The sequence below is a fragment of the Elaeis guineensis genome, chromosome 4, assembly GCF_000442705.2.
Source record: "Elaeis guineensis isolate ETL-2024a chromosome 4, EG11, whole genome shotgun sequence".
Lineage (NCBI taxonomy): Eukaryota > Viridiplantae > Streptophyta > Magnoliopsida > Arecales > Arecaceae > Elaeis > Elaeis guineensis.
In genome coordinates this window covers 119841490-119913578 of record NC_025996.2, presented here as the reverse complement: position 1 = coordinate 119913578, position 72089 = coordinate 119841490, and the positions used below count along the sequence as shown (strand labels likewise).

Genomic DNA, 72089 nt, shown 5'->3' with positions numbered 1-72089 from the left:
CATGTTTATTATAGAGCATAGCTGTTTGACTCTCTAGTGAGTAGTGAGGGCACTGTTCACTTATCAGATGGATCGAGCTGTGTGATCAAGAGCATTGGGATAGTTAGCTTGCAGACATATAATGGAGCAGTAAGAAAGTTGGGTGAGATCCAATACATACCAAATTTTAAAAATAATCTAATTTCACTGAGCAACTAGATTCAAACAGCTACAGATAGAGAGCTAATGATGAAATCCTAAAGGTTGTGTGCGACAGTAGGGCTATCTTGAAGGAAAATTAGTGTGGAGCACACTACTTTTGGCAAGAACTCAGCATGAGATGGAGCTCTAAATGTAAGTAGATTGGCATGAGACAAAAGACTCAAAAGGATGACAGGCACAGGATGCTACCCCAAGTAGGTCTTAGATTAGGTAGGTCACAGCACGATGGAGATGGGATTGAGTGGCCTAGCTTGACTCTCATATTTGTCCATCCATAAGTAATCAGGCATTTGCCCTAGGGTATGGAGGCAAGATCATTCACAAGCTCTCAAAGTTATGTGGAGGCTGTATGTCAAGTTGAGGTGGAGATTGTTGGATTTTTATGCTTCAAATTCAGTACACAGTAGCGAGGCACAGGATGGAGAAGCCCATAGCATTCAAGCCCACATGTAAAGGCCCATAGGTGTGCAGCCCGCAGGTATGTGGCCCACAGGCATGCAGCCTTTAGGCACACAGGCTCACAGGCACGACCGTGTGAGGCACAGTCCATGCACCATGCTTCATGTGGTTCAGGCATGGGGACACGCGATCGAGTGGCTGTAGGTGCATGTGGGTGTGATCAAATAGTTTAGTTTAGTTTTAGAGTCCTAACAGGAGTCTTGTTTGTGAAAGACATGATTTTAAGGTCTTTAAAAGGGGGCAAACGGCCTGAGTATCATAGAGGGTGGTAGCCTAAGAGTCTCTTTGTGAGTTAAGAGCTTTGTGAGGATCTTGTGCTTCTTATTGAGAGATTGATATATGAGAGTTGAGAGTGTGTGATCTTCTCTTATATTTGTTAATTTTTTCTCATAGTGAAGTTGCATGCCGCATGGAGGTAAGCTTTGAGCCAATCCACATTATTTAATTGTGTCTTTTATGCATCTTTATTCTTCCTTTCTCTTCTGGTATCGACATCATCATCAACATTACAATCTTGGATGGGGATCATATTCCACACTCATAAGAGATTTCTCAACAAGTGATATCAGAGCACAGGATTGTCCAAGTTGTGGCAGTGTTGATCAAGGTTGGAGAAGATGGAAACAACAGGCTCAATCAAGGTAGAGATCAATCGATTTGATGTAAAAAATAATTTCTCCCTATGGCAAGCAAGGATGAAGGATGTACTAATCCAACAAAGATTAATTGATGCTCTCTTATCTGAGAAAAAGCCAACCACCATAGAAGAGAAAAATTGAAACTGGCTTTAGATGCAGGCGATGAGCACGATCTACTTGTACTTAGCAGATAATATGGTGATCCATGTGTTAGCGAGACTTTTTAAATGGCGATATGGATAAAACTCGAGAAGATGTACATAATGAAGTCACTCACCAATACTCTCTTCCTCTAGAAATAGTTCTATCAGCTTTGGATGAGCGAGGGACAGAGTGTGTAGGAGTATCTCAGCAACTTTCAAAAAAATTTTACTGATCTCTTCAGTATTGGTGAGAAGGTTAAGAAGAAGATCACGATGTTGGTCTTACTTTCATCGCTTTCTCTTTTTTTTTTGAGTCTTTGATAACTACTCTTCTTGTAGAAAAGAGCACCATCAAGATGGAGAAGATCACTTCTATATTTTTAGAATGAGATTCTCAGATAGAAGAATCGAGCTTCAAGTTCAAGCAGCGACTTCACTTTGATAGTGACTGGAGGTGGTAGTGGCAGAGGATGAAGCGGCAAAGAATCATAAGGTAGGTAGTCCAGAACTAAGTCGAGGGATTTTAGCAAGATCAAATGTTATCGATGTGATGAAGGGGCATCGTGTTAGAGATTGCCCATAGCTCAAAGTTTGGATGAAGGCTACTATAGCGGCGGTCTATGGTAGCGACACTAATGAGACTGATTATGTGCTTATGGTCTCTGATAAAGTATCTACTTCTTTTCTTCAATAGATTTTAGATTTAGCTTGCTCGCATCTTGTTTGTTATAGAGAGAAGCTGTTTAATGCTCTAGAGAGTAGTAAGGATATTTTTTATTTACCGAATAGATTGAGCTGTATGATAAAGGGTATTGAGATAGTCAGCTTATAGACACATAATGGAGCAGTAAAGAAGTTGGGTGAGGTCCAATACATATCCAATTTTAGGAGTAATCAGATTCACTGAACAGACTGAATTCAAGTAGCTACGATGGGAAGCTGATGATGGAATCTTGAGGGTTGTGTGTGGCAATAAGGTTGTCTTGAAGGAGAAGAAGTGTGGAGGACACTACCTCTTGATAGAGAGCGCAGCACAAGATGGAGCTCCAGATGCAGGTGGATTGGGCACGAAATGGAAGCCTCGAGAGGATAATAGGTGATGTTATAGAGTGAAGTTTCTATTATCATAGGATGCTACCCTGAGTAAATCTCAGGTCTGGCAGGTCACAACATATAACGAAGATGGGATCGAGTGGCCTGGCTCGACTTTCATGTTTGCCCATCCATAAGTAACCAGACATTTGCCCCAGGACATCAGGACGAGATCATTCATGAGCTCTCAAAGTTACGTAGAGGTCAAATATCGAATTGAGATGGAGATTATTAGATTTTGGTGCCTCGATTTCAGTCCACAGTAGCAACGTCCAAGATGGAGAAGCCCATAGTATTCAGGCCCACACATGCAGGCCTGTAGGCATGTAGCCCACAGGCGCATAGCCCGTAGGCATGTAGACCTATAGGCGTGCAGCCCACAGGTCCATAGGCATGATTGTACAAGGTGCAGTCCATGCATCATACTTCACACAGCCAGGATGCGATCTAGGTGCGGGTGCACGTGATCGAGTGGCTACGGGTGCGTGCGGGTGCGATCAGACGATTCAGTTTGGTTCTGGAGTCCTAACAAGAGTCTTGTATGTGATGGACACAGTTTTAGGATCTTTAAAAGGGGACAAATGGCCTGAGTATCACAAAGGGTGGCAGCCAGAGAGTCTCTTTAAGAGTTAAGAGCTTTATGAGGATTTTGTGCTTCTTGTTGAGAGATTGATGTATGAGAGTTGAGAGGGTGTGATCTCCTCTTGTATTTATAAATTTTTCTCTCGTAATGAAGTTGCATACCCCATGGAGGTAAGCCTTGAGCTGATCCATATTATTTGATTGTATCTTCTGTGCATCTTTATTCTTCCTTTCACTTCTAGTATCGATATCGTCATCGACATTACAATCTTGGGTGAGGATCCATATTTTGCACTCATAAGAGATTCTTCTATTGGATTTTGACACTTTGAATTTGACCTACAGCAAACCAAGAAGGAGAAACCCACAATAGAGAAAAGCATGCGAGTCCCAGAGGTGCAGCCTGCAGGTCCGGCCTGTAGGCACCTAGGGCCGCTGGCACCTACGGTTCATAGGCTTGCAGCGTGCGTAGCCCAAGATGCACGTGGGTATGCACAGCCCAACTGGGTGCACAAGCGTGCTGTCCAGGCACATGCCCATGTGGTGCACACGTAGTTCACTACACACCCATGATAGGAGTCATGGTCCACCACTCCCCATGGATTGCCAGAGTCCATGGCCATTTTCATGTGGCTCATGTGGTGTGGATGAGCATGCGACATGCGGCGCATGTAGGGAGGTTTAGTCCACCATGTGGGAGATCAGTGCATGGTCTACGCATGGTTCACATGCAGGATAGCACGATCTGACTGCCAGAATTTGTGTGTGGGCATGATTGGATTGCTACAGAAGCTTGCATAGTTGATCAGGAGGCTGAGATGGATTTTAAAACCTAACAGGAGTCAGTTAGGCCCTATAAAAGAGGCCTAACGGCCTATCGGTGATGTGTGGCAACTAAGAACAACCAGTGGAGCAGAGAAAGTGGTAGAGAGTCATCCTTGGGAGAGTTTTGTGAGAGCTTTGTAAGGAGATTTTTGATCGAGAGCTTCTTGTTGAGAGAGAGAGATTGATGTACGATAGTTGAGAGGGTATGATCTTCTCTTGTATTTGTTCTTTCTTTCATAGTGAAGCTTGCATGCCCCATAGATATAAGTCTTGGGCTGATCAACATATTTGATTGTATTCTTTTTTTTATTTCTCTTCTTTTTTCATATTGCGATACCAACATCGTTATTTGGGTTAGCGATCTTGGGCAAGGGATTCATATTCCAGACTCATGAGAGATCCTTCCCAATAAGTGGTATCAGAGCACGTGTTGTCCAGATTGTGGCAGTATTGATTGAGATTGAAGAAGATAAAGAAAACATGCTCAATCAAGGTGGAGATCAATCGGTATGATGGGAAGAGTAATTTCTTCCTATGGTAAGCAAGGGTGAAGGATGTGCTCATCCAATAAGGGTTGATAGATACTCTCTTATGTGAAAAAAAGCTGACTTTCATGAAGAAAAATGACTAGAGGCAACTCTAGATGCAGACGGTGAGTACAATCTACTTGTACTTAGTGGATGATGTGATGATCCATATGCTTAGCGAGACTTTTCCGACGGTGATGTGGACGAAGCTCGAGAAGATGTACATGATAAAATCACTCACCAACACTCTTTCTTTGGAAGTAATTTTATCAACTACGAATGAACGAAAGATAGAGCATGTACAAGCATCTCTGCAACTTCTAAAAGATCATCACCGATCTCCTTAGCGTCGGTGAGAAGGTTGAGGAGAAAATTAAGACGTTGGTCATGCTTTCATCGCTTCTCCCTTCTTTTATGTCTTTGATGACTGCTTTTTTTATGAGAATGAGCACCATCAAGATAGATGAGATTACTTCTGTACTTCTTTAGAGTGAGATTCTCAGACTGGAGAATCGAGCTTTGAGTTCAAATGATGACTCAGCTATGACAGTGATTGAAGAAGGTGGTAGTAGAGGATGAAGGGGCAGAGGATCGCAAAGTGGATGATCCAGATCCAAGTCGAGGGACTTCAGTAAGATCATATGCTATAGGTATGATGAGTTGAGGCATCAAGTCTGTAACTCAAAGATCAAACGAGGGCTATTACGGCAGCGATCTAAGATAGCGATATAGAAGAAAATGATGATGTTCTTTTAGTGTCAGACGAAGTATCTACTTCTTCCTCCCATTAAAGTTTAGACTCGACATATTCGCATCATATTTATTGCAGAGAGAAATTATTTGATTTCTTAGAGAGCAGTGAGGGCATCATTTATTTGCCGGATGGATCGAGCTGTGTGATCAAGCGTATTGAAACTATCAGCTTACAAACTCATGATGGAGCAGTGAAGAAATTGGACAAGGTCTGATACATACCAAATTTTAGAAATAATCTAATTTCGCTGAGTAAACTGGATTCAAACAGCTATAGATAGAGAGCTGAAGATGAATCCTGAAGGTTCTACACATTAGTAGAATTATGATGAAGGGAAAGATGTATGGAGGACATTACCTTTTAGCAGGGAGCTCAGCATGAGGTGGAGCTTCAGGAGCTAGTGAAAGCTCAGATCGAGGTGGAGCTCCAAGTACAGATGGATTGGGCACGAGATGAAAGACTCAGGAGGATGACAGGCAACATCGTAAGGTGAAGTTTCTATTGCCGCAGGAGGCTACTCTGAGCAGGTCTCAAATCAGACGGATCACAGCATATGATGGAGATGGGATCAAGTGTTCTAGCTTGACTCCCATATTTGCCTATCCGTGAGTAGTTAGGCATATATCCCAAGGCATCGGGGTGAGATCATCATAGAAGCTCTCAAAATGAGGTAGAGGCCGAATATCGAGTTGAGATGGAAATTATTAGGTTTTAGCACCTCAAATTCGACCCACGGCAGTTCAAGATGGAAAGTCCACAGTAGAGAATAGCATGCGTAGCCCGCAGACCCAGCCTGCAGGTGCCTAGGCCCACTAGCACCCATGGCTCATAGGCCTGCAGCACATGCGGTCCAGGATGTGCGGGTGCATGTAGCCCAGTCGAGTGTGAGGCCCAAGATGCATGCAAACATGCAGTTTGGCTTGTAATTTAGGTGTGTGCCCATACGGTGCATGTGCGGTCCACCATGCACACATGATATAAGTCACGGTCATGTGCTCCCCATGGACCGCATGATCCAGGGTCATTTTCATGTAGCTCACGCATGCATGGATGAGTGCGCGACACACGGCATGCATAGGGAGGTTCGATCCATCATGTGGAATATCAGCGCACGTCTACACATGGTTCACACCTGGGATAGTGTGATCCGATGGCCAAAATTTGCATGCAGGTGTGATCGGATAGTTGTGGAAGCTTGCAGAGTTGATCAGGAGGCTGAGACGGGTTCTGAAACCTAACAAGATTTGGTTTAGGCCCTATAAAAGAGTCTTAATGGCCTGTAGGCAATGTTTAGCGACTAAGAATGGCTGTGAAGCAGAGAGAGTGGCAGAGGGTCATCCTTGGGAGAGTTTTGTGAGAGCTTTGTAAGGGAGTTTTTGGTCGAGAGTTTTTTATTGAGAGAGAGAGATTGATGTATGAGAGTTGAGAGGGTGTGATCTCTTCTTATATTTATTTTTTTTTTATAGTGAAGCTTGCATGCCCCATGGAGGCAAGTCTTGGGCTGATCCACATATTTGATTGTATTTTTTTTTATTTCTCTTCTTTCTTCTTATTGCAGTATCGACATCATTACCTGGATTAGCGATTTTGGATGGGGGATCCATATTTTGCACTCATGAGAGATTCTTTCCAATATGTGATTAGCAATCTTGGATGGGGGATTCATATTTCACACTCATGAGAGATTCTTTCCAACATCTCCAATAGGAACTGGGGTGGAGCACCATTGAAGAAGCCTAAGAGACTCTTTTTGAGATAGCTCAACAACTCTTTTATCAATAACAAGAGACTAAAGAGCATCATGGAAGCTTCTCAGTGGGAAGTCATCGATCTAAAGAAGAGGGGTCTTCAGTTATCTGAAGTTTCTCATCCTACTTCCTGCAAATGAATAACTCAATTTGGCCTAGGTGAGCTTGATGAGGAAGGTGATCGCTTTCATGAAACTCAATGAGCTGTCCATGGAGAGGTTGATCTTTGGCAAGAGATCACCAATTTTAAAGAGGAGCTTCAGGTCATTAGGGATGAAGCATCTACCACCCGAGCTAATAGAATCCATTCCCTTCACCAAGTCGTAGAGATGAAGGTGGAGCTGATCGAGGCCAAGAGGGAAGTCAACTATCTGAAAGAAGAGGTCGCTAACCTTCTGGATTTCATTCAGTCTCAATCTAGCCAGGCGGGCTCTTGAGATGAGGTTTTCCCTCAAGATAGTGCTGACCTTGCTATTGACGAGAGGGGGCCTCCAGGACCAAGGGCCGAGGATGCCTCAGTCTCCCTAAGATGTCGCAATAAATAGATCCTTTGATCTAGAGGAGATAGAGAAGTCACTTGGTTCCTTCAAGCGAGGCTTCAAAAGCTCCCAAATGATCCTCCACTGTCATCTTTCAGTGGTGGAGACTGCACTGGATCCCCTCATCCCTGAACAGACTTCTTTTAAGGAAGCGTGGAAGGTTCAGAAAGATAGGAAGAAGAGGATCCAAGACTTGGCCACTTCTCTTATTCCTTGATCGGATGTATTTTTTTCTTTTCTTTTGAAATAAAAGAGATTTTTCTTTTACTCCTTTCTTGTATTTCTTTGCATGAGCTTTCCTTCCGACCATTCAGTAGCATAGGATGCACAACTCTTCAGTGCCCGCCTTGTGCTGGTTCGAAATTCGTGCTAAGACAATCTACCTCTCAATCATGTGGGACATTGTACCATGTACAAACTTCAGCAACTGATTTTGCCTCCTACAAATTTGGAGCTGGTGTCCTTGGTGATCTGGGGAGCATTTATTGCTCTACTAATTAGCACAGCTTTCTTTCTAGAAGACTATATAATCTTGACTGTCACAATCTCAAATTGGTATTCTACCGAAAGGGACACCTGGAATGTCTTTCCAAGAAAGGTATGATCTCTAGAGCCATTGGGGTTATGACACTTAGTGCACAACCTGGGAGATGAATGGTGTTTACTTTCTAGGTCCTCTATGAATAGAAGGAAAGGGTTCTCACTTGCGGTCAAGCCCACTCCCTCCAATTTCCTTGCTTGTGAAAGTGCTAGAGAAGATGGTACAATTGTCACGATCTTCCACTAGGAACATTGTGATTGTTGGCAGCTACTACACTATAGAGGCATTCTCTCCTACCCTCCAGTTACCTTCGGGGTGTCCAAAAGGGGCACACTTGCAAACACCTTACCCTAGTATGGGAGATATCGAGAATTGTCACCATTCTAGTTGTGGAACCATGATTGCTATCGTCTTAAGAAAGTTGCTGATATCTAAGCAACATCCTCGCAGGACCTATTGTTGAAGTTCCATCTCCTTAACACAGGCTCCACTAAGAATGCAGCAACATTCCTTGTGGAGCTGCACTAGCTCTTGGTCTTGGCTTAGAGTAGGCGACTGCTTAGGGGGCCTTCTCAATATCGAGCCTTATAGAGAGGTCTTGGACCTTTCAATGGGGCAACCTTTTGTCCCCCAAGCGCATCTCTAGTCCCTTTGAAAGGAATATCCAAGAGATATATGGGTCCCATTAGTAAGCAGCCTAACGAAACCATGCCATCCTCGATATCTTTTGCTGCAAGATGGACTCCTTTCTCTATTCCTCGATATTTTCTTTTTTGTACTTAGAAGTCTTCATATGTATTATAACTTGGCCATCGAACCGAAACTTTGGACTTGGGGATTATCAATAAAAAAAGACTATTCTTTTTGACTCTTCTCTTGTGTGTTGCAATGACTTAGGTGAATGCATTGAAATTTGAGGCTTTGCCTCTACCCAGTCCCAATCTTGTTGCATTTATGATGGTCTTCCAAGGCCTTGGCCCCCCAACATCGGCGATAGGCTAAAAGCTTTGAGAAAGTTATGGGTGAGTTATCATGTCGTAGGCCAGGCTGTCATGTCTATTGGGTAGTTTTGGGAGAACTCACTCAGCTATCCGGTTATTCTTCGATAGTAGAAAGCTCCAAGCCTCAAAGGGTGAGTTACCATACCTGTCTTTTTCACATCCTAGAGATCTCGATGAGCATTCATCAAGTCTTGTAGCAAAATCAAGTTCTAATTTAGGAGTGATCAAGCTTCGAAGAATGACTGAGCCTCAGGGAGCCTCCTTATCTAGAATCCATAGATCCCGAGGGGGCAGGACAGTCATGGTAACTCACCTAGGACTTTGAAGATGGAAGGCTCTGAGCCTTTGGTGGAGAATATGCCCACATAGGCTAGAAGCTCTGAGAAAGTTATGGGTGACCTGATCTAGGGCGTCGTGAGTTCTCCCAAAACTATCCAATAGACATCATAGCCTGGCCTACGAGGCTCGAAGATTTTAGCCTATGTTGGGCTTTACAGACATGGCAACTTAGTCTGGGGCATCACAAGCTCTTCCAAGGCTTTCTGACAAACATAACAGCCTAGCTTGGGGTATAAAAACTCATCCAAAACTTTTTCAGAGTTTTTGGCTTACATAGGCATACTCTTTCCCCCGAGGCTCAAAACCTTCCACCTCAGAGGCATACCAAATACTCAAAGCTTTACTGGAATGGCAATTTGACCTGAGGCATAGCAAGCCCTCCTAGGGCTTTTCGATGGCCATGGCAACCTGGTTAGGGCATGGTGACTCACCCAAGATCTTCTCAAAATTTTTGGCCTACATGGGCATACTTCCCCCTAAGGCTCGAAGCCTTTCTCCATCGGAGGCATACTGGATAGTCGAGGCTTTATGGATATGACGATCTAATTTGGAGCATAGGAACCTCTCTCAGGGCTTTCTGATAGGCATAACAGTCTAGCCTGAGGCATAACAACTCATCCAAGACTTTTTTGTTCTAGTCCATCAATCTCCTCTAGGTGGAGAATGACTTCTCACATGCTCCACCCCTCCAGTGTGATTGGGCCTGAGGCTTTGCATCTCTAAACTGCATCACTCAATAATATTTTTTTTATATGAAGAAAGATTAGAGTTTTATTGTAGGATCAGTTTTATATGATACATCTCACAGATAGTAAGGTTGGAGATTGATAGAATTTCAAGTGCAAGAGAGGGATGTCCCATTCAACTATTCCAGACGATAGGTCCCAAATTGTACTATCTCAACAATGTGATAAGATCCTTCCCAGTTGGATAAGAGTTTTGCTTGCTCGATTGCCTAACTAACTTCAGTCCTCCTAAGCATCAAATTTTCAGATCGAAAGTACTTCTCCTTCACCCTGGAGTTGTAGTAGCATGCGATGCGATGCGCTGCTGGTATGCCGCCATTTAGACTTACACCTTCTCTCTTATTTTTTCTAGTAGATCTAGATTTGTCCATAGGTCTTTTGAATTTCTCTATGTATCAAAGGTCTCCAATCGATGCAAGGGCAGGCTTATCTCAAGGGGATAATTACTTCAGTCTCGAAGGCTAGGTTGAATGGCATCTCATCTATGTGTGGTTCAATGAGTTCACAGAGCATTATGCAGTTTATCTACCTAGAGTCTTTTAGCTTTGTCCAACCAGGTCTTCAAGTCCTGAAGGTTGGTCTGGTTGGTCACCTCATCTCTCTCTATTTGCTTGGGGATGTCTCATTAAGATGAATTGTGGTTGATGTGCAGCTCTTGATAGAACCTCCGAAAGGAGATGTTATTGAACTGTCAATTGTTATCGGTTATGATGATCCGATGTAGGCCAAAGTGACAAATGATGCACTTTCAGACTAAGTTGCAGGCATTCCACTCAGTGATCCAGGCAAGTTACTCAGTCTCAATCCACTTGATGAATATCCACCCCCCACTGAGTGAAAGATTAAGGAGAGCTAATTGGAGCGAGTGGAGCTACCGATAGATGCTGAACATTGGAGTGTCACTTATAGAGTTTTTTCTTGAGCATCACATACCACAGGATAGGAATTTGACTCTTTGAGCTTTAGCCTGATCTTCCAAAAGCAACCCTTTCTATAGGTACCTGATTAGTGGATCCATCCAGCTTGGTTTATGATCAACCTGTATCACTCAGGTTGGCTCTTCCTTGATGCTAGGCTTATCAAGGATCTCCACAAAAGGTGGCCTCTAAATATCGACATATTCAAAGGTCACCAACTTCAATAGTAGAGTTGCTCGGACATTCTCCAACCTGAGTATCTATAAAATCTTAAACTTATTGGAAGAATGAATTATTTCTTCTACCTTCTATAGATACCTCCCCATGGAAGGTGCCTTCACCTCGTAGTCCCTCGAATTGGCCAACCACTAGTTGAGAGTCGCTGAGGACCTGAAGGTGTTGAACTCCAAGCTCCTAAGTGACCCTCAGCCTAGCCCAGAGTGCTTCATACTCCATTTTATTATTCTAAGTCTAGAAGATGAAATAGAGGGTGTGATCTACAATGATGCCATCGAGACTAGTGAGGATCAGCCTAGCCCTAGTGCCCCCAGCATTAGATGATCCATTAACATGCAGTGTCAGGGGCTCGCTGGAGTAAAGTCAAAAGATTTTGGTGTAGTCTCAATCTCCTATGGATGCGTACATTCTACAAGAAAATCTACCAACATCTAGGCCTTAATGGATGTGAGAGTTGATAGCGAATATCAAATTTCTCAAGCTCTATGGCCCACTTAGACAATCATCCCGAAGTATTAGGCTTCTGCAAGACTTGCCCTAGGGGTTGACTAGTTAGCACAATGACGGAATGTGCTTGGAAGTAGGGTCGAAGCCTTCATGCCAAGGTCACCAAAGCATAGGTAATCTTCTCCACTTTGGGGTATCTAGTTTGATCCCATAATATACTTCTAATGTAGTAGACAAGCTTGTGCACATCATCTTTCTCCCAAGTGAGGATCAAGCTTACGACCACATGGGAGATGGCAAGGTACAAATACAATGTATCCCTAGTAGATGGCCTGGTTAGGAGCAGAGCCAAGACAAAATACTTTTGAAAATGGTTGCATGTGGCTTAGCACTCTGCTATCCATTGGAAGTCCTTGATCTACTTTAGAACCTTGAAGAATGGCAAGCACTTCTCTACCGATCTAACCATGAATCTGCTTAGTGCAACCAATCATACTGTGGGGCACTGCACTTTCTTCTGAGTCTTCAGTGGCGACATCTCCAAGATGGATCAGATTTTCTTTGGATTTGTCTGGTTCCTATAGTGGGTAACTATGAAACTCAAAAAAAATTTTGAGACCACACCGAAGGTGCATTTGCTCAGATTGAGCTTCATGCGATACTTTCTTAAGTTCTCAAAGATTTTCTTGAGATCCATCATGTGCTACTCTGTTTGACAGCTTTTTACTAGTATGTCATCAATGTAGACCTTCATATTGTGACCAATCTGATTCTTAAAGACCTTGTTGGTGAGGCACTAGTAGGTAGCTCTCACATTCTTCAAGCCGAAGGGTATAATCTTGTAACAGTATAGCCCATAGTTGATGATGAAGGATGTCTTCTTCTTATCTTTAAGCACCATCTGGATTTGGTTATATCCAGAGAAAGTGCCCATGAAGTTGAGCATCTAATGTTCTATGGTGGCATCGACGAGCTGGTCTATCCTGGGCAAAGAAAATCTATCCTTTGGATAGGTTTTATTTATATCAGTAAAGTTTATACATACACACCATTTGTCATTCGCCTTCTTGACGAGGATGACATTCGCCAGCCAATCAGGGTAGTCTACCTCATGGATGAAGCCTGCCGCTAGTAGCTTGTCCATCTATTGTTTGATTGCCTATTGGCATTCGAGGGTGAACCTCCACTTCTTCTCCCGCATCAATCAATGTGACCGATCGATATGCAAATGATGCACCACAACTTCTAGGTTAATGCCAAGCATATCCATGGCTGACCCGCAAAGACATTAGCACTGGCTTGCAGAAAATCCAAGAGCCTTATTTGGGAGGCTTCATCCTATAGCAATCTAATCTGGACCATCCTGCTTGGGTCAAACTCATGCAAGGGAATCGAGATGAGCCACTTAGCCAGCTCCCCACATTGCTGCCTTCTCTCATCATAGGCATCAAAACCTTCAATGGGAAGGGTCTCCCTTGGCCTCTTGCCCTTGAGAGTTGCAACATGCATTGCTTGGCTAGAGCTTGATTGCCTTGAACCTCTTCCATTCCTTGGATGGTTGGAAACCTCACCAATAGATAGTAGGTGGAGATGACGGCTTAGAGAGCATTCAAGCTGGGCCTCCCTAATATCACATCATAAGCGGAGGCAAGCTTCACCACTAAGAAGTCAAGCATGACCATGACTTACCTCGAGCCTTGTCCTATGGTCATAGGCAAGGTTATGACATTCTCAACAGGGACAGTGTCTCCTGAAAAATCAGTCAAGCAAAAATTGATCTTTCAGAGCCAGTCCATGGGCAGATTCATCTTATAAAAAGCATCATAAAATAAGATGTCTGTAAATCTTTCATTATCCATCAATATTCTTTTTATATCATAGTTTGCAATAGTCATGGAAATAACTATAGCATAGTCATGGGGATCTGGACATGTTCAGCATCGACGTTAGAGAAAGAGATGATTTTGTCCAACCTCTATCTCTTCAGTGTAGGGTCCACCACCTAGGCTATATGGGCATAGATCATCCTTAAGGATGAGCTTGCACCTCTAGCTGCAGATCCTCCTGCGATGGTGCGAATGACTTCAACGTTGGGTCTATTGTCAATCGGAGGCTTAAGCACAGGCTGAAGCTCATGCCCTGAAGCCTCAATATTCTTTGAGTGGTTGATAATAATGTTATATCTCAAAAATTAAATTGGCTTTGAATTGAATATAAATATTACAATTATAAGACTTTTTTTTTCAATTGAATGGTTCAAATGAAATCAGAAACTTATCTCTTGATACTCAACTATGGTGCGCATTCACAATAACCTCCTTTCATTTCTCTTTTTCTCATATAGCATATCCTAAATAGTTAAGTGCTAGTCCTGAAACCCTTGATTTCCCAAGCTTGCTCACTCTATCTCTCTCTATCCTACCCTTCTCCTCATTATTGTCCCTGGACTTATCCTTAGCTTCTCTCTCTCTCTCTCTTTCTCTCAATCTCGATTCTTCCTTCAAATTATTTTTCTTCCTATTTTTCTCAGATGCGGCAACCCAAGATGGGAGGGGGGTGAATTGGATTTATTAAGAAAAATGAGAAGTATTTAGGCTCAAAAATAATTTTGAAAGTATTTGTGCAGAGCTTACCAAAAAATAAATGAGCAGTAGAAGGATAAGAGTAAAGATAGTCATACGACCATAAATACAAGAAATTTATAGTGATTCTATATTCAACTCAGCACCTACATCCACTCTCTAAGTTAACTCACTTGAGAATTTCAACTATAATTTTATAAGATTATAATTTGATTTTTTTTACAGGTTCGCAATCCAATCTAATTGGTTTTTCTTGACTCACCAATTAGAACTTTATAATTAAGTATTTTTTCGAGCTCATAAGCAATCCAGTTAATTTTTTCTGGCTCCATCTTATAATATTCATTTTTTGGCCTGGACCAACCCTCAAAAATTAATTTTTTTCTCAATAAACTTATCACAAAAATAAAGAAAGATATATAAGAATTTAAAGTATAAAGAATAAAATTTTTAAACTGTCGAAGAAGTCAAAGTGGTTTAGCTCTTTTATCCTTTGACTTCTTCCTTAAATGCTAAGAGAGGATTGATGGATATTTGAATGCTTTTACTCGGTAGTTGCTAGCTCAATTAAGTGTATACCTCCTCTCCTTTAAATTGAGTAGATAAGGAAAGGAGAAAATTGAAAGCTCTTAGGATGTCCTTCCTCTCTTTCCTTTTTTTTCACTGAATAGCCTGAATATTTTCTTCTATAGATTCAATATAGCTATGTTTCCTATTTGAATTCTCCATATTTATGACCTTAAAAAAGGTTAAAATTAATGCATGAGCAGTTGGAAGCTCAAAAATAACCATTTGACACAAAATATAGTCATTTAAAATAGTTAGAAAAACTAGCCATTATGCTGTCAGATTCTATAAGTCAACTCATCCAACTCTTAATCGGCTAATCTAAAGTGCTAAGTCAGCTAAGTAAAACTCTAAGTTGGCTCAAGATCAGATATAATTTTTTTTGTTTTCTATCTGTTCTATTTGCTTAAGATTGGATTGGCTCAAAATTTTCTTAGTCGGCGAACTCTATGACTTGATCGGTTAGCTTATTTTCTGGATTAGCTCAGAGAATTTGTAAACTTTTACTATTTTTATTTTCTTTTGTCTCTGAGATAAAGTCAACTAACATATTCTTTGAGTTGACTAAGTTTCTATCTTAATCAGCTATCTTGTTTTTATAGTGGGCTCGAAGAATATCTAAAATCTTCAATCTTCTATTTTTAACCTGAGTCTGAGGTTGAGTCAGCTATCCATTTATGTGAGTTGGCAATGATCCTATCTTGGTCGGCTCAGAAAAATATTTGATTGACTAAAAAAATCTAAATTTTACATCTTTCTGCCTTTTTCCTTGAACTGAGACTGGGTCAGCTGAGCTTCTATCTTGGTCGGCTCCAAGCATGCTAAAAGTAATTCTCTCTATTTTTTAGCAGTTTTCTTTGTTCAAAGATATTTTGAGCTAGATTTATCTTCTCCAACTTAATTTTTTAAATAGATAATCTTGTTGAGAAAACTTTCTAGGCTAGACTTTTCTTTTTCAATTTTTTTTTATACCGAACTTAGTTTATTTGCTTCCAAAGCTTAAAAAATTGATTTTGGAAATGTAAATTTACTCAAATTTTTAGAAGGCTTCTTCTTAAATGAGATCAATCATTAAGTATTTATAAAAAAATCCTATAATCACTCTCATAAGCATCACTAGTAACCATAATTTGCACTCAAACTCCATCGATATCATCAAAATTAATTCCTAGGCTAACAATCTTTTTCTTTTTAATGATGACAAAACCCTTTTAGTACTACCATTCAAGTACCAAAAGGCCTTTAAAAATTTTGATATGAAATATCTTAACAAGATTTAATAGCTAATTTCAATAAAGATCATATATTTGTCAAATTTGACTATATTCAAAAGTTTCAAACAAAAACTCTCCCTTTCTTATGTAGAAAAGCAATATTTTTTAAATGACAATGAACTTATCAAATTTGAACAAGTTTTGAATAAAACTCCCCTTTATTATGCAGAAATGTAATAGTTTTGAAAAACTTTGAACTTTTGAGTAGCATTCTTCAGCATTCTTCCTTTTTGAATTTATTTTCTAATACTCTCTTGATTTCTCTCCCTTTTTGTCATAATCAAAAAGGTCAACAAAAAATTTTCTCCCCCATTTTATTACAAATAAATATATTTATGCAACACCTTCTCTTAATCAAATATAAGCCAAGTAGGCACATGCATTACAATGACATTCATTCATTTATAATTAAAGAGAAATGACATAAGAAAGTAATATTTACTCATTTATTTCTAATATTTACTCATTTATTTCACAAAACATAGCATATCATTAATAATCGAAGTTTTTACATATAGTAAAGTGCCCATCCTTTACAAAAAGAAAAACATATAAGGACAAGGCAATCACATAAAATAAGTGTAAAAATAAACATGTAAATATGCAAAATATGATGTATCCCATGAAAGGATCAATTAGAGGTTGGTGTAGGGTTGAGCATAGTGACAGGTCTCTAGAATCCAATAATCCTAGAGCCGACCTAGCTTTATCTCGCTTATCCAGTATCTATCTAATAAGAATCTCCATAGAGCCCAATAGCCTGTCATGGATACGCTCCTCCAATTCTTTCATCTAATCTTCATCCAATTAGACCCTCGAAGGTGCAATATCCTCTAGCTGAGCAGGTTGAGTTACAAATGTGGAGGGAGCCTACTCTCTCTACTCTTCTAGCTCTATCATAGTGTGAGTTCTCTCTCTGTCTGACTCCTCCCTATCAATCCCCCATCTCACCCAATTATCTTCAACTTTACAATATCTCATCTGTTGCAAGGATCGATCATTGTAGGTGTCAAAGTGTTGTGGCTTCTTAGAATTTTCTCTTTCTAAAACAACTCCAAACTTTATGAAATACAATAGTTAGAAACATCTCATACGACAGAGCTAGCTTGACACAAGAAGCTATCTCTTGCATAACTTTAGTCATGAGGGCCGAAAAGTTGAAAGGGATTTCTTGGACAATATGATGCATCAATGTAACATCCTTCTTGATGACAAAATCAAATTGGCCAACTCGAGGAAGAAAAATCCAGGTAGTTAAATGATGCAAAAGTCTTATCTCCACAAATAATTTCTTTGCCAAAATCTCCTCAAACTTTATGACATCCTTTCTATCTAACACAATTTGCAACCTACTTCACTTATCTTCCAACCAATCTGAACCACTAACAGATACCCTAAGGAGGTATCCAAGTCGGTCCACATTAAGTGTAATTTTAACTTTCTTTGCTTCAATCTCAATACTATTGAATCCAACTTTAGCATTTCCATAGAATTTGTTGGTGCAAAAATCCGCTTGCGTGGAGAAGCTGGAGTCGAGGGAGTCGCGGTCGCCGTCGGGACCTGCAAAGGAAGTCTAAACCGGAGGTGGGGTTGCTCCGGCAAGACCCTCCGACGCTCAAGTCAGTTCTCTGCCTCAACAAGAATGGAGTGCTCGAACGGAGAATTTAGCAGAGTTTTTAGGTAAAAAACTAGAGCTTATCGAATAACATATTTGGGATCCCCTCTTTTATAGGCGGAGGGCTCAACAGACTGATAGCGATGTTCATAACCGTCTCGTAGTGGACCGTCCATCGTCAGGAGGAATTTGTTGCGAGGAGTAGTGGAGTAGACCCGTGGCCCTCATTGCAGCATGCCACGTGGAGTCTGCCGCAGGGAGTGGAGCGGCGTCCGTTGTCGCGACTTGCCAGCGGATGGAGGAATCGCACAGTATCCGTTACAGAAGGTGGAGCAGGATCGTGGGCATCATAGCGGTCTGCCAGGGAATAGTGGAGCCGCACGGGATCCGTCACAGGAGGTGGAGCAGAGTCGTGGCCGTCATAGCGGTCTACCAGGGAATAGTGGAGCTGCGCGGAATCCGTCGCAGGAAGTGGAGCAGGATCGTGGTGGTTGCTGTGTTGCGCCAGAAAGTGCGGATTTGTTGGCTGAAGTTCGGCAGCGGTCGGAGCTGGTCACGGAGCCTGGCTCCCGTAGGAGCCCGGGCGGAGTCCTCCTTGTGATTGAAGTCGTGGGCAGAGCCCGACTCCCGTGGGAGTCCGGGCGGAGTCCTTCTGCAATTAAAGTCGAGTGCAAAGTTTGACTCCCGTGGGAGTCCGGACGGAGCTTACCGGCAGTTGAAGTTGGTGACGGAGCACGGCTCCCGTAGGAGTCCAGGCGGAGTCCTCCTTGAGGTTGGAGTCGTGGGCGGAGCCCGGCTCCCGTGGGAGTCCGGGCGGAGTCCTCTCGGAGTTGCAGTCGTGGGCGGAGCCTGGCTCCCGTAGGAGTCTGGGCGGAGTCCCCTGCAATTGAAGTCAGGTGCGAAGTCCGGCTCCCGTAGGAGTCCGGACGGAGCTTACCGACAGTTGAAGTTGGCGACGGAGCCCGGCTCCCGTAGGAGTCCGGGTGGAGTCCCCTGCAATTGAAGTCAGGTGCAAAGTCCGGCTCCCGTAGGAGTCCGGACGGAGCTACCGGCAGTTGAAGTTGGCGACGGAGCCCGGCTCCCGTAGGAGTCCGGGCGTAGTCCCCTGCAATTGAAGTTAGGTGCGAAGTCCGGCTCCCGTAGGAGTCCAGACGGAGCTCACCAGCAGTTGAAGTTGGCGATGGAGCCCGGCTCCCGTAGGAATCCGGGCGAAGTCCTCCTTGCGGTTGAAGTTGTGGGTGGAGCCCGGCTCCCGTAGGAGTTCGGGTGGAGTCCTCTCGGAGTTGAAGTCGGGTGCGAAGTCCGGCTTCCGTAGGAGTCCAAACGGAGCTTACCGGCAGTTGAAGTTGGCGACGGAGCCCGGCTCCCGTAGGAGTCCGGGCGGAGTCCTCCTTGCGGTTGAAGTTGTGGGCGGAGCCGGCTCCCGTAGGAGTCCGGGCGGAGTCCCCTGCAATTGGAGTCAGGTGTGAAGTCCGGCTCCCGTAAGAGTCCGGACGGAGCTCACCGACAGTTGGAGTTGGCGATGGAGCCCGGCTCCCACAGGAGTCCGGGCGGAGTCTCCCTGAGGTTGGAGTCGTGGGCGGAGCCCGGCTCCCGTGGGAGTCCGGGCGGAGTCCTCTTTGCGGTTGAAGTTGTAGGCGAAGCCCGGCTCCCGTAGGAGTCCGGGCGGAGTCCTCTCGGAGTTGAAGTCGTGGGCGGAGCCTGGCTCCCGCAGGAGTCCGGGCGGAGTCCCCTGCAATTAAAGTCAGGTGCGAAGTCCGGCTCCCGTAGGAGTCCGGGCGGAGTCCCCTGCAATTGAAGTCAGGTGCGAAGTCCAGCTCCCATAGGAGTCCGGACGGAGCTTACCGGCAGTTGAAGTTGGCGACGGAGCCCGGCTCCCATAGGAGTCCGGACGGAGTCCTCCTTGCGGTTGGAGTCATGGGTGGAGCCCGGCTCCCGTGGGAGTTCGGGCGAAGTCCTCTCGGAGTTGAAGTCGTGGGCGGAGCCTGGCTCCCGTAGGAGTCCGGGCGGAGTCCCCTGCAATTAAAGTCAGGTGCGAAGTCCGGCTCCCGTAGGAGTCCGGATGGAGCTTACCGACAGTTGAAATTGGCGACGGAGCCCGGCTCCCGTAGGAGTCCGGGCGGAGTCCTCCTTGCGGTTGAAGTTGTGGGCAGAGCCTAGCTCCCGTAGGAGTCCGGGCGGAGTCCCCTGCAATTGGAGTCAGGTGCGAAGTCCATCTCCCGTAGGAGTCCGGACGGAGCTCACCCGCAGTTGGAGTTGGCGACGGAGCCCGGCTCCTGTAGGAGTCTGGGCGGAGTCCCCTGCAATTGAAGTCAGGTGCGAAGTCCGGCTCCCGTAGGAGTCCGAACGGAGCTCACCGGCAGTTGAAGTTGGCGACGGAGCCCGGCTCCCGTAGGAGTCCGGGCGGAGTCCTCCTTACGGTTGAAGTTGTGGGCGGAGCCCGGCTCCCATAGGAGTCCGGGCGGAGTCCCCTGCAATTAAAGTCAGGTGCTAAGTCCAGCTCCCGTAGGAGTCCGGACGGAGCTCACCGGCAGTTGGAGTTGGCGACGGAGCCCAGCTCCCGTAGGAGTCCGGGCGGAGTCCTCCTTGAGGTTGGAGTCGTGGGCGGAGCCCGGCTCCCGTGGGAGTCCGGGCGGAGTCCTCTTTGCGGTTGAAGTTGTGGGCGGAGCCCGGCTCCAGTAGGAGTCCGGACGGAGTTAATCCTATTGAGAACTTCGGCTGTGGGTATTTTATACCCAACGCCAGTCCCCCTACTTCCGAGTTTGAATTTGAATGAAGGAAGTACAGAGAGACTGGCATAGCCAGAGTTGTCCCCTCGAACCCTGCGCACGACCGCCCCCAGATATTTTGACATTAAATGTGTGCGTGCTGGAGTCATTTCGAATCGGGGCGATACGAAGGGACTCTTCGAAATTCCCGTCGGTACACTGGCCCAGGTACGGTGCCATAATGGCTCTGCCGATCCGTCAGCCACTTTTAGCCGCCCGTCGGGGGAGTGGGACACGTGTCGGGCGCGGGCTGGTCTGGGGAGATTCGCGATCATTATGGCGTCGGATCCCAGGTCTAGTTAAACCCGTCCTTCCACTTTTAGGGGCCCTATTCCATTCCAGAGTTCTAACAGTGTCTGCCTTCCCTTCGAGAGCCATGTTTCAGTTGGTATCTTCTCGAGCCGTAGGCGCCCTTCAAATCGTCCCTGTCTTCGTCCCTCTGGTCCCTCAGAGCGATCTAGGTTAGTTCCAGCACCTTCATCTTTCTTCCCGCCGCTTAGGGACCTCTTTTTTGCCATTATTTTTTGTATTCCTCTGAGTTAGTTTCCTGTGACCTCTCGCCCCTCATCCTGTCCGTCTTCTTCGGGATCTTTAGAGCCTCATTCGAAGCTACTCAAAATGTCATCCGGCTCTTCCGCTTCCTGTAGTTCCGGGAGTTCTTCCGCCTCAAACCCCCAGGTCCCTTGCTCTGTAGACGAACCTGTGTCTGGGGCTGGGCTCTGCCCGATTTTTGCACCGAGCGCCATTCCATGTTCCCTGACTCCGGAGGAACTCCTTCTGATAAGGGTTCAGTATGGAGTTCCTCCGGAGTACGACCTGGAGTTGCCTAGCCCTTCTGACCGGGCTAGCACTCCTCCACCCGATCATTTTTGCCTGTATCAGGAGGCGTTCCGTGCCGGACTCTGGCTTCCGCTTCCATCCTTTATTGTCGCCCTCTTCCACTTCTTAGACATCTCCTTGGCTTCTGTGGCCCCGAATTCTTTTAGGTTTTTGATAGGATTTCTCTCCCTTTGCCACGTAGTCGAGGTCCAACCGTCCCTCTCCCTGTTTAGGCACTTCTATACTTTCAAGCACCATCCCTTGGCGAAGGACTGGTGGTACTTCTCCCCCCAGTTTGACAAGAAGGGGTTGCTGAAAGGTGCCCCTTCTTCAATCCATAATTGGAAGGAGAAATACCTCTTCGTCCACTGCCCGACCCTGAGGCTGGGCCTGCCCCCTTGGGGCTCTCTGAGGGATTCTATCCGTCGGGCCCCCAGCCAGGGGGAGGATGACCTCCAGGCTGCCCGGAAGCTTCTTGCCTATTCCGCTCCTTCCTTTCCCAATCTTTTGAGGGAGCAATTTCTGTTCAACATCGGCCTGAGCCCCCAGGATCCTGCGAGTATTTCATCTTTTCCTCTATCTTCTTTTTTCCTGCTTTTCTTCTTTTTCTTTCTTTTTTTTTTTACCTCTTCTTCCTTCTCTCTCTTTTTCTCCTCTCTCTTTTTTTTTCGATTTCTGACTCTTGATTGATCGGTTTGCTTCTTTTTCTTCTCTTTTTTTTTTTTATGGAATGGACGCCGAAGCAGCGCGAATGCTTGCCAGGGGCCTCAGGGCCCACAAAAGAAAGGGTGTCGCGACCTCCGGATCGGGGAAGAGGGCCAGGGCGGAGGAGTCGAGCTTGGCCGCACCCGCCCAGACGGCTCCAGCGATTGACATTCCCTCGGATGCCGAGGCAACGGCTCCCCGGACCTCCTCGAGGAGTCCGCCTACTGGGGCCCCCATTTCGGGGGTCCGTCCCGCGGAGGTGCCCATAGCCGAGAGGGGGAAGAGAAGGAAGTCGGTGGCCCGCAGGGTGAGTAGCCGTCGAACTGCTGCTGACGAGTCCCTCCGCTCCGAAGAGGGGCCGGAGAATCCCTTCAATGACAGGGACTTGATCAGGCGGTTGATCGACGGCTGCATTCTGCCCGACGTCGTCGAGAGGATCGACCGCACCGATCTTGAGCAGCGGGCCTGGGACTCTTTGGGGTCCTTCCTTGAGGTAAGCAAATCTTCATTTACCTGGCTATTCGGCCCTTGTTCTGATCCCCTAACTGCCCTTACAGATCGGGCACCAGCTCCTCGCCAATATCGAGGCATTGAACCGTGCGAGGAGGGACATCATCTAGGTGGAGGAGCGCTGTCGGGCCGAGGTTGCTCGCCTCCAAGAAAAGACGGCCGAAGTAGTCGCCCTCCAAGAGGCCCTGGAAAGAGAGAAACAAGCCCAGGAGGAGGAGAGGCAGACCTTAAAGGAGTCGGCGAGAAAGGCGGAGGCTGAGGCCGCCAACTTGGCTGAGCAGATTTCGGTCCTGATCTCGGAGGACAGAGTCCTTGCGGTAGAGGAATTCAAGACCTCCGCAGAGATGAGGGACCTGAACGTTCAATTCAGCCAGGAGGCGTTCATCAAGGGGTTCGAGCTCTGCCAAGAGAAGGTGGCCAGAAAATTTTCGGAGCTCGACCTCAGCTTCCTAGGCGAGGAGTCCGAAGACGAGGCCGGTCCCTCGCCAGCCACCACTGCTATCGCAGCCCCCTTGCCGGGGACCTGAGTTCTCCAACCCCCGCCCCTGAGGTCTGAGACCTCCGACCTTGTATTTTTATTTCATCGCAATTTTTCTTTTCCTTCTTTTTTTTTTTGTCTTCAAGAATTATCCAATCAATAAAGTTGAATTTCTTGTCGCGGATGGCTTCTCCTCCCTCCCCTTCTTCTCTCTGCTTTTCTTCCTGTGATGAGTCGTGCTTTGACGCTTTTGCCTTCCGATGGCAGTATCCTGCAGAAGCACTTTCCCTGCCCCTGGGGATCCCACTGAAGTCGACGATCCAGCGGCTGAAGAAGGAAGTCCTTCACTTGACAAAGAAGTCAAAGAAGATGGAAGGCGAGCTTCGCAGATTGAGAGAGGGTCATTCTGAAGCCACCGCGGAGGTCACCCACTTTCGGAATCTCCACGTGAAGGAGATCATGGAATATAGCCGGAGGAAGGTGGATTTCGCGAAGGAGCTCGAGGAATGCAAGAAGAGCGCCAGCGATCGAATTTGGGCTCAGGCTGCCAAGATTAGCGCCCTCAAGGTGGAACTGTCGGCTGCGATAGGGAAGATCGGCCAGCTAGGGGGAAGTTCATCCCGGCTCTTGGCTCGGGCCGACGGCGACCAACAGTGGTCGAAGAAGGTCTCCGACCTTCAGCGGTAGCTCCAGGACGCCAAGGTGAGTCACGACGTGCATCGGGCCAGCTGGCGCAGGCAGGTGGAGGAATATAAAGGGAGACTCAGGGCGGCGACCGACGAAGTCACCCATCTCCAAAGGCAGCTGGCTAACAGGGCTCAGCTTACTTTCGCCTGGGATTCTAATGAGCTCCAGTCCCTAAGAGGAACCGTTGAAGGGATTTCTGTCGCACTCGGGGAAAAGACAGCCGAGCTGCAACAACTGAAGATCCAATTGGCATACGAGCAGCGGGCCGTCGCGGATGCGGAGGCAGAATTCGAGGTCTTGAGGAAGAGGCATCGAGAGGCGGAGGTCGAGAGCCAGCGACTTCGTCGGGCGCTCCAGGATGCGCTGCAAAGAAGGGGGGAGCTAGAAGAAGAAATTGAGAATCTAAGGCAGTCCTGGATGAGGGGTGGGGCAGATAACTCTAGGTCGGAGGGAGCAGAGCCTCCTTAGAGCTCTTTTCGTCCTTCCGTCTTTTCATGTATATACTTTCCTTTTTGTTATTTTGTCCCGCTTTTGTCGTTTTGCTTTTCTTTCCTTGGCCTTCCGGGCTTTGTGGTGTGTATTTTGGAAATGGAATGAAAAGGGTGTTTTGTGTCACCTCATCCGCGCGTTGTGTTAAATTGTCATCCGCCGAACTTTTCTTATCGTTCGACTTGTCTGATGCTGACGTCGTTGGGAGGCGCTCAGTCGTCGATGCGTTAGCTTGCCTTCCTCGTCGTACATGGCCGTAAGCCCGAGCTTGGCGGTCCGGACTCCACATTACTTCGGGGACGTCGCTGTCTTCTTGACCTGTGTCGGGAGTCTTCTTAGAGGCCGGGGGTGTTTGGTAGGAACTCCCTGTCTTTGTTGGGACGAAGTTCTTTAGGTCTTTGGTGCGATCCGTCCTTCATCTGTTTCCGTCGTAGTTCATCACCCTTCCTTTTTAATCTTCCTCCTCTTCTCAGAGTGAGGGCCCTCCCCTCGCTTTTTGCGGGGTTGCATAGGAACGTGGAGGTGCCACTGAGGGGCTTTTTCTCTTCATCCGATCTTGTTGGGCGGCCGGGTTTCATCACCATCAGGACGAGATTCTCCTTCCGTTCCCGTGGGGGCACGTAAGGGCCATTGCCAGGGCGGGCAGAGTCTTCCTTGCTGCAGAAGTCGTGGGTGGAGTCCGGCTCCCGTAGGAGTCCGGGCTGAGTCTCCCTTGCTGCAGAAGTCACGAACGGAGCCCAGCTCCCGTAGGAGTCCGAGCGGAGTCTCCCTTGCTGCAGAAGTCACAGACGGAGTCCAGCTCCCGTAGGAGTCCGGGCGGAGTCTCCCTTGCTGTAGAAGTCACGGACGGAGCCCGGCTCTCGTAGGAGTCCGGGCCTTCGACCTTGCTCAAGTCAGGGCGAGGTTCTCCTCCCGTTCCCGACATGGCTGTGGGGGCACATTAGGGCGCTGCAAGGCCTCTCCCCCCATCCGGTCTAAAAGAACCGAGCCTTTGACTTTGCTCATGTCATGACGAGGTCCTCCTCCTGTTCCTGCCATGGCTATGGGGGCACATTAGGGCGCTGCAAGGCCTCTCCCCCCATCCGGTCTAAAAGAATCGGGCCTTTGACTTTGCTCATGTCAGGACGAGGTCCTCCTCCTGTTCCTGACATGGCTGTGGGGGCACATTAGGGCACTGTAAGGCCTCTCCCCCCATTCGGTCTAAAAGAATCGGGCCTTTGACTTTGCTCATGTCAGGACGAGGTCCTCCTCCTGTTCCTGACATGGCTGTGGGGGCACATTAGGACGGTGTAAGGCCTCTCCCCCCATCCGATCTAAAAGAATCGGGCTTTTGACTTTGCTCATGTCAGGATGAGGTCCTCCTCCTGTTCCTGACATGACTGTGGGGGCACATTAGGGCGCTGCAAGGCCTCTCCCCCCATCCGGTCTAAAAGAACCGGGCCTTTGACTTTGCTCATGTCAGGACGAGGTCCTCCTCCTGTTCCTGACATGGCTGTGGGGGCACATTAGGGCGCTGTAAGGCCTCTCCCCCCATCCGATCTCGAGATAATCGGACTTTCATTTTAGGTATGTTAGGATGAGGTTCTCCCCCCGTTCCTAACATAACTTTGTTTCAAGCGTTTGAAGGGGTTATATCCAGTCGTGACAAATCCATGCCAAATGGAAAGAGTACGTCAAGTAGAAAGAAATTTAGATTCAAGGTGAAATCGTAAGTGATACATTTACAGGTTTTTCGAGTTCCACAGTTGCGGGAGGTCTGCTCCTCCTTGAGGCCCTCCGGTGATGGAGTCGATGGTCCCGATGGGAGGTCGGTCCTCGGGTTGCTCCTCCCTTCTTGGAGTCAGGTGCGAAGTCCGGCTCCCGTAGGAGTCCGGACGGAGCTCACCGGCAGTTGGAGTTGGCGACGGAGCCCGGCTCCCGTAGGAGTCCGGGCGGAGTCTCCTGCAATTGAAGTCAGGTGCGAAGTCCGGCTCCCGTAGGAGTCCGGACGGAGCTCACCGACAGTTGAAGCTGACGACGGAGCCCGGCTCCCGTAGGAGTCCAGGCGGAGTCCTCCTTGTGGTTGAAGTTGTGGGTGGAGCCCGACTTCCGTAGGAGTCCGGGAGGAGTCCTCTGCAATTAAAGTCAGGTGCGAAGTCCGGCTCCCGTAGGAGTCCAGACGGAGCTCACCGGCAGTTGGAGTTGGCGACGGAGCCCGCTCCCGTAGGAGTCCGGCGGAGTCCTCCTTGAGATTGGAGTCGTGGGCGGAGCCCGACTCCCGTGGGAGTCCGGACAGAGTCCTCTTTGCGGTTGAAGTTGTGGGCGGAGCCCGGCTCCCGTAGGAGCCCGGGCGGAGTTAATCCTGTTAAGAACTTCGGCTGTGGGTATTTTATACCCAACAGAATTCTTAAACCAAATTGGGATATGTGGGCAAGTGCAAAGTGCACAAGTATTCTCAACCTAGAGTTTTAATTTTTCTTCCTATCTCCAATCCTTTCTTTTCCAAAATTGGAAGTCTAACTTTCTTCCAACAGTCACTGACCTTGATGAGAGTGGAATTGCTTGATCCTAAGAGGAAGGAAGAGGAGGAGGTGGTGCAGGCGCTGTGTTGGAGGTGGAGATGGTTGTTGGTGGAGATGATGTCTGTGGTTATGGAGCTAGATGTGATGGAGCTACAGAACGGGAGGATGGGGGAATAACTCTTCTACTACCTATTTCCATCCAAGAATCTAACCTAAATATTGTTCTTCTTTCCTCCATGGAAGATCCAGGAACAGAAGCTCTTGGTGGAGGGTGTTTACATGGCCTCTTCATGGGGTGTGCTAGCTATTTTTTTGAAGCCATTTGGAAACCAAATCCCATCAAAGATCAATAAAAAATGATAATAGAGATAGGATTTGGTGGGACGAAGGTTGTGGAAAGGAACGACTAAGAAAATAGGAATGAAAAGATGAATGGGGTTTTTTAAAGCTTCCATTTAAAAACTAAATCCCGAACATTAAGATACAAGCACCACCTGTGCCTCAACCATTGAGCATTTATAAAAAAATTCTATAATCACTCTCACAATATCATTAGTAACTATAATTTATATTCAAACTCTTTTGATATCATCAAAATTAATTCTTCTACTAATACTTATTTTATTAGATAAGGAAGCAAGGAAAGAAGGGAAAGTAATGGTTTTATAAAACATGATATATCGAGGGCATTAGACTAGGGCATATGAGGCTATTGGAAAGATGTGATTTTTGGTTTTTTCAAGTGGACAATGTGATTTGGTATGAGAGGCTGCATCCTTTTATATCTTTAAAGAAAAGACTGCAGGAGCACTATGCTAGGCTATCAAGACTTTTTTCCAACATTGTCTAGAAATATATATCTGTACCATTAAACTAGCTAAATCGAATATAGATATCACATATATTAGATTTGAGCCAACGGCTAAAATCAACTCTATGACCAATTTATGTCTAGGCTCTCAACCATTGCGCTTTACAGCAATTCCTTCCACTTTCCTACAGCGCATCTCCTACCATCGCTCAAAGGGGTAAAAAAAAAAAGGGTCCTCATCCTCTCTCCTCTTCCTGGTTACGTACCAATCCATATGACCAACCCCAGTCCCCAAATCCTCCATGCCCTCCAATTCTGTGATATACCCTCCTCATCTTCCTTTTCTCCTCAAATGATGGTGATGATGGTGTTGAGGATGACTCTATTTATATGGGAAAAAGGGCCAAAATCAAAATATAGTGCTTGAAATGATTGTATGTTCAAAGAGGGCCTTTTTTTTTTCTTTTCTTTTTTGTGTGTGCGCGTGTGTATGTGTGTGTGTGTGTGTGTGTAGGAGAGCATTTGTTATTGCAATTAGGTAAGCATCCCAAGCATACAGACTACAATGTGCATTTTTCTACACGCCATCACTGATTATTCTCTTGGTGATGTCTGATACTACCATTCGAATGAAAGAGCAGATAAAAACTGATGGTTCGCCAATGAAGACTTCAAACCAAATTGTTGGGAAGAGACCGCATAATTTACCAAAAGAAACGGAAACCATCCTGGTTCATACATCCATAGATTCAAACAGTAAGTAAAAAGACACAAGCAATCAAGGTTACAAAGTAATTTCAAACCAACTTTATTTTCTTTATTGTTGTTAAAACATCTCCAACATCAAGCGCATTTATTTTATTACCACAATGACTCTACATCATCACTCCACCGAGAACTCAAAGAGCATTACGTGCCTGTATTTTTCACCAGGTTGAACCACAACAGAGGGAAAGTTTGGCTGATTGATGGCATTTGGAAATCCCTGAGTCTCCAAGCAAAGCCCCGCATGCTTCCCATATACAGCACCACCTTTACCCACAATACCATTCACATAATTGCCAGTATAAAACTGCATCCCAGGTGCGTCTGTCCAAATATTTAAAACCCTTGAGCTCGAAGGATCCTTCAGCCTAGCCGCATGCCTCAAGCCAGACCTTTCTTCTCCACAATCCAACACATAGTTGTGATCGTACCCACCAGGAACTTCATGGATCCTGCTGCCTATCTTGTTCTCTTTCAAGAAATCAAAGGGCGTACCTTTGACAGGCATTATTTCCCCTGTTGGGACTGTGTTTGCATCAACAGGGGTTATCTGAGATGCTGGTATCTGGATTGAATGCTCCAGTATGTTTCCAGAATTATGTCCGGCCAAGTTCCAGTAGGTGTGCTGAGCTAAGCTAATTGGAGTAGCCCTGTTCTGAGGCACTGCTTCCATTTCTAGTTTCAATGACGTGCTTGACGGAAGAGAGTAAGTTGCAGTAACACTGACATCTCCAGGGTATCCTGCGGCATGTTTAACAAGCAGTCATCAGAAGCATTTTCCTGGCATAACATTTTATCTTCCATCTCTAATATAACAGACATTACCTTCCTCCCCATCTTTACTGTGATACCTGAAAGTAATTGATGGATTTTCACCATTTTTATTATACTCTGCAATCTCCCACAGCACCTTGTCAAAGCCCTTACGCCCACCTGAAAAAGATATATGAGGAATCAGGAGTATGAACTTGGTCATTTGCAGAAGTTTGGAAAATAATGTGTAATTTTATCTTCAAACTGAATATGTTATTCGAGATGCATGTGAATTAAAATCCCATCATCAGAAGCTTGGAAAATTATCTAAGAAATAAATTAACAAGACTTGACATAACATATGCTCATGTATGCTAATAGGTTTTGCTCAATATAATAGGTAGCACATATTTGCTCATATGAAATTGGTGGGACCTACTTTATAATTTGAGTTCATAATGAAAAAAGAAAAAAAAAAAAAAGCTGTTTTTCCACAGATTGAAAAAAATTATATGCTGTGGCTTTTCAGTGTCCCAAGTTGCCAAACTAGCCTTTAACGAATGACACTGCCAACAGTTCATGCCATCTTTCATTAACTAACTTGTTCTAATCGGAGGATAAAAGGGTTAATTTTGTATGCCACTTCTTGAAATAGCTTTGGCGGCAGAAGGTATCATACCTTATACAGAATATTCAGTCTCTTACGTATTCTAGACTTTAAACTTATCACTATTTTTCTTAATGATGTATTACAGATTGATGAACTATGAATTCAGGTTCACTTTCTGTTTTATTAACTAACAGAGAGAAGCATGGAGAAATAAAAGGCAACATAATATTGTGTTTTTCATCCTTCTGACAGCCCTAATGACACGTGTGAAAATAAAATGCAGATTGCATATAGGAAACTAATCCTAAACCCCTCAATGAGCATCTTGAAGACAGCACCAAGATGTGTACAAAATGCTCAATCCTGTTCAAAAGAATTTCCACCGTCCATTTGAAGTCCTATAAACTTGAGTTCAGGCTATAACACCACCTTGCAAATAACAATACCTCAAATACCATCAGAAAAAGCTGCAAGTTTTATACACCTTTATAGCTTAATTCAGGTGACAACTTCTCTTTAGTCGACCCATAAAAATTGATAATGCTGCTCTTGTCACCTATATTGTTTTCACTTGAATTTCTTCACATGAACATTTGAAGTTCCTTGAGGGCATGAAGAGCATGAACCTCCACTCCATTGGAATTGTCAACATGCAAGGTCCAATTACCACAAGAAGACCATGCCATACTATCTTTAGAACCCTGCAAACATTTACTTGGTTTGTTTTATCAATTTAATTGCTGCCTCATTGATTCACTTTGCTCAGAATCAGCCATGTTAGTCTTACATTCAGAGTTTCAGAACTTCTGGGGAAATCTTGTAGGACTCAAAATAATATCATTTTCAGATGCAAAATTTTAAAGACTAGCATTTACAAGCTATCTGTATGATTCATCCGCAAATGCAGTGGCGTTGATAGGAAAATAGACAATAAATAAGAGATAAGCTAAATCATGCAGTTTTGAAGCTAAAAAATTGAGAGATAAGAAGGTTGTAGGAGATAAATAAGCATGTAGGGGTCACAAGTTTTCAATTTGGTTATATAGTCAATCAATTTTCAATGTGGTTATACAGTCCAGACAAATATACATGCTACCATTAGGATCCAATGGATCAAGTCAAGATTTTGGCTACAGATGGAAGCTAATTATGTTTAAGATGTTCTACTCATATGTTGGATAACCTAACTCAGTCTCAATTTGGACCATCATGGAATTTGCTTGCTTTGAGAGAGCCACATGCATAGATTACGTTTTCCTTTTGTTCAAGTAACAATTACTATTGTCTTGTGCTGGAAAGGCCTCCAAGTCCATTCCTCCCATCTGGGCTTATTAACAGACTGGGCTTACTCCACTTGACTGGCCCAGTAAGCTAAATATGGCCCAAAAGGGAGCTGCACGAATTTCTAAGAAAGGGCGAAAAAAGGTTGAAACAAGACTTCCAATGGGAGTCTTGTTCCCCGTAGACTCCTGATCGTCGAAACACAAAGGCCATCAAAGGAGGAAAGGAACCTAGGGGTTCTTTTATTAAAAGTCCTTCCCTTCAAAATGTCACCACCACCAAACCCATCGATAGCCCTTTCTTCCCTCTTTCTTCCTCTCAAAAGCCATTGCATGAATTCACCACGGCCATCAGAAATCAAAGTCATCAACCGTTGGAAATAAGGTAATAATCCCTCAACATTTATGATAATCTTCCTCCACATCCCTTGTAGACCTTAGACCATGATTTCCGATGGGATCAATCATCGGATTTAGCTAAGAGTGTTTTGTTTCCCCTATTTTTGAGCTTTCCAGCCTGATTCCATCTTTTTTGGACATCATCATCGAAGCCCATCGTCAAGGCATCCATCTAGTTTTTCACAATGGCATGCAGCCATGGCCAAAGCCCCAGTTGCAAACATTAAGGGTTTCATCGATTAAAGGACCGAGCCCTATTTTCTTCTTCTTTCCTTGTTTTTCTTCTTGTTCGAGCACCAACCGGCCGTTGTTCCACTACAGTGCTGGGCCATTGGTCTTCCAATAGTGAAGCCCCAACACCACCGGCCAAGCCTTCTCCTCTATGCTAGAGAGGATCAAGCATGAGGTGCCCTATTTTATTTGCCAATAAGCCAAAAAAGAAAGAAAGAAAAGAAAAAAAAGGGAAAGACAAGAAAAAAAAGAGTCTCTCTCCTCTTCTCTCCTTCCTCTCTCTTCCCGTTTCTCTCTATTTTCTCTCTCTACAAATTTCTCTATAGATTATTTTCTCTCCATTATCTCTCTAGAATTGTTTGATCCAGTAAAGACTTCCCTTCAATGATTTTGATCCAACTCTTGTAAAAAGGATGTGGATCTATGACACTACCGGACAGTTGCTAGACCCTATGCTGGACCAACCGAGAATTATTAGGTTTCACCATCAATTACATCCTAGCATCCTAACATGATTCTTGATATATAGTTGATCAATTGGATACCCTTGATTGGACTAATTGGGATGTCGAGCACTACCACTTGACCAGCCCCTTGAGGATATCAAAACTTAATATCTCTATTCTTAAAATAATCATGGTTAAATTTTGATAAAAATATAATTTTGGATATTTGGTTCTAAAGGAGAATCTCATGATTAGATTTATCTACTCGTTGCTCATGCAAGATAAGTAATGATCTGCCTTTTTTAAAATTTTCATTTATATAATATTACTTTTGGTATCGAATGAATTGTTAACCGATATATATGTGATATATGAATTCTATGAAATCATGTTTCGAATGAAAAATTGATATGGGATTTCGAAGTACTATTTCTCAGACTATTATTATAATTATTTACTAATCTTATATCAATTGTTCTGTAAAACAAATTGTGATACATATCGGATTTAGACTCCCAGCCTGACTATATTCTGGATCCTACCAATTAACGGGTATGCATTAGCACTTTGACCATTACTGAGCTCATTATTCTATTTCTGATCCAGCCACAGGATATAAATATGATATTTCGGCCCATGCTATAGGGTATAAGTGCGGTATTTCAGCCCATTCCGTAGGATCCAAGGGTAGTTCTATTTCTGACCTAGCCACATGGTGTAAGTGTGGTCAGAGTTAAAGACTGTTGAGTTAATTATAATTTGATCCATATCAGATTTATGATTATATATATAAATATTTGAAAGATATTACATTTACTAGATTAATGTTTTGAAATAGAATTAATTATGTACTTATAATGATTCGTGGTAAGTTATATATGACTAATTTATATTATGTTATTATATAAATTATCTAGTTATGATATTCATTACTAGTTGGACTGTCGAGCTCATTATCTCTTTTTTTTTTAGATTCAAATAGCTACAGACATGAGTACTCCTTTGAAAGTGAGATTAGAAGCAAGATTTAGCAGTATTAATATAGTTACAATTTAGATTTATTATTGTATTTCATACAATTAATAATGGAGATTTAAGTGGTATAAGCATGATTTTCAGAACTATCTCGAACCGAACGGTTCAGGACGTGCCGAACCAGACCAATAGGAACTGAGATAGTTCCAACTTGGAAAGCGACACACGCCTGCACCAAAGGAAAAAAGAGAGGAAAAGAGAGGAAGAGAGAGAGGAGGGGAGGAAAATGCCGGACGACACCGCCCTGATCCGCTAAGGCCGTCGAAGGGCCGCGGAGGCATTCGTACTCGGTGTCGCTAGACAAGACTTTAATCCTGAGAGAGAGAGGGAAAGAGATGCTATCGGACGATGGAGACGGCGGTGGATAGAGATCTCCAGCGCCGCTGGATGGCCGCCGTGGCCATCGGATGGTGAAAAATATGCGGATGGAGCCGCAGTTGTGAAATAGAGGCGACTGCCTCTATTTCTCACGTCGTATTTTTTAAAAACAATGATGAATAATGAAGCTAGCAAATCCGTTGCCGACTTTACTATAATTTTAAGTGAAGCCGGCAATATTTCAATTTTTTTTAAAAAACTGAGAAACAGTGAAGCTGACAATGAATTTGCTGGCTACACTAGTTCAACATTTTTATGTGAAGCCGATAATGGGTTTGCCGGCTTCACTGTTTTTGAATTTTTTAAAAAAGCCCATAAAACAAGGGCGCTGCGAAGCCGCAGGTGGTGTTTACACCGCCCAACGGCCACAACGGCCAGTCGGAGGCTCTCCGACGATTGCTCTATCGGACCTCCCTCGGTTTTTTTCTTTTCCTCCCCCCTCTCCTCTCTTTTCTCCTATGGATGATGTGGAGCCACGATGGCCACCGCGGCCCTTCAAGGGCCCACCAGCCCTTCGATGGCCACCGACAGCATCTCTGCCGCCTTAACCTACTTCCCTCCCCTCCTTTTTCTCTCTTCCTCTCTTTCTCTCTTTTCCTCCTCTCCGATTCGTCCCTTCCTCACTTTGTCGGTTCGCGCTAGTCCGATCCGATGGGAGCTGTACCGATTCGTACTGCCAGCCAATCGGAACAATGTCCAGTACCAATTTTGAAAACCTTGGATATAAGACATTTAAAACTTCATATATCGGTTAGATTTGTTAATTAATTTAAATTTTGGATGTCCGTTATTCAAATTATTTCCGCTGCAATGTATTTAATATCGTGTTGGAATATCTTGATACTTGTTGGAAGAGTCCTCCATGAGTATGCAATGGTTGCTGCGACCTTCAGCTCGAGATCTTGGGTTGGGAGCGTGACACTTATCACCTTCTCAAATACCCTAAATTGATCAACCATGTCAAGAAGAACATTAGTATTGGAAGTATGACATTGAAAATCTTTTTTTTGGGTCAATCCATTTCAGTTTGTTTTGATCAGTTTCCACCAATTTAAGTCAATTTTGTCGATTCTACTCAATTTAGTTTTTAACTCAGCTTCAGCTAGTTTTGCCTAAAATTGATTGAAACTGCTTTTCTTAACCAGTGTATATGTTCAAAACTTTCTTTGGTTCTCTTTTTCTTTGAATTTCTTTACTAATCTGAAAGCATTACAAGTTCATATGCTTCTTTCTATTTTTTTCTTGATTAGATTTTTTTTTTAATATTTTGTTAGAATAAAATGAAATATTAAAATGGGGTAATGAAACAAAATGGTTTTTCATTTTAATGGATCGCTTCTTGCTGTGGTGGGTTATTATAGTGAATATGCATAAATTATTTTTTTCAAGCTTGGATAATTAAATGAAATAAAATGAAACATGCTTAGATGGTTTCTTCCACTTCGATGGCTATTAATTTTACATACACATGATAGTGAATAGGTGTATGTAACTAGTTTATGCTTAATTCAGTGAAGTTTGGTATTATAGTTGATAAATTAGTATATTATTTTGATCTGCTTAATGCATCAAATTTTAATAGCTCAATTTTAAACTAAAACTAAGAAAACTACACAAGTTATGATCCTAAATTACTCAAAACACACTAATGTTGCATTTGGTAGCCGGCAATCTATTCAGATTGCTAGCAGTTTAATGTGATAATCTGAATTACTGCGTTTGGTATGCTTTTTGAGTGGTAATCCAGATTGCCTTGACAATCTAGATTGCCTCCTATAAGGCAATCTGGATTGCTTTGAGGAGGGATGGCTATCCAGATTACCACTTCTTTGACAACATTGCAATAAAAATTTTGGATAAAATTATCCCTCAAAAAATTCACACAAAACCCATTGCCCAACCCTCCCCCCCAACCCCCTCCGCGTGTGCCCCCGCCCACGGTTCCTCCATCTCTCTTTGCCTGCCCGTGGCTCCTCCGTCCTTGTTTCTCACCACCCTCCCATGGCTCCTCCATGCCTGTCCCCACCACCCCCACGACTCCATATGCGCCCGCCCCCTCCCCAACCCCTCGAGTGCCCGTGGTTCCCCATACCCCTCGGCCTACCACTACTCTGCACCACCACCACATCCATATCACTCTCGATACTTCTTACCAGAAAAAAAGAAGAGCACCCGCGCAAAATTATTGGGGATATTTTGAGAATTTGATTTCACATTACCGGTAATCTGATTGTTATACCAAATATGTCAATCAAGATTTTCAATAATTTTACTGTAACATTACCTGTGTGTACCAAACATAGTAATCAACATTACTGATAATTTAATGATGACAATCTATCCTGAAGACAATCCACATGACCTTCCAAGATTGCCTAAAAATGCACCAAATGCAACCTAAAATGATACTAAATAACTTGATTTTTCCTGAATTTCTACTCTTTTGGATTCTTTCTGATGCTTTTGGTTGAAACTGAAAATGTACAGTGAAACTATGAAAACTACAAGTGAACCTAATGAGAGACAAAACCAAATTCAAATCAAATTTTAAAAGCTTTAACTTTTCGGACATTTTTTTTGAAACTTATGGTAGTATCTCATTCTTCACACAATGATATAGTACTTGCTATGGTTTAGAAAGTAGTTGGGTGTTTTTATATAATGCATTTACCACAAGGGGAACTAGATGATTTTAAGCACTAGAAAATTATTCATAGCTAAGGGAGGTTAATTGGATTAAGGGAATAAGGTGGGTTTTGATGGGGTGCTTAGATCTATTAAAGGGCTCTTGAGGATATCTTCTGATGTGCGTATGTATATGCTAGGTGTTAGAAAAGAATTGAGAAGGGCTTCTTGTTGAAAATTGCTAAATCTGATCAAAAGCTGGAGAAGTGAAGAGAAATGGGAAAAGAAGACAACAAACGAAGGTGGAAGAAGCAAAAGGATGAAGTTGCCTATGAGTCAAATCCACCATTCAGGCTGACGCTTTCACAAACTAGGCCTCAGAAATAACTGGGAAATGGGACATGTTGGCCTTGAAAATGACCAATCAAAATAAAGGGAAACTTGCAGGAGAGGAGTTCAGGCGGAAATATAGCTATGGGCACAAAATCTCAGCAATGAAAAAAGAAAATCCTCTATGCATTATATGTTCCCTCAAATAAATTTTAGGGTTACCCAAGCAGGTAGAAATCCCAACATGACAGCAAGAAAGAAAAGCCTGAAATAAAGTAGAAAGGCAAGGGTGACAGTATGTAGGAAGAGAATATGGAGAGAGGGTGTCAGATCACTAGAAAATAGAAATGGGAAAAGGAATATTATTGCACAAGCCACTTTGCGATGGTGTCAGAGAGGATTTGACCATCAAATCTAATGAGTACTACCTTTTCTTCTCAAGAGAGCATATGTATAAATATTGTTCTCTGTAAAACTTAACTGGCCAATCTCTATATTGTTAATACTTCCTTATTTTCATATGCTACACAAACAACGTCAAGACTTAGTTCATCATATGACAAGCATGCACTGACTTAAGTGGATGTAAACAGCACCCTCCCCCAAACCCCCCCACCCCCCACAAAAAAAAAAAGCATACCTTAAACAAAAAGTATCTCAAATAGTGCTCAATGATGCACAGAATTTTGTGATAGAAAGCCAAAGAATATAAAATTTAACAAGAAAATTGTTTATGTATCAAATCTACAAAAGACCAACCAAAAAAATATAAAAGAATAACTACTGCTAAGTGACGTCATATACCTACATCATATTCCTTCCCCAAAGAGACCAAGTGTCCACGGATAGGTGGTTTTATCTTCTGAAAGTCTTAACTACTGATATCAGAGGTGGTACTAGCATGCTACCAGTCCAGCATGGTACCAAGCCATCCCATACCAGCACAAGGTACAGGACATTGCACTGGTCACAGACCAGGATTGCTTTTTCAATTTTTCGTTTCTATGCATAATAAGGGTATTAGGTTGAGTTGTTTTATATTTTAGTATTTAAATCGTGTTTTTCAATGGGTGTGTAATATTGGAGTATCAATATCTGTACCAACATGTAATGATTAATAAACATTTATATGTGAATAATAACATACAATATAATAACTCACTTCATAACCTTGATCCCATGTAGAGTGTACATAGCTCTCATATACATCAAGGTCCTCACAGTCCAAACCGCAGAACCATCTAATCCAAGCCAAAATATTGTAGCATGTGCATACTGTAGATTCAAGTGCGCTACAATTTTTTAGACTCAAATTTCATTTATTTTATTTTTATTAACTTTCTAATATAAAAGTATTATAATTCAAAAAATAAAATACTCACAAGAACAAAAATTACCATGTTGTTCAGTGCTATCCACCCTACAACATATCTGAGATTCAAGTAAAATAAAAAAAAAATGGCATAGATTCCCCTAATTTTCAAGGTTTTGCAAATTTTTGCCAACCAAAGAGAAGGAAAAGGGCCTCATTAGATCTATAGGCTCTTTCTTCGTTGCTGTTAGCATCCTCTTGTACCGAGACCCTCCTCTACTCTCCCCTTGCTTTCCCTCTTTCTCTGTCCTTTTCTATCTCTCTCTTTCTCCCAACACCCTTTCACATGATTTGGGGCAAATATAGGCAGAGCCTCTCACATGGTGCATAAAAGGGGGAAAGGACAGCACCCATGGTGCGCCTGTCCCCTCCACAAATTCTCCTACAAAAGTTTGCCTCATTGGGATCTCTGGGAACCGGCTGAACCAATCTTGATCCAACTATGTTGGCTAGGATGCATGATGTGTGCATCATACCGGCTGAACCAGTGTCTATAACAAATCGATACCAATTGGTATCAACCCGACTGTAATATCAAAAATGAGATTTGATGGAGCCATGACTCATGTAATACTATAGTGCCATTTTTTAATGAACCATTACATCATAAGTCATATTTTCCTTTAAACTCTTGAAACATTACTTTATGACTCATTGGACTACTCATAACAACTCTTTATGGTTGTCATGTTGCTTGGACTAATTATAACAATTAGTTCGAGTAACCATGCAACTAGGTTAGATCTGAACTAGGTAAAGCATGACATGAACTTGATACAATTTTCTTCCATGTCATGGTTAACCTACATCCATCCAAATGAACTTTGTTAGATTAGGTCCATAGGAAGACTATTTAGCCCCATTGGTTCATCACATCAGGCCTAATAACGCATGGCCCAAATCCAACCCAATGCATTTAGGCCAAAGTTGGGTCAATTCCTAGTTTGCAAAGTAAAACAATAGTATACCGTTACTTGTATGTCTAGACAAGCTAATAATGTCATGGATGCAGAGGAAATTTAAGAAGGATGTTGCTTTGGATGCTACAGCCAATATTGTGGACAAGGACACAATTCAATCATAATTAAACCTTCAAACTACAAACACAGCCTTAGCACCCAACCTAATTAATGCAATTCAATTTCTAGGTTTGTTTGGATCGATACAGTACCAAGATGCTCTCCTATTGACACCTGGTGTGTTCAACCATCCCGATAACATACTATCTAGACATCGGAGTTTTCCAGTTTTTCCTTTTGGGTGTTGTTTCCTAACACCACTTCACTCCTTGCTGAGAGCACCAATCCCCCATACCAATCAAGGATTGGTACAATACATGGGGGATCATGTCTGTGACAGGTGAGCCATGTATGCTAGGCCATCAATCACCACGCATAGGGGCAGAGTGGCGATAGGAATGGTGTGGTGAAGCATTTTTCTTTTCCTTTTTCATGATTTTTTTCACTTAATCAATGCTTATTAAAGTTCTTTAGGGTTTTTTTTACTTGTTTATCGGCACATGCACAACATTTTTTAAGGTGACTGTTGTTAGGAAAGGAACACTATTAGGCACATTTATTACATAATCTCCAGGGAAAAGGACAAAACAAGAGTATGTTGTCACATGTAGCAGCGAGAGTCGCAATATGTACTGCAACGTGTAGCAGTGAGTACCGGTGTGAACTGCAATGTTTTAGTATGAACTGCAACATATACTTGCTCCACTGCAAACCAAAATAGATGAGAACTGTATAGTATCAGAGGAGTGTTGGATTGTCCTTCAGAAGTTTTGGCCACCCCCACAAGCACAAGCTTCTTGCTCAGCTTCTCAGGAAAATACAACAGACTATCTGCACTAATGGTGCTGGCATGCTACTAGCTCCTCAAGAACTCGCACAAGAAAACTTTTAGATTGCTAGGAAAAGAGGTTAAAAAAGGGATGGTGGAAAACAACATTGGGTATGTCACTATCTTTGTCTGAGGCTGGACATCTCTTATATAGAGAAGTCCAGGACACTTTTATAATCTTGACAAGTCAATGGTATCAAGACTCTTTATCGTGATAATGGTATCCTAGTAGCCAAAAACTCGTTAATAGCAGCCATATGATCATAAATAGCCATAAAAATAATAAAAATAAACAGAAATGATAAAGAACCAAGGTTTCCTGTACCGCTACCGAACGGCATGCTGGTGCCGGCCCGATACGATATGGTATCGTACCGTACCGACACACGGGACGCCAAAGCATACCAGTTCGGTACCGGTACACAATTTTTTTTTTCGATTTTCAATTTTTTATTTTTGGATGTTGAAGTTAATAATTGATAAATACAACCTCAAAATGGCATTGTATTGCATATTATTGACATATTTAGGTTCAATTTGGAGTTAGATAGCGGTACAAAGACTCTTGATCCAAAATTTCAAACATATATTTATTTACATTATATTTCAACTATGTCATCTTAAAACTAAAAAAAATATATATAAAATATGCATTAAAATATATCTAAATATTTAAGTACAAAGCACAATAACTGATATACGAACCTCAAGATGTACTCTGCATTTAATTTCTTATCGAGTGTCTGTGATGCTCGTAGATGTCTGGATCATTAATATAGTCTGGAGGGACATCAGTCCAACCCTCTAGCCAAGCTGCACCGTACTCTCGAATATTCATCCCATAAGGCATCCTTTCTGCATTGTAAGACATCTCAAACCTCTCACTAAAATTCTGACTCTGAGAAGTATCCTCGAGATGATAGTACGACTGTGGAGGAGCCCATCCAAATATGCCAGTAGCAAAATCTGATCTGTAAGATGCTCCAGACTGCATAAGGTAATAACCACTAGAAGACGATGCCTCGGATGCACCATATGTATATGGATCATAAGGTGGCTGCGGATAATAGGATCCATAATGCGAGGATGACGCAGATATATCCATGGATCCTACTCTACGTGCAAGATCGTCCGCAGCTGCATCATATGCTGGACGATCTCTAGGAGTCCGTCGTCTATATGAAATCGGCTCTCCACGGTCTCTACCGACTCATCCACCATGATCCCTATCCTGTGTGACATGTGTAAACTGAGACTCACCGATGAATCGAATGTCACCCTGTGGCTGTGTCTCATAAACGGTGGTCTCCTGTCCTTTAGTTCCTCCCTGATCATCAGATCCATGGCTACTACTACCAATATCATCATCACTCTCCCTAGTGTCCGTATCTGAGCCAGATAGCTCCTATACTCTCGAGAGTGGTGCACGTACAACTGTCTTTTTCTTTCCCCCCTTGTGCCCCTCTGTGACTGAGTTTTCTGTGATTGAGAGGATGGATGCCTTCTTGCTGGCTGTCGGAAAGATCGTCTATACATCTCTCGCTCGAATCTCTGGGAAGATGTATCGGACAGCGAGTCATGTGATGAATGAGTCCCTTGTGTCCTCTCAGACTGTGGCTGATCAGTTGGAACTCTATGTGGAATATTTTCTTCTGCCCATTGCTCTGGATCCACCCTGATCTCCCTCGCCACCACACTGGCTGATCGTGGAGGAGACTCCGACTCATCAAACTCTGGTTCCTGCTGCTAACCTGCAAGCCATCGATGATCAGATCATCATCCTCGTCGGCATAATCATCCAGCGTCGGATCAGTGTACTTCAACTGAACTTTCTCCTGAATGCATTTTAGCCTCAACCTCAGATTATAGTGAACATATACAAGATCGTCGAGGTATTTTTGTGTCAGATGATTTCTCTATTTGCTGTGGATAAGGACGAAAGTGGATCAATTACACTCACAGCCACTAGCAGAGACCATCTGAAAAAGAATACGGACAGCCATATGTCTCAAATTTTCTACTGACGTTCCAAAATGAATCCACCATTCAGCTGCAAAAATAAAATTACATATCAAATTGGATGATATTATTATGCAAAATTACATATCAATCTATGTTGCTCATTATTGATATGTAATTTATCTGGATTCATCTACTTTTTGCTTACGACGGCTGATGGAACTCCAAAACTGTCTGATCCCTCTCTAAACTGTTTCGTCTGAAACAAAATATATTTATTATTTATAAATATATCAGATCGAATTCAGTTGAATAATTACATCTGTTTTAAACTAGCATACCTCTTGCAGACACAACGATGCGGTTTCTGGATCGGACACCATCTTATATATGACATTGCGAAGAGCAGCAAGAAGCTCGCTGTCCATATCTATCTCCGAAATAGTATACTGAAATCTCAATTCAAGTAATAAGCTGCAGATAAATTTCAAGACTGATTAAGCACACTTTTATTTTCATACTTCGAGAAAATATTTAAAACATTCTTGAATCCAAACTTACCAGCTAGATACAAATCTCTACCCATCTGATAGTCCCAACGGTGCTCAATGATGTTAATGAATTCTTGAGCATGCTTGAGATCATTCTCACTGATCTGTTTTTTATCCTCTCCATCATGTAATATAGAAAGCCCATCTGAGGGTATCTCTCACTGTCCACAGCGCGAAGAACCTCATATAAAGGCTTGATAGCCTTCACTACCTTCTCAGCCTACTGCCAAAATGACTGACTCGTCATCAAGTTCTCCACATAACTTCCATCAGTGCCGGCCCTCGTATATCTACTCTCCTGCCAGTCGGCACTGACAAACATCTGATGTAGGACTGCTTTCTTTTGAAAAAAACTATCAAGTGCTATGTAGTTGGTAGCAAACCGTGTGATACCCGATCGTAAGATCTTCCCCCCAGTATACATCTGCATTAATGAAAGAATCCATATGTGGTTGTAGATAAATCTAGTAATGGTCTGGGCAATCTCCACTACCTGCTGCATTCTGCGAATCTTTCCAATCTCCATCAATATAAGATTAATGCAATACGCAGCATATGGGGTCCAGTATATCTGCGGTTGCTACTCCATCAGCAACTCTCCGACAGCCTTATATTGTGGTCCATTATATGTGATAACCTGCACGACATACTGCTCACCCACTGAATCAATCACCTCCTCCATCAAACCAAGAATATATGTGGCATCATGCATCTTATCTGAAGCATCAATTGATTTGTAAAAAAATATTTTTCCATCACAGTATGTCAAAAAATTAATGATGCTCCGTCTAGTAGGACTATCCAACTATCACACATCACTGTCAGACCGTATGTAGGTTATTTATTTTTGTAAGAAGCAATCTCTGTAGATCTTCTTTGTTACTGTCAAGAAGCTGACCATAGATATCCTTAGGTCCTGGAGGATCTACACTCTGGCCGACAGTCTCTATGGCCGAAATAGCAGATCGGTAGTAAAAATTGGATGCTGCATTTGCTGGAATATGACTGAAATGAAACCATAATCCAACAGCTCACCACATATCCTTCTTATCTTTTTTCAGCATACTGTCAATTCTCTGCTGCTTTGAATCCTTGCTGGGCAAAGCATGTAGATCTAAATCCTGAATGCTGGATCCTGCTAGAATATCTCTGGAGGATCTCCTCCTACTGCCAAAAGCTCCCAACAAAGAAGACATGCTGCATCTGCTTCCTCTACCACCAGGCTCTCTAACTGAAGTAGTCCTCCTTAACTCAATTCTCTCCCATCAGTCGCTGATCAAGATCCTAATTCGTAGCATGATGGTTCGAATCGCTCTCTATACCAGGCATCTCCTCCTGCCGGTACTGATCCGCCAAGCTCGCCTAAATGACAGTCTCAATCTGTACCTCCTCATCATTTGGAGTAGAAGTCTCTTCTGACTCTCTAGAGTGATAAGAAGGTGGCTCTGCAGCTCGACGGTCTACTTCGGTCCTTTTCTGCTTTATCCTTTCCTTCGCTGCTTTCGAATCAGCAAAGTGCTTTTTCATCAATTGTCGGACCTCTTGCGGATATTTTCGACACATGGACACATCAGGATAACCACCAGTCAGGTACTGATTCAACCTAATCATCTCTCCTCCTTTGAACTCTGTGTTGCACCATTTACATCTCCAATAATGTCCGGTCGAGAGCATCTCGCCTAATCCCAACCGATATCACGCTTTGGATCTTTCTTCTTATTCATTTCTGTAAATATAATAAAATACTAATTATTTCAAATTAACTGTAATATAACACTAATTACATATATTTTTTATTTGATAATATTTTTATTATTTAAATATTTACAAAAAGAATTTCAAAAAAATCTCAAGTTAGATTCACATATTTCAATTATTTTGAATCATTCTAAACATTATTCTCAATTTCCAAACTAACTCTGATTTTTTATTTTTTTATTTTTTTAATAATTTTTATATAAATAAATATATACTATAAAATAGCTGATTAATTAAAGTGAACGAACGTCATACTCTAAATTTTTTTCTTATAAATATATGCAAGTATAACAAAACACGATAGTTTAATGATAATTAAAATAATTATATATAGTTTTAAAATAATTTTAATAATTATTTTAAAATTTTTAAATTCAAAATAAATATGTTATATGCTTCAAATAATATTTTTAAATTAACTAAAATATAACACTATTTTTATATATTTTTTATTTTATAATTAATTTTTTTATTTAAATAATTAAAAAATATTTTTTAATTTTAAATATTTTAAAAAAAAATTCAGATTAGATTTAAGTAGCTTGAATCATTCTAAACATGATTTCCAAACTCTAATTTTTTTCTTAAATTTAATTTTTTATTAATTTTTAAATGAATAAATATTTAAAATATATATAATTAATAAAAATTAACAATTTTGATGTCATTGTGTAGATCTTCCAAAGATCTATCACATATAATTAAATCATACCAAAATCATAAGATTTTTACATGATTTTCTCCTATATTTATTTTACCTCATTTTTATCCTATTTCTAACAATAAAAATAAAAAAAAATATTTACTAACAAAATAACAGATTATCTTACCTCCGACCAAAGATCAGCCTCTTCTCAAATCACTCCTCCAATTTCACAAAATTTTGCCTTCTTTTCTAATTTTTTGGAGGTCTCAACGATTAAGTTGCCCACGACCATAGGTATTCTCTGAGAACTCTCAAAGAACACCGAAGGCCTGGTGCTTATTAAAGCACCAGGCCCTCCCCCCATGTGAAGTGGGCCATGCCCATTTCTCTCCCCCCTCCCTCCCCCCAACCACGTGAAAAGGCCCCCACCTTCCCCCCTCCCCCCTCCCCCATGTGAAATGGTCCCCCAGGCGGTACGGTTTGGTTCACCCCGAAACGACGGCGAACCGAGCTATACCGCCCGGTTCCGGGCAGTATGGACCCGAACCACACCAAACTGGATGGTTCGGTGCGGTTCGGGGTCGTTTTTTGAAAAACAGGCCCGAACCGGACCGGTAAGGGACCGGTCCGGCTCAGTACGCCCCGTACCGGGCGGTTCGGTCCGGTACGGCAAACCCTGTAAAGAACCATTAAAAAAAAAGAAAAAATAATTCAAAATGGAAAAAAATTATAAGATACAGTCTTAAGCCTAGACTAGTCAAAGTAGAACCCCAAGCCAAACACACGCATGCACACCCCACACTTGCACTCGCTCGGCTCCACTCAGCCAGCTTGGCAAGCGTATGTATATAAAAGATTTCCCCCTTGCTCTCGCAAGCCCCCAATAGGCTTGACTTCCCTACTCTATCTATTGTGAGAGGTCTTTATCCAATGCCGGACCAAACTTGTGAGAGGCAACATGAGGGATATAAGTTTCTCTCAAAGAATAGCCTCCAAAAGGTTGAAAAATTTTGGAGAGATTCAAAAAGGGCAACCAATTTATAACAATGTTTGCTTAGATCATTGAAATTTACACTAGATTTGCAGTTGAAGAGACTAGATCTCAGGTTCCTTCTTCTTCCTCCTTTCCTCTTTCTGCCTCTCCACCCTCAAATGGAACACAGGAAAAAGCTAGTGGGATGTCTTTTGATCATGTTCTTGCTGGTCTCAAGGTGAATTAGTTGGTCCCTCTTTCAATTATCACTGGTAATGATCCAAACCAAGCAACACATCCCAAGACCAAGTTGACCATTAGTCAATCTAGGATGCCTCGTATTGCACCAATACTAATCTAGATATAAATCTTCGCACTACAAAGATGATTTTTGTACAATAACATGTTTCAATGCTTTTAATCAAATATGATTCAACAAAGCAGAAAACAACAAAAAAAAATTGTACACTGAATTTCATGAAAATAGGCCCCACCTTGTTTTCCTAAAAACTTCTCATATAAAACCATGTTTCCTGATTACTTGTTTTGACAAAACTCTTGAGACAACCAAGCAACGCCTTTCATAACCTGCAACTTGAACTTTCTTTATGAATCTTTGTTGACTCATGGCAGGAGAGTAATGCAAAGTAGATTTCCTTACATGGTCACCTCTCAAAGTGTGAGATATTTGCCGCCCACTGCCCATACACCCACTTAGTATAAATGTTTCAATCTTACTGATTTCCCTTCCAACTGAAGCAAATTTGTCCTTGATTTTTTCCATTTGGCAACATGTTCTTAATATATATACTTGCAATCACATATCAAGGTTAGGCTGTTTTAGCATAGTCACCATTATCAAACTCACCTTGCGGTGCAGCCCAAAATAGCAAAGGACCATGACTAGTTTAATCAGACCATAGCTGGTGCACAAAGTGTTGAGTCAAAGGTGGCTTTGACCAGGTTCCTTGCTTTAGATGCAGGTGCCCTTATTTGGTTAAGATCAGAATCTATTATGAAATATGTCAATTATGAGTCCTTTTCAGAAGTATCCGGTACCGAGAGAATTCTAGAATCTAGATAATCAGGTAGTGTCTCCCAAGAGTACCTCAACTCAGAACATGATTACTTGCTGACTAAGAGAATGATCAGGTAAAGTCTCCCCAGATTTGTTTCAGATCCTAATCGAAAAAGTTAGCCTATTAAAGCGCACAAGTGGCCTGCAGTACAAGCAGATTAAAGGGAATTGCATTCAGAAGTTAATATTGAAACAAAGGCTGCAAACCTTCTTCTCTTTTTCTTCTCCATATCTTCTTACTCGCTTATTCTCTCATGTTTTCCTATGCCTTCTGCTTGATCATTCTCTTTTCTGTAACATATTACTGCTGCTACACAGCAGATTTTCCTCTGAAAATTCAGATCACTTAGATCTGAAATCTTTGCTGCAATTAGTCCACCAAGTGGAGAAAAAAAGCTTTAAAGTTCAGACTTGAGACTGAGTCATTTGATCTCTAATCTGCAGATGATTCATAATTTGCAGCCCAAATTTCAACTAGAGTTACATTAGTTTTACAATCAATCCAAGAATCTCACTTGCTTCAAAGTGCCTTTCAACAGCCTTGATCTAGGCTCATTTTGTGCAGAAAAGGTGAAGCCTATGAAGTTTCAAAGTGGTATTAACGAGAAGAGTTAGATGAATGATTCATATGCCTAAATGCTCTATCATGGTCGATGAAACCTGCCATTGGAGTTGCGTTATCAACTCAAAATCTTACGTTACAAGCTAACCTTATTTAAGTAAAGATATCCATAATGAATCCCAATTGTTCCAGGCAATTATGACACAGATTTCACACTTAAGTATGGCAAGAAAAGACAATGGTTGAATATGGAACAATTAGTTGGGGGAAAATCAGAAGTTGACAAGGATCCATAGAGCAAGGAATTTGTGTCCATAGAGTTGATGGTTTCAGATTCCTCAGTCAAAGATCCACCATATAACGAACATCTAGTCCATGATCAATAATTTTATCCAGTATTGCTTCTTTGTTACATTTAGTCATAGCCCAAAAGATTGTACAATTGATGTCATCATTGTGTTCATCATGAATATTGAACAGAAGCCATGACCATGGTTATCCAACAGTTCCATCAGGAGGAGAAACATTGGGCTCCACCAAGTTATATAGACTAAGTGCTGGAAATAAGGGTGAAGAACAAATTCTCCAGATGATCATGGGTGGAGATCAAGTATCACAGAAGCAAGTTGGAGCAGCCCGAATATAGCAAAAGACCAGTTCAATTAGGTCCTTTCCAATTTCCTTAGCAATACAGACTTTGAGCAGGTCCTTTACTCAAGATGCAAGTTATATCCTTCAGTGAAGATCTCAATCTTTTAGGAAATATGTGATGGACACATGGGTGAGGAACATGAAGCATACTTTTTTGATGATGATTCAAACCCATATCCGATTTCTTGGAGTGTCAATGGAGTGTATTGAAAGATCAAAACTATTATATGGTCCTAATATTTTTATGCATTAGGTGTATATTTTTTAATATTTTTATTAGAGTCATGATCCTTAGGTTGCTTAGCTCTGAAAAAACTTGGGCCTTCAGTTACTTGGTTGTTAGGTTACTTGCCCTTAAGTCACCATTTTTTAATATATGAGGGTATGCTATATGTTGATAACAAGGAAAGCTAACGATAGCCCTAAGCATGTGTATTAGTTTATGTTGAGAAAGAATGTTGTTTGTTTCCTCTTATCTCTCTCTCCATTTCTGCTGCCCCAATCTTTTGTCTCCTACCCCTCTCCTCTCTCTCCCTAGTGTCTTCCATATACTCCTCTACTCTCCACTCTCTCTCTATTTCCATGATTCTTGTGTGCGTAAGCAGGCCATCTTCTAAGTCATCTTGCATCAATTTGGTATTAGAACAAAAGGATCCTCCTCAAGCCATATTTTTCATTTACTCTATCTCCTTACTGTGCTCCCTCAGGTTGATTCTCTTTACATCATGTCATCTAATAAAAGGCTCAGTGTTAAGCTTGATGTTCTACATCAACACATCAAGGACTCTAGGCTTATGTGCATTGCTTTGGCATCCATCACTAGATTGGCAACCCTCAAAAATGTGTTGGTGTTAGTCAATCCTCAAAGCACATAATTGTGGCAGCTTTAGATATTGGACCATGCCTTGAAGGACATCTCCTCTAGCCTTTGATCATCAACAAGCTACAAAGCAAATACCTGCAGTGCCTGTGCAATTCCAAGTGGATGAAGCACTCCCAATCAAAAGTCTTGTTTGAACATCCACCAAACAAGAATGTTGAGATCAAAGATGTGTTCATCAAATATCCTATAAAAGGCGATCAAGAGCATGCCATTGAAAATGCCATGTCTTAAGAATTCAATTTAGAAGGATCAAAGCAGCAAAAAATCAATTGTTGGAGCTGTTTTCAAGCAACCAAGATATGGATTGCAATCCTTCAAGAGTTGTGAACACAGCACAACACTTTGACGGACCATTCCTTGTCAATGTGATGATCAAAAGCTTCACAGTTGAAGATCAACGGGCACTAAAACAATCAATTAATGGAGCGTTCATAAGAAAATTCTACGTGGGTCTCCATCAAATCTTGGAGAATCATAGATCCATCAAGAATCAAAACGACATTAAGATCTTGAGGACAAGATCCGCATAGTGGAAGTGTATGATGAAGGCAAGGGCTAGGATCATGATGCATAATTTTACCATGATGATTCTATCCCTCACCCAATTACTTGGAGTATCAATGGAGTAGATTGAAACATGAAAATAATCATATGGTCCAAAACTTTCATGTATTAGGTGTAAATTTATTTAATATTTTATTAGTCATGATCCTTAGGTTGCTTAGCCCTGAAGTAACTTCGGCCTTCAATTACCTAGTCATCAAGTTACTTGGGCCCTATGTCAGTCTTTTGGAATAATTTTGGTCACTTCTTAAGTTAGGAGATGTTATATACATGCATGAGAAAAAGGAAAGCTAAGGATAGCCTTGAACAATGTGTTTTATGATTTTGTGTTGTTGAGAAAGAAAGCTTTCTCTACCCTCTATTGTGCATCTCTCACTCTTTGCTCTCACTCTAGTGTCTTCTTTCTCCTCTCTTTTCCCTCTATTTCCATGATTCTCCTGATGCATTAGGCCCCTCGATGAATAAGCAAGCCATGCCCTAGTTGTCCTGCATCAATATGTCATGAATTCTTTCTAGAAAACTTTGGATGTTTGGATCAAGAAGGATTTTGGATTGATTTTAGAGCCCCCAAAAACAGTCAAATGGTAAAGTTATTCCTGGCTAACTTGTCAAGATGAGGAATTTTTTGGACCTGCCATTTTGGTATTTTGCTATGGATCATAACTAGGAAAGGATGGGCATTGGTGATGCAGAAGCATCCAAGAAGTTTGCTCAATTAGCTACTTTTAATATGTCTTTTTGTTACTTTATTTTAATTTATGGTTGGTAATATGTTTCTAGTTTATATTAAACAGCCATGCGACTAGCATGTGACTTTAATAAGTTTGGGTGACTAAGATTACATGGGAGTTATTGGTCATCAAGGGGTGGAATTATAGAGCAGCTGTAGCCCTAATATAAATAGTCTTTTAGACTCAAAGTAAGCAGTCATCGTATTACTGTTTCAGAAGTTAGTCGTTTACAAACCCTAAAACTCATCATTCTTGTTCCTGTTCAAACTTGGTGAATTTTATCCCCCGTTCTACTATTTACTTCTGTCTTTTGCTTCCAACACTACGCCAAAGTGGTATGGAAGCAAAATGATCATAAGGTTGCATTAGGATTTTGTTTATAAGCCATGGTTGGACATGGTAAAGGCCGGGGGAAAGAGGAAATCAAGCTCAACAAACAGACTTGGCTAAGATGCAGCACATGACTGAGATTTATCATGGGCTATACAAGCTTTACAAGAGCAGGAACCTGTGGAAGACCATATGGAGAATCCAGAAGGTGACCGTGATCCATTAGACAAGCCAAAAAGTAGTCTTGAGGATGAAACTAATGATGGAGAAGATGAAAACCCCCTCCATGATGCTGAACTTGTAAGTCATGCATAACTTCCATTAAATGGTTGTCTGCAGTATCTATGAATAACTTCCCACTGGTGACAAAGGAGAAAGGAGGGAAACAATGGAGGATGAAATTTAAGGGATCTTAAGAAACTGCCAATCTCACTATTCACTTTTTAGGATAAGTGGCGTTACATAAAAGGTGATTTATATTATCCCTAAGATTTAGGAACAGTATATCCCAACGAAGTTCCTGAATCAGTTACATTTCCTATTTTCCATCTTCCTCTCCTTGCATTTTCCACATACAAGACCTTATCAAGTAGACAAGTTGTACTAACATCCAAGCAGGGCAATAGCCTCGAATTTCAATGATAGACCCAATCCAAATAAGTTCATTAAAAATCCATAGAAACATTAGACGAAAAGTAAATGAAATGACCCTTTTAAAACCTCAAACAACAATGATAATAATATTAAAATGTGGTCCTCATACACCAATTTTATCCTTTTGATCCAACCCACAGTTTCCCAAATCAAATCAGTGAAGGTAGCTATCGCCTAAATGACAGTCCTTGCCATGCCACTTTCCAACAAATTCCCTTGTTGTTACCACCCTCCTACTACAAAATGAAGCTTCATCAAAAGCACAACACCTACAAGTTGCTTGTTTTTATCCATCTTACTAGAGTGCACAGTAGTTTAATTTTTTCAATTCTTCATCCAGCAAGTTTGTATATTTTCCTTTATTTAACTCAATCCCCTCTGCAGAACAACAGAACTGTCATTTACTTTTTTATCCTTTACTATGTAAGTATATAATCAGTCATTGATTTTGTAGATTTGCCTCCTTTGAGGTGAAATGGAGAAAATACAAATGACCTTATAGTTACACCTCAAGAAGTACTAATGCAATTTCAGATACCATAGCAACCGGCTACTATGGTGAACTATGCGTTCTACCGTGTACTCAAAGGTAAATCCTTTACATCCTACATACTAGAAACCCAAGATCTTGTATGTATGTGAATCAGAAATCTATCCACCAGTCCTTTTTACAACAACATAGCATGAAAATATAAATGTCATCAACAGTACAGATAAAGTTGGCTTTCATTCATTAAGGATTGGCTGTTATGCTTTTGGGAAAGTTAGTCTACATAGTAAAGCAAAATATTGAAAAGCCACTTAAAAGCCTGATCTTAAGAGATATGCTTCTGGAGGATGGATAGATCTAATAGCCTGTAATTTTACGTTGCACTATTATGTTTACAATGATTCAGTACTTCATAGGTAAAATATCATATTCTAGCAGGCTATGAAGAATTCTTCCCTCTATAACCAATATGAATCTATGACCTATGATCCTATCCATGAAATCTCTTACATATTAGAAAACACATGATATCATAAATAGGTCCAAAAAGAGAATCAAGCTTCATCAAAAAGCTAAGGACTATGAGTAGAAAAGAGTTTGACACTAATGGTGCTTATTTGGCACCCAGAGTGCTACCATATTTATATATTGTATCTCATTTGTTACAAACAAGAAGGGCTATGATATAGTTCTTTCTCCTTTCAGATTGCTAGGGTAAATGCTTTCTTTATGTCCTCTATTCTGAAATTCGTAAGAAATCAAGTTGCTCCGATCAGCAAAGTAGGAACCATATTTCTTTTTAATTTTTTTTTACTTTACATGAGTACTGCTATACAGGTTTTCTATCTTTACCTAATCTTGCTTTCCTGAAATTTTACATAACAAATGAACTTATACCTATCATTCGCTTGTTTGCTAGAAATACCATTAGCCATGAATTGCAGAAGTTCCAATAATTTAAGTTCCTAGCAGAGGGACCCATGGACTAATACTACCTAAAGGCAGTTAGTTCCTTGTTAGCATATTGTCTCCATGAATTGAATATTGTCAAGTAAGAAAGCTATGTATTTTCCACAGAATAAACAGACACCTTAGGTTTCTAATACATGGGCAAGCTTGAACATAATAGCTTTCATCCTTCCATGTGTTTTAAAATATATATTACCCTATCACCAATACTTGCTGCATGGTGTCACCTCTTGCCTATCATTCTGGCAAGAGGTTGGGGGGGTTCAATTCTGGTTAGAGTCGGCCTCCAAGGTAGGGTGGGTATAGGGTAGGAAAGGTGGAGATTATCCCCTCCTGATCTTTTTTAGAAAAAAAAGGTATTATCCGCTGAAGGCACATGAAAGGTCACTTAATGAAATTGGTTGATATCCTACCAGCAGATAATTAGATCAGTGGTTTTACTTGAAGATTACTTGACAAAGCTACAAATCAGATCCACATAAAAGAACAAGGAAAAAGTGATGACCCTTTACTATTTCAAGGATATTATCACGTTGCAGAATGCAAGATGCTTAGAGACTCAAATTTCATTAGTGAATATGACTTCATTTTTTTTTTTTTTTTTCAAAAAACAACATGTCCACCTATTAGATGAGGAAGTTCTAGTAGGTGGGAAAAAAGATAGTAATAGAATCTTTGCAGAAGAAAACATCTCTCCAACTGAAAATCACTGATATACGAGCATGACAGCATTTAGGTTGCTCTGTTATTCACCTACTGGCTCGAAAGGCATTGTAACATTCTAAAAACTGACTAAACAAAGTACATTCCGTTGGCAAATTCCTATTAAACTAGGATTGAAAAGAGAAGATCACTAGCTACTCAACTGGAGAATCTACTACTAAAACTCACATGACAGAACAAGTAACGAAACATGTAAAGTCACATGATGGAACATGCAATGTCTACTGCTAGATAGAGTTGTTTATATTCAATAACACCCATTAAGTTGCATTAAAAGGATAAGCATTTGTAGTTCGGCCACTATTAATCCACTTGGCGATGTTTCCCTGGACCTAAAATATAATCATTTTACTATTTCTCTGCTAGTCAGGACTGTTGTCAGAAATTTTACATAAACAGCTGGAGCATAATTCATGGGCAGTTCATAAGAAACAAAGATGCATATTTTCATGAATACTGCATCCAAAATTAGCATACGTTACCACCCAAATCATGCATTATGTACATTCTTAGAATCCAGGATGATCACAAATCATACCATGAAGGCTATTGGGTGGCTTGTTAATGGGCAAGGAGTACTCCATCCCGTTGAGAGTGAACTTCCCATCTTTGATTCTATTTGCAACTCGGCCAACAATGCATCCAAAGTAAGGTGCCATTCCTTTCTGGAATAGAGGAAGCCAGAGGTCACAAGGAATTGTCATTGAGAAAAAAAAAAAACTAAAATTCACAAACGAATGCCCCCATCAAATAGTATCTACATTTCATATTCTCTCTCATCAACTAAATGAAGACATCTTTCTAATGAAAAAGAACAAAAGCAATCTGAACATCAAATTACAGTAAGGTCATATTCTTGCGCAGCGGAATTTCAGGCCATCGCATGCGCAAGAATATCTGGTTACATCAGAAGAAATAAGTGTGTATAATCCATTATTTTATGTATACCGTCATTAACAGAAAAGCCAATTCAAAACAGCATATTGATCTCAGCTTTCTTTCACAAACAACCATCCGTACCTTCAAAAATCCAATGAAGCAGAAAAATTGGAAATAAAAAAACATGGTAATCATTCATTTTCTCGGGCGAACAAAACCTATTTTACATATTCGTGCGCACAAATATCTATTTTGAGAAGGGATGACTCGGAGGGGTCTTACAATGTATGGCTCCATGGAATCGAAGCCAAGAACAACATCATCGAGATTGCCTGAAATATAAAGGAACGAATGGGGCTAGTATAGAAGGCGAAAAGAAAATAAAATTTGATAGTTACGGGGGTCGTCGTCTTCACCATGTGCGTCGGGGACGAGGAGGGAGGTGATGGTGGCGCCCCAGTTGCTTATCTTAACCGTGATCTTATCTTTCGTTAGCTCGAACACCTCCGGTTCGATCTCGTGATGCTCCGCCATTGATCTCTTCGCTTCTTCAGGTTAGGCTGTTGCTCCTGTTGAGCCTCCCTTTTTTCGCGATCACCGCCCCCCGCCGCCACCCCTCCCCCCCTCCATCGGCCTCAAGCCGGTCCTAACCGAAAGCCGAAGCGGATGCCACGTAGCGTCTCTCCTACCGTTGGATGAATAACTTCAAAGGCTTGAAAAAACCCAAGCAAAGGCTTATTCTCAGCGCGGAGTTTGATGCCAGCGATCGGTCCCTCTCCGGAAAGAGTAATTTTTTGTATACCGCCCCCTATAGAAATTCCGACGTGGAACGCACCATATCATTTGGTTGGTCCACATACATGATGTGATGACTCATATTTTTTTCACAGATTATAACGTGATGTTTTACAGCATTATTAATTTTAATTTTTTAAAATAATAAAAAAATATTTTTGATCTCGTTAGATGGCAAAGAAAAAAATACCTAGAGAGAGAAAGAAAAATTAGAATCTTTTCTCCATCCATTTTCTCTTTGTCTGATATTCAATATTTTTCTTTTTTATTTTTTCCATCATCTTCTCTCTCAAAATACCTCTTTATTTTCCCTCCACTCTGGTGATCAATATTTTTTTTCATTTTTTTCATTCGAACAATCGAAGTAACTCGATCGGACCATCTCCGTGATTGGCCTCGTTCTTTAGATGGAGAGGTCTTTCGAGAGAGAGATTCCATATTGAGCATTTTGTCATTTTTTAGAAGATATACTATTTATTAAGAGAGTATTTTTATATAAGTATTTTTATTCAGTAATAATCTCTTTTGAGCATCTTAAATTATAATATGTACTATAAGTTAATATATTCTGAAATTATATAATGTTCATGTAATATTTTGAAATTCATGCCTAAAGAGGGATGTCATAATATTTTTTATAAAATTTATGACATCAATTTACAAAATGCCTTGGATTTTTTGTTTATGAGGGGCTAATGCCTTTAGTTTTTTTTTAGTATTGGATATCATAATTTTTGTAAAGGGTATTATATTTTTGTTTCCATATATATTCATCATACTTTTTTCTCTATAGCATACTATGACATTCTGAGAGTCATAATTTAGACCACGGATGTCAGGAAATATTGGTAGAAAGGGTTAATGCTTTCAATTTTTTATTTAGTATCGAGGTATCATTATTTCTGTAAAGGAGTATCATAATTTTTAAGAAAGAGTGCCATAATTCTATTTCTGTATATATTTATCATCTTTTTTTTTTCATGGCATATTATAATATTTTGAGAGTTATAATTCAGGCCATGGATGATAGAAAATATTGATAGACGGGGTTAATACCTTCAGTTTTTTATTTAGTACCGAGATGTCATAATTTTTTTAACAAGATGTTATAATTTTTATGAAGAAGTGTCATATTTCTGTTTTTATATATATTCATCATATTTTTTTCTTCGTGGTATAAATTCAGGCCATGGATGACAGGAAGTATTGGTAGGAGGGGTTAATGTTTTGATTTTTTTGTTTAGTATTGAAGAGTCATAATTTTTGTGAAGAGATGTTATATTTTTTTAAAAAAATATCATAATTCTGTTTCTATATATAGTCATCATCTTTTTTTCTCCGTGGCATATTACGATATTTTGAGAGTCATAATTCTAACCACGGATAACAGAAAGTATAATGATTTATTATAACAGTAAAATAGAAATTTTTTTATGTAATATGATATTTTTTTTTTATATTGCAATTGATTTTTCAATTATTCTATACTTGTAAGTGTGAAGCCCTCATAACTCTTTAAGAATTGTTACAAATCGGCAATTTATATTCAGAATGTTTGGAAGATGGGTTTTTCAAATTCGTATTATGATATCCTAGGAGTTATATTTCAAATTTGTATTTTGTTTGGAAGATGAATTTTTTTGCTTACAAAGATAAGCCAGACCATTGGGACTTCACACAAAATAATATCGGTCAATACCAGCGATAGTTTGGAGCAAGAATCTTGAAAGATGATCTCAATCAGAAGATAAAAGAAGTTTTTAAAAATTAGAATGAAAAAATTAAATATTTGTTATGACATTTTCTTTTCAGTTCTTTGACTTTTGTAATTGGATCAAAAATTTGTAATTCAATGAATATTACTCCTTTAACATTAATGAAAAAAAGTAATTATGTGTCATTTTTTCAAACTAAAATGTTGTAATTTTATTTATTTTAATTCGTATAGTTTTTTGAATATAAGATGTTATGTTCTGGATGTTATAAATTTTTGAATGGATGTCATAATATTATACAGGGATATTATAATGTTATAAATTTTTGAATGGATAATAAGAAGATCTGAAAAGAGGGGTTAATAACTTCTAGTTTAGCATTTTCTATAGAGATGTCATAATTTTTATGAAAGGGTATCATAGTTTTTAAGAAGGAGTGTTATAATAATGTTTCTTCATATATTCATTATCTTTTTTTCTCCATGTCATATTATGACATCCTAGGAATCATAATATAGACAAAAGATAAAAGAAAAACCTAGAAGGAGAGATTAATAACTTCAGTTTAACATTTTATTTAGGGATATCATAATTTTTATGAAGATGTGTTATAATTTTTATAAAAGGATATCATAATACTATTTCCGCATATATTTATTATCTTTTTTCCTCCATGTTGTATTATGATATCCTGAGAGTCATAATATAAGTAAAGGATTATAGAAAGACCTAGAAGGAGGGGTTAATAATTTCAGTTTAGCATTTTCTATAGGGGTGTCATAATTTTTGTGAAGAGGTGTCATAATTTCTAAGAATGGATGTCATAATTCTGTTTCTATATATATGCATCATCTTTTTTCTTCTATTAATCTAGGATGCCATAACTTAATTCCTAAAATCACATGTTAAAGCAACATATCATAATTTTACCACATGTTATAGGTTGATATATCAGTTCAATCCATATTTTAGAGCAACATTAGAGCTCCTTCAGCACAATATTAGAGCTCCTATCATCCCATGTTTCAGAGCTTCAGCAAAACATATTCAGCAATATTCAGCATGTTCAGTAAGAGTATCATTTGCTGTTCAGTATGTTCAGCAAAAGTTTCATAGGCAATGTTTAGCTTTATTATACAAATTTAAGTCTCAAGTTCAGCTGATACAACTAATAACAACCTTAAATTAAACACTGATAAAATCTGATAACATCAGAACATTGATAATACTAATAATATCCTTAAATTAAACATTGATAACACTGATAATATCTGATAACATCTGAACACTGATAACAATGATAACATCCTTAAATTAAACATAATGTAGATTTTAAAGCTAATTAGGAAAGTAATATCATTGATTATAAAATTGATTACAAAATATTCACTACATACATGACTTCCAAAATTATATCTTTTCTTCCTTCAGTCAAAAAAAAAAAACACAACTGTTAGATTGCCCATGAAACTATCATTGCAATCAAATAAAATTTCTCCCTTGCGACACATTTTGCAAACTCCCTCTTCAACCTAGCACATTCAGTTTTCACCTTTGTTACTTTATTTTTGATGTCAAAAGCCTCCCTTTTTAAGATATCTGCCTCTTCTAACAAGCCGATTGTCTCTCCTTTCAACTCTGACATATGTTCTTTCAAATCTGAACTTTCTCTTCTATATCTTCCAATGATTTCAGATAATCTTTCTACCTCAGCTTTCAAATCTCTTACTTCATCTCTCTTTTCAAAAGCTACTTTGACTCGACCTTTGATTTTTGGATCGATCCATGTAAATAACTGTAATAGAACTTATTCTACAAAGATGAACAGTTATACATAGAGATTACACTCAAACAACTGACACTATAGCTACAACATTGATCAAATTTATCTGACAGTTTCGACAATCTCTGAATCTTCTTCCAGGATTATCATCACTCTATGAGGTCCATATTTTAGTTAAGAGACCACACTTACATTGCCCTACACAATCACTGCTTCCTGTTGAGTCCATGCTCTAATTTGGAGACTTATGCATTGATCTTTCAACATTCCTATAAGCTATCACTTTCAAACGGGCTTTGAATCAATGTCTTAATACTGTACGGTAACAACTTGATCTGAAAATATAAGAATTGGACTTATGATATCCTTTCACAAAATTTATGATATCCTTTTAGAAAATTATGACATCTCAGAAAAAAATAAAAAACTATAAGTTTTGATCCTCCATACCATGACTTTTTCACTATCCATTGGCTAAAATATAACACCCAGAGTGTAATAATACTGCTCCGAGACAACTTGAGCTAAAAATATGAGAAATATGAATACCTTGGCACAAAATGAAAAAATGAAAGTTTTGAACTTCCGTATCATAAATATTCAACTATCTATTGTCATAAATAGATATCCAAAGAGTAATAATATGGTCAAGAGTCAAAAAAATTTTGAAAATATGAGACTTGAACTTATGACACCATTTCACAAAATTATGACACCCCTTTAGAAATTTATGCCACTCCAGCACACAAAGAAAAATTGAAGGTTTTCATTCTCCTATCCAGACTTCTCATCATCCGTTGGCTAAAATATAATTTCTAGGATATCATAATACGGATTTGAAAAATCCATCTTTCAAATATTCTAAATATAAACTGTACTTACAAGAATTCTTAAAGAGTTGTGAGGGCTTCACACTCACAAGCTGTGGAATAATTAAAAAACCAACTACAACATGAAAAAAAAAAAGAATGTCATATTACATAAAAAAAAATTATCTTACTGTTATAATAAATCACCATACTTTCTGTCATCCGTGGTCTGAATTATGACTCTCAGAATATCATAATATATTACAGAGAAAAAAAGATGATGAATATATGTGAAAATAGAATTATAACACTTCTTAAAAAATATGATACTCCATCATAAAAATTATAATACCCTGGTACTAAACAAAAAATCAAAGGCATTAACTCCTTCTACCAATACTTTCGATTATCTAAAACCTAAATTTATACCATGGAGAAAAAAATATGATGAATATATGTGAAAACAGAAATATGACATATCTTCACAAAAATTATGACAGTCCTTCAAAAAAAATTATGACACCCAGCACTAAATAAAAAACTGAAGGCATTAACCCCTCTTATCAGTACTTTCTATCATCCGTGATTTGAATTATGACTCCTAGAATGTCATAATATTCCACAGAGAAAGAAAGATGATGAACATATGCAAAAATAGAATTATGACACCTCTTCTTAAAAATTATGATATCTCAATACTAAATAAAAAATCGAAGGCATTAACCCCTCCTACCAATACTTTCTATCATCCATGGTCTGAATTAGAATTTTTAGAATATCATAGTACATTATGGAGAAAAAAATATGATAAATATATGCAAAAACAGAAATATGACACCCCTTCATAAAATTATGACACCCGATACTAAAAAAAAAACTGAAGGCATTAACCCCTCTAAACAAAAAATCGAAGACATTTGGTGAATTGATGTCATAAATTTTATAAAAAAATTATTATGACATCCCTCTTTAGGCATAAATTTCAAAATATTACATGGACATTTATAATTTTAGAATATATTAACCTATAATGCCATATTATAATTTAAGATGCTCAAAAGAAGCTATTACTGAATAAAAATACTTATCTAAAAATGCTCCCTCAATAAATAGTATACCTTCTGAAAAATAACAAAATACTCACTGTGGAATCTCTCTCGAGAGGGGTCTCCATCTAAAGAATAAGGCCAACCCTGCAGATGGTCTGGTCGAGTTGCTTTGATTGTTCGAACGAAGAAAACGAAAAAAATATTGATCGCTGGAGTGGAGGGAAGATAAAGAGGTATTTTGGGAGAGAAGATGAAGAAAAAAAATTTTAAAAAAATGCTAAACACTGGAGTGAAGGAAAAATGGAGTGGAGGGAAGATGAAAAAATTTCAACTGGCTTTTCTCTCCCTCTCTCTCAGCAGGCATCTTTTTCTTTGCCAAGCAATGGGGGCAAAAGCGACTTTTTATTATTTTGAAAAAGACTAGAATTAATGATGCTATAGAGCATTACGCTACAGTCTATGAAAAAGTAGGAGCCATCACATCATGCCACATAGGTGCTACGTGGACTAACCAAATGATACGGTGCGCTCCACGTCAAAATTTCTACATCGGGGGCAATGTACAAAGAATTACTCCTTCGAGAATAATTCCTATGGAGATGAGCGAAAAAAAATGTAGAACTGGCTCAATCATTAAATTTAAAATTTAGTAATTCAAAATATTTAGGGCATGTTTGACTAGTCCAACAACAAGATCATGCTGAATTTCTTGTTGGTTGGGCGATCCATTAAACATGGCCCATATCAACTAAATACCTTCTAGCATAAAACCTATAGGAAGAAAGAGTAATTCTTTGTACACCACATGTGGTGTAGAAAAAATACACCGCTTTATCTGATTGGGACATCTAGCCATTACTTTCCAATGTGTATTTAATATCTATAGTTTTACTTTTTCATTTGAAATTATCCCTCCTCTTCTAAAAAAATTATGACATTCTGTGGCAATATTGTGACATCCTGCAATCAAATTATGACTTTCTATTCATAATTTGGCCATAGGATGTCACAAGAAAAGGAGAGACATTTTTATTATCTAAAATTTCATAAATTTTTAATGATAAAAATATCCTTCTCTCTTTATGACTTCTGAAAAAATTATGACTTTCTGTGTGTAGAAAGTCATAATTTGGCTGTAGAATATCATAATATAATCATAAGATGTCATACTTGTTGAAAATTGTATCCTAAAAATAATCGTGTGATGATTAAGTTCCTCTTTATATATGAATTATTGATTAATGAATAATAGTTATTCTGATATTTTTTATCATAAAGTAACATCTTCCTTGAACTCTTGTGCCGTGATGAAATCCTTAGAACTATGTTAGTGTACAATAAAGAGAGGATTTATCGTATAGTTCTCAAACGTCATTACAGAATGATGACGTTTATCGAGTGGAGGTCGTTGTATGCCATATGAGTTGGTTGTCCTCTTAACCAAAGAGTATGGTGATACTGGTATGACAGATAGGTGAGATATAGGAGTACATCGTCACTGAACAAGTGACTCATCTGCTGAGCGTTCTGCTGTCAAGAGTTGCTCATGAAACACATGGGTATAAGTGTCCTTCAGATCTGAAAACACCATAGTAACTTGCAAGTAACTCACTGCGCTTTGGTGCCAGACTATCTGAATTTCTAATGTAGTGATGGAAGGCTACTGGGTACAGTCAAGTACTTATAAAGTCTGTATGTGGATCAAGATGAGATTGACCCCTCTAGATTATTGGAGTTGATGTATCACTGTATTTTAATTTAGCAAAGCCTTAGCTAGGATAATCCATGAGATATTGAAAAAAAAATATAAGCATCCAGAAGTAATGAGACCATCCTAGAGCATCCAGGGTCAAAAGGATGAATTATGCGGTAACCATGTGTATGGTTCTGAAATATTTTTTTATGATAATTTGATCTATCTAGACGTCGAAAATCATTGCTAGATGATATCTCGATTAGTATAAAAATTGGTTCCTGTGCTACCGACTTAGTGTTTGAACCTATGGAGTCATGCACATAAGTCAGACAAAGTAGGAAGAAATTGACCTATGTTTATATATCTAATTTGAAAGTACTTGACTTGATTGAACATATAAGCTAACTTGATTGAGAATTAAGTTACGGGTCAAATGAGATTCAAGAGTTCACTATGTCTAGCTAGCACTACACACGAGGTTCAGGTTCGATCCCAGAGATGAATAGTTTCTGATCCATGATCCATGGAGCATATGAAGATTGAATTTAAATGCTAATTAATTTAAGATTAGATCTAAATTAATTAGACTTAATTGAGATCAAAATTTAAGTTAGATTTGGTATAAAAATTCTAAAAAATTTAGATTGACAGCCTTTCAAAATTATTTCGAACCAACTTCGAATTGGATTCGAATTGGATCCGTTTTGGATGAGATATGAGAAATCTTTCTTACACTGAGATTCTCCTCTCATATGGGCCGACCAATACTTGAAATGGTGCTGGTTTGGGGTGTCCCATGTGGGTGAGGGATTGGATATAATTTGGTTGTCTTATATGATGGTAATTCTATCTCATGTAGGAATTCTTCTTTCATGAGTATTGGACTGATTCAAATCAGATTTGAGTTAGAACTCCTATACTTATTGGGTCATGAGATTTATTTATAAATAGAGAGGGTCTTTACCTATGGATGTATAGCAAATAGTAAAAAAAAATCAGATTGAGAGAAAAGAGAGAGAGAGGCGTGAGAAGAGAGAAGCCCTTCTTCTTCTCCTTAGCCTCTCCCCTTTTGGTGCCGCTCCTCTTCCCTTGGGCATGGCCCTCCTTGGGCATCCCACCTGCTGGTGTGAGATGTCACACCAGCACATCTCCTCTCTCATTTGATTAGATTGTGAAGGTGATTGGATCAAAGTTCATCCTGCTTTTCTACGACGTCTAATGTGCATGCGAAGTAGAGGGTCTGCACATCCAGGTCTCCGTGAAGGTTTAATTCAGATTATTTAAGATTTGATCTCTGATTCTACTGCTAATCAAGCAAAGACTTGATCCTTATTCATGTAGATTAATAAAAAAAAATTAAGATGCAATTTAGGCCTTCCGAAGAGAAATAGTTTTTATTCTCTTCAATTAGTATCAAAGCAGGTCTGAAATATATACATGTATAACTGAGTTTTTTAGGATTAATTATATAAGATATAATTAAATTTTTTATAAAATATTAAATCTTATTTAAATCTATTTATATAAAATTTTTAATCTAATTTTGATTGGATTAGATGAGCCTAATCAATAATTGATTGAGGTTATTATAAGTTTGTTATAACAGAATTCTGTTGTTGCTGAATTTTTGATGAAATAATAACATGAATTAAAATTTATTTTAAATTTATTTTAATAAAATTTTAATATTATTATTTTTATTATGAAGTGGAGTTTATTTTATATCTAAATTAGATCTGTTTCGATAGATATTTGATTTAAATCCTATCAGAATTCAGCACTGCACGAAAATAGATTTTACTAAAATTTATTCGTATGCATTCATGTTTGTATCTAATTAATTTTTTATATGATATCAAATTTGAAATTAATATTTTATAATTAGTATAAGATATATTTCAAATCTGATATGATGTATATGATGCATCAAATCTAATTAGATTAGATGAAAAATATAATTGATAAAATCAAAGATATATTCATGACATAAAATAGTTTTATCAATAAGTATATATTGATGTAATTACATATGAAATTAGATTTTAGATCTTAGTAGCCTAGTACTCGGATTGATGAGATCACCAGATCATCTGATCATAAGAGATCAAAGAGATTAATCTCTCTTTTGCCTATTCGATGGATTCTCTTATGACGTGTAGGGGTGTCATTGTGATCCAATTTCATGAAGAAAAAAAGCAAACAGATTTTTATGTATTATTTTGATCATAAATATGTTTAGATTAGATCTAAAGTGATTTATGATTCATTATAATAGGATAAAATTCAGATATAAAATTATTTTAGATCTGAATTGCATGTTACATAAGATATAATTGATATTGATCTAAAAGTTGTCATGATACATGAGATGTTGTATGAAGTTTAGATCATACCTATGCATGTTTAATTATTAAATATACTATGAAAATTTATTTTCATGAATTAAAATATATGGTATGCTTCATTTGAAATCTTGTAGAATAGTTTTACAGATTGAAATACACGTTTCACACACTTAATTTTGAATTAAGCTTTGAATGATATAAATTTGAGAATTGAAGATTATTAAGACACCATATAAAATGATGGACAAAGGGTTAGCTTGAATTAGGTCCTTCTAATGGGTTAGATCTAGGGTTAGAAATATATATAGACTAAGTAGAGAAATTGATTAAATCTAATCAACTGTTGAATTAGATTAGATCAGAATTTTTCTTAATCAATCTCAATAGTTGAAGTTTGATCAAGTCCATGTATTTGACCCTAATAAATGGACCATGATCATGGCTCCATGGTTGAGCCTGAATCTTCTAGTGGATCAAATCAAAACTAATTAACCAGTTGGTGCCTTAGGTAAATTTGGCAGATTCGATCAAGTGGTTTTTAATTGGGAGCTATTTACATAGATGCGTCTACGGTAAGTTAAGGGTACATCTCTCCCACTGATCTCACTTATCTGGCCAACATGTTAGATTATATTTTGATTAGGTCACTTGTCAATTTATGTAGACCCATACTATTAAGGTGAATCAGTGTGACTGATTTAGGTATCTTTAAATTAGCTTGTGTTTAATCCTCTATATAACTTGGTGAAGTCAGTGGGAGGATTTGTAGCTTGCAGATCGACTTCTTCTCTTATTCTCAGATCAATGAAATCAAATCCTCTCAATTATTAGGTCCATAAAATGATAAAGTTATGAGATAATTTGGTCATAGCCTCCTATTAAGGTATGTGATAATGAGTCTAATATTTCAAATAGGCATTGGAGACGCCCCACGCTTAATGTCTATTACGTATTGGAATTGTCATTTATCATATGACCATCATGATGTACCTTCAGATCAATGCTCAAGTTGGTCAAGCCACACTCAGATCTAGACATCCGTTTGTTAGATGCACTTGGTGTGTCATGTTAATGGTTGGATCTAACTAAAATTTTCAGTGGAGGTGCCACTGTCTGCTGAAGGGATGCCTGGAGCAAAACTTAATTGTTAGAAATTGTTTGGAGAAACAATTGATTATGAACCTACCCATAGATGCACTAAGTTGGCCAAGCTACACTCGAGCCCGAATGCAGTCCGTGTGGATTCTAATATCCACTAAAGAATTAGTATAATTTTCGAGTTGGAGATAGAGGCTACCAATTCATGAAAATAGTAGGAGGACCTTTAGACTAAAGTTCATATCTTCAGGATTAAAAATAATTCATATACTAATAGGCTAATATTTTTTCTTTTAGTTATGGCTAACACACTATTCCTTTGTATGCTGTTGGACAGTGACAAGCGCACCAAACCAAACTTCGATAGCTGAAATTGAAAGTTGAAGATCATTTTAGAGCACAAAGGAATTTTATGTGTCCTAACGGATGAGGCACCTGAAGAATCTGCAGTCAATGCTCCTCGTGCCGCGAGAGATACTTACATGAAGTGGCTCAATGACCGCACGACTGTGCGTTGCATGATGAGGGCAACTATGAATGACAAACTTAACCATAAGTTCGAGAATGCGCAGCTAGAGAAGATCATTCAAACGTTGAATGAGTCCTTCGGCACGTCTAAGAATGCGAAGAGATATAAAACCTCTTGCACAGTATTTAATGCCCATATGCGAGAGGAGACTTCAGTCACCGATCATATATTGTACATGATTGAGCAGATTGAACGTCTTGGCAAATTTGACTTTTCGTTGTATGAACGGTTAGGCAAGGATACTATCCTCAATTCGCTATCGAAATCCTACTACCCTTTCTCAATCATTATAGAATGACAAAGCCTACGATGAACTATCATGGTTTGCTAGGGTTACTATAGATTTTTGAGAAGGATCATCAGCTCTAAAAGGAGCCAGTGAATTTAGTGGGAGGTTCATCTACAGGATGTCAATCCTCTAGGAGAGAAAAGAAGGAAAAAGTGCAGAAATTTCATGCCGCTGATCCTAAGCAAAGCAAACTATCAAAAGTTGACAAGAACCAGGCAGAGTACTTCTTTTGTAAGAAGCTGGATTATTGAAAAAAAAATTATCCTACTTATATAACCACTTTTGACCCAAACAAGCCTAGAAACAAGAAAAAGAAGCAAGTAGTTGTTTCGTAAGATACTTATACGATAACTCCTTAAAATTTTTCTATTTGTGATACTACTACCTGGGTATTGGATATCAGAAGTCCTATTAATATATGCAATTCATTACAGGGACTACAGGTAAGTAGGAAGTTTTGAGAGGACGAGTGATTCCTTAACGTTGGAGATGGAAGTTTTGTTCCAGTTTTGGCCTTAAAAACTTTGCAGTTTGTCTTCGAGTCTAGTAGTATCATGTTAAATGATTGTCATTATTGTTTCTCTTTTTTTATGAATGCCATCTCTGTAGGTCTTTTGGCCAAACTTGATTGCAAGTTTATAGTAAAGAATAATTTTTGTGATATCATTATGAATGATACTGCAATTATGCATGGATAATTGAAACATGACATATACATAATATCACGACCTGTTAGTGTAATGTACACAATCAGTAAATGTCCTAAATTAGATAATGTCAGTGAATCCTACCTTTAATATTGTAGACTTGATCATGTGAACAAGAGTAGGATTAACAGGTTGATCAAAGAACATGTCCTTCAGATAGATAATTGTGAATCATTGTCTACCTACGAATCCTGTCTATTTGGTAAGATGACTAAGTCATCTTTTAAGAAAAAAAGTGAAAGAGCTAACGATGTCCTAGGTCTAATACATATTGATGTATATGGGCCTATGAACATAAGTGTCAGAAGAGGATACTACTACTTCATTACGTTTACAGACGATCTATCGAGGTATGGGTATGTCTATCTTATGAAGCATAAGTCAAAATCACTTGAAATGTTCAAACGATTCTATACTGAAGTAGAGAAATAAACTGAAAAGAGTATTAAGACCCTTCGGTCAGATCAAGAAGATGAATACCTTACCAGTGAGTTTCTGACATATCTATGATGGGCTTTGCAAGTCTGTCAATCTCTTTTTGGAGATATTCTCTAGAAACTGCCTGCTATATTTTGAATAAGGTACCCAGCAAGTCTGTTGATAAAACTCCATATGAGATATAGATTGGATGTAAGTCGGTGCTCTCACACCTTAGGGTCTGGGAGTGTCCAGCTTATGTCAAGCATTTAAAGACAGATAAGCTTAGATCGAAGTTTGATAGATGCTGGTTCATAGGGTATCCAAAAGAAACTAAAATGTATTACTTCTACCTTGCTGTAGAACAAAAGGTGTCTGTCAGCAGCCGGACAGTCTTTTTGGAAAAAGAGTTCTTTGATAAAGGAGCTAATGCCTGTAAAATTGAACTTGATAAAATTTATGAGGTAAAAGAATCGACACACACAGAATTAGATTTGATTGAAAAATCAAATTCAGAATCAGTAGAAGTGCCATTAAGGAGATCTGATAGAGTACCACATCAACCAGATAACTATGATTTTCTGATCTGGGTGAGAAGCATTGAAAGATTGTGAAAGTAATTCTTAAGTATTTGAGAAATACTAAAGATCAATGGTTTATCTATAGAGACACTGACCTGAAACTTATGAGATATACTGATTTCAGTTTTCAATCAGATTGTGATGACAGCAGAAGCATGTCGGGCTACGTATTTACTCTGAATGGAAGAGCTATTTGCTGGAAGAGTGTCAAGCAACATATTATGATCAATTTTATATGCGAAGCAGAATATATTGCGGCATCAGATGCTGTAATATATTCTGCACTACTATCACCTGATGCAAGAGATCATGAATAGAGGTGACATCGAGCTTCAGAAGATCGATAGAAAGGAAAACTTAGCCAATCCCTTTACTAAAGCTCTAGGGATCAAAGAGTTCGATGATTTCAAATGAAAGATGGGTATAAGATACTGCCTCGATTGGCTTTAGTCCAAGTGAGAGTTGTTGAAAATTGTATTCTAAAATCAATCATGTGACGATTGAGTTCCTCTTTATATATGAATTATTGATTAATAAATAATAGTTATTTTGATATTTTTCATCATAAAATAATATCTTTCTTGAACTCTTGTGCTGTGATAAAGTCCTTAGAACTATGTTAGTGTATGATAAAAAGAAGATTTATCGTATAGTTCTTAAATATGTTCGCGACTAAATGATATGTCATTACAGGATGATGACGTTTATCGAGTAGAGATCATTGTACTAGGCCATTCATCCCTGCCAATCAGAGAGCATCTCCAAGAGGAAGGCTAACCTCATCATAGAATTAAGAAGATAGACCACCACATTGAAGCTTTAAGACACTACCATGCTGAGCTCAAGAATGACATCAATTTCACTACCGAGCTCTTGTTCTCGATAAGAAATATATAGAAACTTTTTCCATCTTGATTCAAGATGCCGCAAATCAAGACATATGATAAAACTTCGAACCCCTTGGACCATTCGAAAAGCTTCAAAGTTCTCATGATATTCCAAGGGGCCATCGACTCAATACTGTTCAGAGTTTTCTCGATCACTCTCCAAAAAGTGACTCGATTATAGTTTATCGATCTTTGGCCAAACTCTATTTACTCTTTTGAGTAGTTCAACCAGATATTTGTGGCCCACTTCATGAGCAGTCGGATGTAGAGGAGAGGTTTAAAAAGCCTTATCACCATTTGGTAGTGGAATGATGAGTCCCTTAGGGACTATGTAAGCCATTTTAATGTAGCAACTTTGGAGACAACTTAAACCACTCGGTTGTGATTTTCACTCTAAGGAGCTGGTTGAAGTCATCTCAGTTCCTCTTCTCCTTGGAAAAGAGTTTCTGAAGGATTATACCAAGCTTCTTACCCAAGCTAGGAAGTAAATAAATATAGAAGAGGCTATGGTAACTCTAAAAGACTTGGTCGAGGAAAGGCCTAGCAAGAAGAAGGAGAATAAGGAAGCTTGAGAGGAGAAAGAAGGGTTCGACAAAAAGCCCAAGGAAGCACAAGGAAAGTTCTTGCTGATGGAAGAGTCCACCTCAGAGATTTGAGAGGTACATGCCTCTCAACACCTCCTATGCACAAATCTTGATAAAGATATAAAACCAAAGCTATATAAAATAGCCTCAAAAGATGAAGTCAGTAGCTTGGAAGGAGCTAAGCAAGTTTTGCAAGTTCTATTAGACTACAAGAATGATATTAAGGATTACATATAGTTCAAAAACTAGATCGAGATTTTCATCCAGTGAGGATACCTTATCTCTTATGTCAATGACCCACGAGATTGGAATGATGATGGTCGAGAGCAGTGTGCCAATGAGCAACATATTGACAACTGACTAACCACAAGAATTATCAATACTATCTCGGATGGACCAACAACTGGTAGAATGAGCTCGTCTATATAAAGAAACTATGCTCAAGTAGCTCAAGTAAGAAGCCTGACCCTAAAGAAGCAGAGAACTGATAAGTTGATATCTATCTTAAAAACTAACATCGAAGTAAAATAAAGAGGCAGACTCATGATGACACTTTTATAGTTTCTTTAAGCATTGCAAACTTCGATGTAAAATAAATTTTAGTGCGTATTGGAAGCTCAGTAGATGGGTTGTTTTATGAGACCTTTTGTAAAATGAACCTATCTATTGATCAATTGAGGAGGATTAATACTCCTCTAATTAGATTCTTGGGAGATAGTCCCTATCGATGACATCATCTCTCTTCTAGTCACTATTATCCAAGCTTTGAGGCAAATGACTATGATGCTCTCTAGTCATCAAAGTCCTCTTAGCCTACAACCCTATTTTAGGATGACCCTTATTGAGCATCCTACGAGCTATAGCATCAACCTATCACTTGCTAATGAGGTTCCCAAAGGAGCATAGTATGAGAGAAGTATGTAGTGATCAAGCACTAACTCAACAGTACTACATGACCACACTCTAAGGAAAAGAGCTAATGGAAGCACTCCCATTGAAGGCTTTGATGCTTGGGATGAGCGAAAGCAAAAACGAGAACTAATCAAGGAGCTACTGTTAGTCCCCCTTGATGAAGCAAATCTGAGCAAGATGGTGCCGATCAGGGCCCACATCAACTAAGCAACCAGAGCTCATCTTATAGAGTTTGAGCCAACACCAATATTTTAGCTGGTCAATTTTCAATATCCCAGTTATAAGCTCTCACATGATTGTTCATATGTTAAGCATGGATCAACATACAAGCATATTCAATAAAAGAAAATGAGCTTTGCCTCGAAGAGGTAACACACCTTTGATGAAAAAGTGGACAAGCTCCTTGAAGCAGGCTTCATCTAAGAAGTTGACTACCTCGACTAGATAGCTAATATTGTCTTTGTGAAGAAGGCCAATGAGAAGTGGCAAGTGTGCATAGATTTCACTAACCTTAACAAGTTCTCTCCTAAGAACAGCTTCTTATTACTGAGGATCGACTAGCTTATAGACATGATGTCAAGACACAAAATGCTGAGTTTTATGGATGCATTCTCGGACTACAACTAGATTCAAATGGTACCCAAGGATAAGGAGCAAATCTTCTTCATCATCGATAAAAAACTACTACTACATAGTCATACCCTTTGGCCTAAAGAATGAGGAAGCTCCATAATAATGTTTAGTCAATAAGATTTTTAAAGATTAGATCGGTCACAATATGGCAATGGATGTTGATAGTATAATGATAAAGAGCAAACAAGCCAAACAATATAAGATCGACCTGTTGGAAATTGTGTTCTAAAGTCAATCATCTAGATTGTAGATGATTGTACTTCATGTATTTATTGAATTATAAAATAATAAATATTATCCGACAAGATTCATCATAAGAAATACATCTTCCTAAATAGAACTTATATGTTATGATGAAGTCCTTAAAGCTACTTCCAAATCGATAAAGAAGGATTTATCGTGTAGTTCTTAAATCCTGCTCATGATCAAATGATACAATTGTTACAAAGATAATAATTATATCGAGTGTAGGTCGTTGTATGCCATATTGGTTGATTATCCTCTTAACCAAAGTGTGTGGTGACACGGGTATGGCATATGGATGATTTGTAAGAGTATATTTCACTAAGCGTGACTACTTCTAGAGCATTCTGCTGTCAAGGATTTCTTTGATGGGATATAAGTATAAGTGTCCCTCTGACCTAAGACTGTCTCGGTGACTTGCAAGCAACTCACTGTGCTTTGATGTCGAACTATCCAAATTTTTAATTCGATGATTGAAGGTTACTGGATACAGTCAAGTACTTATGAAGTTTAAGTATGAGTCAGGATGGGATTGATCGCTCTAAGTAAAATTGGAGATGATGCATCACTGTAAGGAATCACAAGATTTTTAAGGTTGAGACACAATGTAGACCACTTATCCTGGATTGACAGTTTAACCCAAAGTCATCCTTGAGCATCGAGTGTCAAAGGGATGAATTATATGGTAACTATATCCACATGGATTCTAGAGTGTTGCTGAGCATACATTTGACCTATTTGGACGTCAGAAACCATTGCTAGATGATAACATCGATTAGTATAAAAATTATTCTTGTACTACCGGCTTAGGTTCGAACCTATGGGATCACACATGTAGAAGTACCTATTTGATCAAATGACTGATCGACGATTATGAATTATTGAAGGATTTAATTATCAATTTGATTAATGATTAATCCTATGCAAAGATTATAATAAATTATTTACTAATGATTGATAAAATAAAAAAATAATTAATTAATAATATAATTGTTAATTAGC

The 72089-nt window shown here is 39.9% G+C and overlaps 1 protein-coding gene and 1 pseudogene across 1 annotated transcript; both read right to left on the bottom strand.

Moving 5' to 3' along the window:
* Positions 1 to 28326: 28326 nt before the first annotated feature.
* LOC105042723 (uncharacterized) lies at positions 28327 to 54672 on the bottom strand. The gene is made up of 5 exons (XM_010920021.4): positions 54432 to 54672; positions 54298 to 54347; positions 53675 to 53801; positions 29133 to 29240; positions 28327 to 29048 (listed from the first exon to the last, which is right to left on the bottom strand). The coding sequence occupies exons 1-5, from the start codon at positions 54547 to 54549 to the stop codon at positions 28426 to 28428; spliced, it is 1026 nt and encodes a 341-aa protein (XP_010918323.2). The 5' UTR covers positions 54550 to 54672; the 3' UTR covers positions 28327 to 28425.
* Positions 40233 to 42001, bottom strand: LOC140856934 (uncharacterized; annotated as a pseudogene).
* Positions 54673 to 72089: the final 17417 nt, after the last annotated feature.

Excerpts from the sequence above, each read along its gene's own strand:
- LOC105042723 (XM_010920021.4), bottom strand. The coding sequence starts at position 54,549 with ATGGCGGAGCATCACGAGATCGAACCGGAGGTGTTCGAGCTAACGAAA. Across the intron at positions 54,348-54,431 it reads CCTCGTCCCCGACGCACATG|GCAATCTCGATGATGTTGTT; the intron begins GTGAAGACGACG and ends TTTATATTTCAG. Across the intron at positions 29,241-53,674 it reads GCCACCCAATAGCCTTCATG|GTGGGCGTAAGGGCTTTGAC; the intron begins GTATGATTTGTG and ends TATCTTTTTCAG.